General features: G+C 41.6%; 1 protein-coding gene across 1 annotated transcript; it reads right to left on the bottom strand.

The window, feature by feature from the left end:
• Positions 1 to 14507: 14507 nt before the first annotated feature.
• Positions 14508 to 37986, bottom strand: OPN4 (opsin 4). The gene is made up of 11 exons (XM_065408200.1): positions 37847 to 37986; positions 34822 to 34955; positions 31904 to 32107; positions 29768 to 29939; positions 27778 to 27939; positions 24863 to 24970; positions 23474 to 23651; positions 19473 to 19625; positions 17402 to 17470; positions 15796 to 15834; positions 14508 to 14792 (listed from the first exon to the last, which is right to left on the bottom strand). The coding sequence occupies exons 1-11, from the start codon at positions 37984 to 37986 to the stop codon at positions 14508 to 14510; spliced, it is 1644 nt and encodes a 547-aa protein (XP_065264272.1).
• Between the last annotated feature and the right edge of the window lie 28448 nt (positions 37987 to 66434).

Below are 66434 nucleotides of genomic sequence, written 5' to 3'. Positions count from 1 at the left end.
CAGCATTAACTTTCAAGCAAAAGTGTGTACTGTGAAGCACACATACATGGTATTTAACTACCTATTCAACTGAGCTGATCTAAACATACAAGTATGTGGTAAAGAATGAGTGCAGCCCAGAAGCCTAACGTCCTAAAATCTGCTCCCACATGTTTGTACAGTACTTTCCAAACATTATCCAATTATGTCTCACATAACTCCCATCTACTACATATCTATCATTAGCCCCATTTTACATATGGGGAGACCATGGTGGATAAAAATTAATTATTTAAAAAAATTTAAATCAGATTTATTTAAATTGTTTTTTTATTTAAATTTAAATTAAAGACATTTTTCTTATTAAAAATAAACCAATTAAATTTGAAATGATGAAAACCTGTGTTAAGGCCTAAATGTTTATAATCTATTAAAATCATTTAAATTAAATACCAAAATAAAATAAAATAAATTAAAATAATTAAGCAGTACGTTTGCTGCCAAACTTTTAAAGAAAGTTAAACCACTGAACTAGTGTCAATCACTGGCTTAGCACCTGGAACCAAAGATTGTTTAAGTGCTAAAGCAGCTTTTGATAGCAGTAGTCTTTTCTGCCAGTGCAGAAAGAATATTTTCTTCATTTCTGTTTATTCAACTAGTTCAGTTCAATGACTAGTTCATTTAAAGTTAAGAAACTAATTGGGAGTTGGAAAAGAAGGAAAGCTTCTTTTCCTTTTTAATTCTATGAATAAAAATTAGGTCTGAGAGGATAAGATCTACCAGTTCTAAAACCCTGAAGGAAATGGTGATCAGAAACAATCACTTCAGTTCAGCGACTACATAAAATAGTTCCTTTGCTTTGCAGTTAGTTTTAAATGCAAAAATGTGTTTGATCAATTTTTTTTCTTATGTTTTAAGGTAGTTTTATTTGACAAATGAAAAATTTTAAGTGATGTTTTAGTGCTTTTTTAATTGAATTCCAGTTTTCATCCATACATTGCTTGACACAAATCATAAATAAAAAATTAATCATCTAGCAAATAAGAAATGTATCATTAACCATTTTCTAACATAATACAAAATCTAAAAACTAAGAATGTGAATATTTAAGCTACATAACTGCTTAAATAAATACATAAATATATAATATCTTCCTAGTTAGCAAAAAGATGTTTAAAATATAGTGTAAAAACTATACTTACGTTGCAAATCAATATGTTTTAATGGTTACCAACCAACAGGAATAAACTTTTCGTTAGGTAAATAACTAAAAAGTACAAATGTAAAACAAGATTAAAATCAATTATTTAAATCAAGATTTCATGCTTGCTGCTTTAAATCAAGATGAAAATCAGTTATTTAAATTGCTTTTTAATTAAATCAGACAACTCTGGGGGAAACTGAGCTCAGGGGTTGAGTGACTAATCCATTATGCCAACGTGCCTCTCAGGCAAGACATGGACTTTTGAGTCAGCATGTTAATCCTGGCTGAGATGCTAACATGCTGTGTAACTTTGGGCATATCACTTATCCTTTCTATGCCATGGAACAAAAGCAAAATCCCAGCTCAGCCCCATCACTATATGAAAGGGTAAAAAAATCCTATGGATCAGGTGAGACAAACCTAAGTGACTAAAACCTCTAGCCCATCAAATACAGGAACCATACAATTTTCTTCAGCCCTTGATACCTAAGATACTGACAGCTTTAACACTTCAGTTAGCTTTGTTCTTCCAAGTAGTAAACTTTTCCAATTCAAAAGGTGTGCAGAAAGATTGTTTTTCCTTCTGTGCAGCAGAGAGGAAAGAAGATCAGCAATATCTTGATGCTCGGATGAGAAATGTATAAATCACATAAGAGCAAACAGGAATTAACAAATTGCCCGTGTAATTTGCACTTCGCAATGTTTTTGTGCAGCGGGCGGAATGAAGGACAGAGTGAAAGGAACACTATGTAAGGAAAAGTCTGTCAACTGCCCCAGTTCTATCACAGTAGCTAAAAGAAAGTTACATGAATCTATTACACAAGTTTATTGGAGGCTTCAATAATACAAGCTTTTGCAGGGCCAGCCAAGTGACTTTGGGCTCTTCATGACCACTCAGGAAACCTGGGCTCAAAATCTTCAGGCCAGAAGGACTTAGAAGTGCCATAGTGGCAGCACACTCAGCCCTAAAAGTAATGTCACTGAATACTCTACAGAACAAGTTCTGAAACTTTTTTGGTGAGCCCCTTTTCAGAGATTGTGTGCTTCACTCTTTCTAAGGGCAGAGGGTGCCCAGTACCCACAGTGGCCGGTAGCAGGAGCAGTGCCTGATAACCATGCGGGTGGGTACTCACTATGCAGCACTTGAGGAAACCTTCTGCAGTCTGCAGCGGTTGGGTGGTCTTGACTGCCAGGACCTGGTTCCGTGCCTGTCTCACTCCTTGTGTAGGGGAAGTGAGCAGTGCCGTGGTGAAGTGTCATGGTGAAGGGTCGGGAGCATAAGGCTACACCCGTAAGTACTGGCCCCCTATCAGACACAAACCCCCCCTTACCCTGACCCATCAGTATAGCCCCATACACTTCCCCCATGTAGACTCTGTCTGGCAGGGGAAGCGGATGGGGCTCTGTGCCTCGGGGCCATGCAGAATGGCCAGGGACTGGAGTCAGGAGGGGGCTCTGTTTGACAGGGGCATCAATACTCACAACGCACAGTCTGCTCCCTGCTTGCAGAGTCCCTGCCAGCCTCCCCAGCAGAGGAGGGTAACTGCCAGTTGGTAACTGTGCCAGTAGGGGAGCAAGACTGGTAGGGAGCCTGCACAGAGAACCTGTTTGGTTTTTCCCCTCTCTCCTCTTCTCTGTCTGCTTCTAGCAGGCTAGGTTAGTCTCCGCCTCACACACACGAGGGCTCCAAAAAGGGGATGTAACCCTCACTTGGGGATTCCCAGCTCTGGGCTCAGCCTCCAGGGGGGCCTAGCCCAAAGACTACAACCAAGATGGCTACCAGAGGCCTCTGACACCCACCCCGGCCTGCAGCAGGCTTGGAGTCAGGGGTGGGGACAGAAGGAACCAGAAACCTCCACTGGGGCCAATTAGGGAGCTTGAAGTGGGCAGGCAGTCAGCTACACTAATGACAAGTCAGGGCTGCACAGCCCCAGCATGTTAACAGGAGAGGGGACAGCTGAGCTTGGCTGAAAGAGAAGCAAATTTGAAGAAAGAAAAAAAAAACCTAGGAGAGGCAGAGTGTAGCTCAGGGAGTTCCTGCTGATGCCCCTCTCCCCCAAAGGGAGGTTTTGCACTATTCTGTGACTTCAGCTGTATGGATTAGGCAGCTCCATCACTGCAGTGACTAGCGTCCCAAGAAAAAGAGCCTTTTATTTGGAAGCTGAGAGACACAGCACAGCTCAGGGAGTCCCTGCTAAATTCCCCAAAAGTGGGCATTTGCATGGCTCTGAGACTCTAACTGCATGGATCAGCAACTCCAGCGCTGCATTCCGAGCTGACCTGGCACTGACTATGGGGAGCTAGGAACATTTGAGATCATGGAAACCAGTGAGCCTGCTTGGGTTTAGGAGAGGACTCTGCCCCATCAAAGAGAGAAGAAAAAGTAAGGTGACTTTTGTTTAAACTGGCCATACTGCTGCAACCCTCCATCCCAGGACATGCAAATTCAGCTGTATCATCTACTTTGGGAAGATGCTAGGGAGGGAACTGAAGTTTGGAGGAGTTTGTGAACGTGATGAGGTAGGGAATTCAGTTTATTTCTAAATATTTATTAATTGTAAATTAACCTTAACCCCTTCCTTCCTCCAATCCAATTTTCCTGTTGCCAATAAAGACAACCCCACCCCAACTTTGTTATACTATTGTTTTTTGGAGTGATATTCCTTTGTTAGTGGTTTTTACTTTATTGTCCTCTGTACTGACTTTAACTTCCTTGTCAGTAGTAGTATTATCATTGACTTTCTCAAGGAACAATGGCCCTGTGTATTTGGTACAGTGAGAAGTTACTTTAGTGGAACCAGCTGCTAAGCTGGAATCCAGGATCAAACCCATGTGAGGAGGGGAAAAAGGTGCTCCAAATATTGGTGATACCAAACACGTGGGAGAGAAAAAGGATGGAGGAGAGTTCAGTTACAACTTGGGGGAGGGAGTGCAGGAGAAAACTTTCCAGCTGAGTGCAGGTGAAGCTATGGCCTCCAAAGATGCAGGGATGTTACTGGCTTTGCCGCCTCTTCAGGAAGACTGCTTATCATTTTTCTTTAGTGGGATGAATTGAGGTAGCTCACAGTAAGACCTGATATAACAACTTCCTTCTGTGCCATCACCCAGCAGAAATAAAGCAGTTTCAGCTTTGGAGGGATGCTTTCCCCTCCAGGTGGTGGACTGGCCGCACTAAGGGAACGATGCCACGTGGCATATTCTAACTCATGTTGTGGCTTCAGTAGATGCCTCTGTGTAAATGACATGCCCTGGCCTTCTACACATGTGGAAACTGTTATGATCTGGTAGAAGGGTCTGGGAGAAATCAAGAAGAAAAGTGGTAACTCTGAGATCCTTTGCTGATAACAGTCTATAACAGGAAAGGGAAAAGACAGATTTCTGTACATATTGCTATTTGTTTTCATACGCTTCTTCAGAACTCCCTTCTGGTTTGCAGTCATTGTGCCGTGGTGCAGTGTTAGTGTCCCAAATTGTAATGTTCCCCTTTCCTTTACCTCTTTGCAGTCACCCTTCAAAGTGACAGGTGTAAGTGCAAGCAGAATTAAAATGGGTGTAGTTTATTGAAATGGAGTTTGTAATGTGAGTGTCTTCAATACATGAGATCACTTTTTCCATGTTTTTTTAATTCCTCCAATAGAAATGAATGGGCCCTACAGTGCTCTAAGGAAAGATTTTTGTAATTAAAACTTCATAAAACGTATTTGTCATCTGACTGTACATAATAATCCAAGGCCTAAAAGACCAGTAACTCGCTTTTTCTGGGGAGTGGGTTTGGAAGAGGAAATCTACACAATGAATATCACATTGCACTTCATTGTGTCACAGGCAGCAACTTAACCACATGGTGCTGCTTCTTTCTCAGCTCACAGGAAGATTTGTTTTTTATCTAGTGATTCAGGAACATTAGCTCTCTTGAAGGGATATATCTATAGACTCTAAAAATGCTGCTATATACTCCTGTAGCCCAAATACTTCAGCAGCAGACAACAGCAAAGAGTTAATATTTTATAAAAGCACTTTAAGGATGATTTCAAACCTGGCTTCCATTTATTTACATGCAAAAAAAGGCATCCAAGTGTGACCAAATGTAGGGGAAATTGCTTGTATTCCTCAAACTGAAAAGCAGTTAAAACAAAAAATTATTTTTAAATGGTTGTAGGTCACTTTTTTTTTTTTAAGGCAAATCAAGGGGTCTTGATGTAGGTGTAATATACACAAAATATAGGCCAGTTCAGTGGGAAAATATTACCGGTACTTAAAAACAATGAGATGCATCCCCCCCATGTGAAGGGCTATACTTTATGTATCACACTCTATGTAAGTAATATGGGTTTCATACTAATACTTTGGCACTTCTATAGCCTGCTTCTGGGAAGCAGGTCTGTAGCGTGCAAGGCAAATGTCTTTAGTGTTATGTCCATTTAACAGCCTGGGAAACAGTAGCACACAGGTTAAAGGGCCCATTCCAACTCCCCTTGCTTGCAGTGGGAGCTGGACTGAGTCCTATTTAACTTCCTCAAAGTCACACACTGAGTTGTGGACAGATTCACTTATAGAATCAAGAACTCCTTAATGGCCTGCATCCTAACTACTAGAAAATACTGCCTTCTATTTATGCTCAGCTGCTAACTAACTAAGCAGCACAGCTACAATGATTTTTTCTCAGACTGTTTTATCATAATTTAACTACCTGCCATACCTATATTTCAGATGATCCCATTCACAGATATGGCGATAGCTTGACACCTCCATTAAAAAAAGTACATGTGCTTCATTTCCACTGGGACAGCCTCGTGAAGGAGATGTGATGTTCCAACAGCTACAGGTGCTAAAGCAGCATTAAAAAAAAAAAATTCATCCCCCTTCAGTCTTGGCCCTGAAGCCACCATTTTTCACTGTGGATGGGAATGCTTATGGTACCTAGCCATGGTGTTCATTAACCAGCCAAAGGAGTCAAGTCCTTCCCTTTCTTTTCTTGCTATCAAGGCCTGAGACTTCACAGCACACCCAACACCTGTCAATCGAGAGACTAAATTCTGATTTCCGTGACCCCTGTTGAAATCCACTGAATTCAGTGGAGTTACAATTTACATGCATGTGCATGAGAAGAGTATTTGGTCCTGTGAGTGAAAAACCAAACCTAGGCAGGTCCCTAGCACGTCACTGGATTCCCTTCCACAGCAGAGTCTATTTAAACTTGACTTTCTTCTGAATCTCTGGCTTGTAACCACTTTCTCATTAGGATTATGAGGTTTCCTCCTTTTCTTGACATTTGTGTGCGCAATAGTAGTCAGTGTAGCACCTTTCCCTTAGGCCCTGGATACTATGGCTGCCCTTCAAAAGCTAATGATTTCACGAGTGAACAATCTGAGTGTTTCCTCTTCTTTTTCTCATTTATAGTCCTTGCATCAGTAGACAGTGCTGGTTTTTGGGATTGGCCTCATCATCCCAAAAGCAATAACTGTCTTATTTCTATAATATGTCTTATAGAATGATTAAAAAATCAGCAGGTTGAGCTTTCCATTAGCCTCCCCAATTACTGTGATCACCTTCCTAAAAGCTGTTGCTTTATATCAGTGCTTCTGTCCTTTCTCTTGCTTTACCATCCTTGCTACTCCATTCTCTCTCCTCCCCCTTCTCATATTCCTTGCTTTCAGTGTGTTTCGGACAAAAAAAATCAAATCTTTATGGCTCACTGAGTGTTAAAGAAATGAATACAGAAAGAACATGGCCCTCACATGTACCTGCAGTTAAATTCACAATCAGTATAGTGTAATATCACAGAAAGTCATTGTTTAAATAGATATAGGGCCTGGTCCTGAGCAACCACAATGTTTATCTAGGAACTTCACTGTGTAAAGGGAATATTAAGTGGGCCATCAAGTACACATGTGCCTGCTCTCTAACATTTGCCCCACTGGTCTGTTGTAATGACTTTCAGGTTATTTTCTACTCACTTTAAGCTCTGTTTCTGGCTCCTTCCCCAGTCAGTTTTTGCTCTCTTTTATCTATGTATAACGGAGCGGAACTTGGTCTGATATTTTTAATATACAGTTTGTCCAATAAATACATTATACACAGGCCACTTCAAACAATATACAGAATTAGGATACATAATGTTAAACCACATTTTAGCATTAAAATGTTTTCTGGTATACACAACACATGCATACATTGCATCTTGAGTTGACAACTTAATTAAATATTGGCAGTATTATTTGAATTTCCCAGTCTGTGGAAAAAGTTATTACACATCCCTTATTCACATACACTGGTTTTTGCAGTGTGTGTGTGAAATATTGATAACTAAACAATGAGATAAGTTTGCATTTCCATCAAAGGATCACTGAATGTAGTGTCACACCATCCTTGTGAAGTAGGTATTATCCCCATTTTACAGATGGAAAAACTGAGAGCATCAAGGTAAAGTGACTTGCTGATGGTCATATACGAAGTCTGTGGCAAAGCTACAAATAGAACCCAGACATCCTGACACCCACTCCTGTATGTTTACTACAAGATTATCTTTCCTTCTTGCAGTAGATGTTTGTTACAGGCTTTCACTGAAGTGAATGCCATTGAAAACAAATATGGTAGCCTTTCCTTTTTACAGTTCAGGCTGCAGCAAAAGTGCTTATGCTTTCGATATGAGCCTCTATTTTGAAGGATTTATAATTTAGGAGGTAAATAACCCTATGCTCCAGTTTGTCATCAGAAATATTAGGCTAAGAATAAAATTTCACAAAATTAAAAAAATTAAACCACACTGTATTGCTGTTCTTGAGTTAAGAGAACAGGAATCCTAGTCCTGTATAACCCCTCAACCTAGTTTAGTTGTAGGGACGAATCATGCAAATATTCATGCATGTAGTTAGCTTTGTGCACATAAGAAGCCACGTTGAAATCCATTGTTCTGCTCACAGGCTTACAGTTAGGTGCTTCTGCAAGCATTCGCAGTACTGGTCTTTACTTTGTTTCACAGCAATTGCTGCCACATTAGATGCATGGGCAATTCATGTTTCACCTTTTAAGGCACGTTCCTGCATGTATGGTTTGGATTGTCAGTTCTTCATTCTAAACACTGAAAATATACAGTGATTGGAACAAAATGTTTGAAACTATCACATGACTAATCATTGCTGTAATGAAATGTCCCTTATGAAGTTATGCATGATGGCTTTTGTGCTACACAATGATGCAGCCTCAGTTACCAAACAAAAATTCACATTTTACATATATTCTGTTCTCTCTCTCGGAACTAGGCAGCTTTCATTTTGCACGCACAGAATCCACAGCCAGAACTATATACTAAATGCATATAATTTTTCAGCACGGGTTCCTAATGATTTTTTACATAACTATGCATCAAGTTTCCACATTTTATTAAGCAATTATATATACATATATTCAGTTATTTACTGAAATCATGACAATATTGATCATTAGCCCACAAAGTACATGTAGAAAAAGGCAAATTCACATAATAAAATTTGCATGAAAAGAACCTCATCATTATGAAACAATTCCCACAACTACCAGACAAATCCAGAATGTAGGTACAAAGAAGAGCCTGGCTTAAATTTACCCAATGGAAGCTGGTTTTGTAAAGTAACAGGAATTTCCTTTGTAATTGTGAAGTTCCTGTCTTCTGCTGTGTGGGTTTGTTTCACAACATGAACTCCTCTGTTGTTCTTCAGAAGTTTCTACAATTTGTTATGCTATAGCAAGTCAGTTTTTTCCTTATGATAAACTGTAACAAACAAACAAAAGATCACATCCCAATCCATAACAAACAATGGTAATAAGACACAATATCAGCTTTTACTTACAATGTTAATTTTGTGTGAGATCTGCACCAAAGCAAGGAGATAGGCTCAGCTTTAATTTTGACAAAGACCACTCTGTTTGCTTAGGTTTTACAAACACATTTAGGGCCTAATCCATAACCAAGCGAAGTCAACAGGAGTCTTTCCATCAACTCAAACAGATTTTGGATCAGGCCCAAATATGCTTCATAGATAGCATTCATTTTGCATCTTTTTATTCAGTGATTACCTTGGACCTTATCCCTTCCCTTTCTGTTGTAAGTTTCTGTGTTTGTCTGATCAAAGATTAGATAGCTTGTGGCCAGCCACAGCCCAGGTGTCCAAGCAAGGAGAGGACATAAGAAGACATTCCCCGCATCCCAACCTTCTTAATTAGGGACCGTTCACAGCTGCCATCTTTGTGCTTCTCCCAAGAGCGAGCACAGAAATGTTCAACATTTAATGTCTATGTGCTGTATGCTTTAAAAACTGAAACAAAGTTTGCCACATCTGGGGGCTGAATTTCCCTCCTCTCAGTCTCAATCACTGATGCACTGGCTGTGCAAGGGCAGAAAAAAACCCACAATTCTGGTGCCAAAATTATAGCCAATAAGTGGGTGAGGATCTGCCACTCAACAATAATGCCAGCACAGATAGCAAGTACACCTCTACCCTGATATAACGCTGTCCTCGGGAGCCAAAAAATCTTACCGCGTTATAGGTGAAACTGCGTTATATTGAACTTGCTCTGATCCACCGGAGTGCGCAGCCCCGCCCCCCTGGAGCACTGCTTTACCGCATTATATCCGAATTCGTGTTATATCGGGTCGCATTATATCAGGGTAGAGATGTATCACGGGAGCCTCACCTGTATATACACAGTCAGGGAGCATCTACACTTGGGGTACATCTTCACTACCCGCCGTATCGGCAGGTAGCAATCGATTTATCCGGGATTGATATATCGCGTCTTGTTAACACGCGATATATCGATCCCCGAACGTGCTCACCGTCGACTCCGGAACTCCACCAGAGCGAGCGGCAGTAGCGCAGTCGACGGGGGAGCCGCGGCCATCGATCCCGCGCCGTCTGGACCCCAGGTAATTCGATCCAAGATACTTCGACTTCAGCTACGCTATTCGCGTAGCTGAAGTTGCGTATCTTGGATCGATCCCCCCCACCAGTGTAGACCAGCCCTTGGAAGACATAAAAGCCTTTCTGTGCAGGTGCAGTTATGAGTGTTAGCCACCTCCTTCTTAAAGGACATAGCGCTAAGAAATTCTGCACTGTGTCTGTACTAGAACCCTTCCCATTGGCAGAACTACTGGAGCTGAACCACTGAAGAAAGATTTTCCTAGTGTAAACAAGGCCTGACTGTACTTCTAACACAGCACAGTGGAATCGCAGGGACAAATTCACTTCTGGAGAAACTTCACTGACTTGAATGAATTACCAGTGATATATTTAATCCACGGTATTTACAAGAATATAGATATGCTGACATAAAGCCTTCGACTAAGAGCTTCATATAGAAATAATAATAGAAAAATTAAGGGAATTAATACATTTCTTATTTTAAAGTTTCTTTTATTTAAGCCTATTTCTAACAGAAGGCTGCTAGTACTAGGATCCCTATTACATTGAACCCTTGCGCTGGTTAAGAGACCACCACTGAGATATTTGTGGCCAGCCACCAAAATAATGTAATAATTTGTTAATTATAGCAGTTGCTGCAGCTCTCATTACAGTAGTGGTTGCAAAACAGTTTCCATAATAATACTAGCTAGGTATTTTTCTTGAGGAAAGTGAGTTTGCAGCCTATGAGAGCAAGGGACTAAGAATCTGGGCTACAACTGAGTACAGTGCTGGTTGTCTGCCTGTAAGCATCTTTTGCAGCTGTGCAAATGCACTTCAATCCTGACCTGCAACAGCCTCCTGCTTTTCCAGTCCTCAGGTTCTCCTTAGTGGGAACTGCCAGTCATGATGAATTGTAACAGATTGCATAGTGATTTTGTGATGTGCATGAATAGAAGAGACCATCAAACACATTTTCACTTGTGACCTAAACCAGAATTTGAACTCAACTCTTTGGAGGTGCAAAGCTCATGCAAGAATTAACTCTAACTCATAGCACAACCCACAGATTCCCTTGACAATAGACTGGCCTCAGAATACCTGTTACAGCACAAAAGTCCAAAGGGAAGTGCCTCTGCTTCATTATAGTTCTGTTTTACATCCCAATCTCTGAAACACACAAATGCACACGTGTAAAACAGGTCCACTTTCCAATGCAAATCACACTGGGCAGCCAACTTTCACTGAAACACAAATAATCTCAACCCTAAATCATTTTAATCCACTCGGTTGTCCACTTTAAGAAAGTATAAAGAGACAGTAAAGCAAAAAGAATGGCTGCTAGGCCAGGGATAAGGGACACAAATAAAGCCACTAAAATTAGATGAAATGTGAACTAATTATTTATTTATTCCAAATGCTGGTGGGGGTTACAGCATTCTTGACGGGGGAAAGATAGATTAAGTGAATTTACTAGTCTTTGCCATGAATGATTTCCATAGTTTTGGGAGAGGTGGAGGGGGGGCGGGAGCTGGACTGGATTTCATGGACACAGGACTTTACAGGAGAGACTTGAAATGCTTCACTAATGCTTCACTCTTCACTAATTAATACACACATTTCGATGCCTTTGTAAGCAGACAAGTGCTAACAGCTGTAGTTTTTTTTTATAGATGCAGAATAATCTCTAGTACATGCTGAGCAGAAGGAAACGGAGAACAACATGCTGCAGATTCAGAAGGCTTTCCCAGTCATGGAGGTATTCTATAAGCAAAGTTTGACCAGAGCAGCAGGCAACGCAGTACAGTGCCGAGTATTATCTCCAAGTATGTTACAGAGGAATAAAACCATAACAAGTGATGAGGATAGATTTAGCGGCACATAGTGCATTCTCATGCCAATTATTAATACACAATAGAATATATATGAGCTTTGAACGTTTTCTTAATAGACTCTGTGCATGATTTCACCATTGCTTTGCACCTCATTTACACCTATAAGAAGTGGGTGCAAAACTCCCACCAGTGTGAGTGGAGCATAATCATTTGGTAGCATTTGACACCTATTTTGTACAAAAGTAAATGGCTACACAAGTGGGAAGGAAGGGGTGAATCAGACCTTCTGTGTTCAAAATAATTTTTATAGCGTGAACAATAGGTCTTAAAGAACTGTTTATAGTTGATGGGAATTTTCCAACATACCTTTTGTTAGGATACAATATCCTTTTTTCACCCTCTTTCCCTGTTCTTTATAACTAACAGTATCTGTTCTATCAATTTAATATCTGTTATGTGCTCTATCTGGGGACAATATCCTGCCCGGGCAGGTTAATGGTGAAGGAGTTATGATAGATCTTTTCCATCTCTAATTTCCTTGATTTCATTTACATGAAAACATCTTGGTTTCTGAATAGTTTATTTCCTCCTGCAGTTTGTTCCCTGCCTGAATTCACAGTCCTATCTGTGATGTCACACTTGGCTGCTGCAGAAGTTATGGTCATGTTACAAACACAGGTTATAATTAGAGATGGGCAAATCTCAAAAGGTTTGTTTCAAATCAACATTCCTAGGACCTGATTTACATTACATTTACATCATTTACCTTAAGGCCTCTTTACACCACTCACACTCACTTTAAGGCCCTTTATGATACCAGATTGGTGAAAATAGGCATTAAAGTAAATAAGACCCACTTTGTTTTTGCCACCAACGTGCTCAGAGGGGAATCAGCCCTCACAGATCCAGACTTAGTGGTGCTCAAAATATAAGTACCATCTCTGCAGAATGCTTCCCCCTGCCTATCCAATGGCAAGTCTACACTACAAAATGAAGTCAACCTTAGTTAGGTTGACGTATAGCCACTGCAGTAATTACTGAGGTTTTTCATGTCCACACTATTTCCGCCCCCCTGTTGGTGGTGTGCGTCCTCACCAGGAGCGCTTTCACCCCCTTGGCTTTGTGGGGCATTCACAGCTGGAGCCCTGCTGCTGGGGGTTGATAGCCCAAACTGTGAGCCCTGCAGAGGGCTAACAGCTGGAGCCACCACCACCACCCCACCGTGGGGCTGACAGCCAACAGGCAATGTAAGTAATGCAGTGTCTACATTGACCCTGTGTCGCCCTACCTATATCAACTTAAGTGCTATGCCTGTCACGGAGGTGGAGTTATTAATTCAATGTAGTGGGTGATTTACATCGGTGGGAGCTACATTTTAGTGTTGATGCTTACAGAGTTAGGTCGACGGAAGCTGCCTTATGTCAACGTAACTCTGTAATGTAGACCAGTCCTAAGTCTTCTCAAAATATTGACTCCATAGATTTCATCTGGATTCTGCCCCATTACCTGACACCCTAGAAAGATCCACAGGGGAAGGCCAGCATAAATTATTACTACAGACAGCTATTTTCCTCCTGTGTGCTGAGAGACAAACACGTGTTGAGTAGCAGGGATAGCTACAGTTTGGAGGAGGCCCTGACTGTTGCTGTCCAGAAGAGGTAAGAAGCATGGTTAAATGCTGAGATAATGGGGATCCCATGTTTTGTGGGTGCCTGGGGTTGGGTGTCAAACCCTCCTTTCCCCTCATAATAGAAAAATCAGAACCAGAGTGCACTGAGCTCTAAGTTAATTTTGAAAGAGTTTCTTAATAGAGTACCTTTCTGAGCCAGCAGCAGCTCTTTACCAATAAGACATTTAATTACAGCTGCCTCACCCTTGAAACATGGTGACTGAAGCTCATTAGCTTCCAGAATCTTTCATATTGTTCTGAGGCAAGTGAGCTCAGCCAGTTTTGGACTGGTCCCTTAATAACTGACACAGAAGGAAAACAGGAAGGAAGGGGAGTGTGGGCCACACTTGAAAATGATTTCCCTTCCTTGAGATAAGGAGAATGATCTGAGACCTCAAACTGCTGTTTAAATACATTGCTTTTTAACAAAACCGTACAAGAGCTTGAGAAAAAGCATGGAACTAAGAAGGGAGTGGAGCACTGATATTGCACTTAAACATGGTCTACTTAGAGATCTTTAACAAAAATAAGAAACCGTCTCCACCAGGTACTGTAAGTTTCCCCAAATACTCTCAACTCCATAATTTACCTTCTAAAAATGTTCCTTTCTGGTACAGTAACTGCGGCTGAGATCTGGCACTGAGCAAAGATCATTATCTGAATCTTAGCCCCACAGAATTAACTCTTATCATGAAGCCTGCATATACTGTAACTGAGGGTGGTGTTCACGCAATAGTTGCTAATTCCTGAACAGAGTGAAATCCAAGTGAAAAGAGTAATTTCATAATCTAGATTGTGGAGAAATAATCTACTTGTTCTAATACAAGAGCTAGAACAAGAAACCAACCACTGGAGAGAGCTCAGATGCTGGTTCGGCTTCTTCTTTTTACCCTTGGGTTATCTTGTGTTGTGTCACTATAGGAATGGTGACTTTCCGTGGATCAGAGCAGTTTTGGAAGGTCTTCTGCGCTCAGTTGATCTGTGGTTTCTCCTAAGATACTGGCTAAGGCAACACCCTGGTACCGTCTGTCTGGTTGGCTACTGTAGTCCTTATCCTGGTTGTGGCTACTGTTCTCAGGGAACCTGAGGCCAGAGCTGTATTCAGAAGGCTGTTCTATTCCCTGGACGTTGCTGTATGTTATTATAATGCTGGGTATCTGGGCTGCAAACAGTCTAGAGTGAGAGTCTCCTTTTCGTAGTCCAGTGCCATTCAGGCCCTCACCTGTCTTAAGCATGCAAGGATTTAAGAGAAATGTAAAACACAGATGTCTGCAAGATGATCAGATTGCAACAGTCCACTAAAAGTGAAAGTGACAAACATTTGGACAAGCACTCTGACAATTGCCACTGCTAAACCAAAACAAATCTTATATGAATGGGAAAGAATTTGACCTAGAAACTTTTTTGATGTATCCCAGGAGTCACTTCTGAGAAATATCTTACTAAACAAACTAATATATCAAAGCACAGAGCTTACATTCCTTAACACTTTGATACTTCAGGCACAGTCTCCAGTACTCTGATGAAGGTTCAGGTTAATAATAGCACATGCCTCCGTGAACAATAGTGCAAAGAAGCCAGCATAAGGGTCCAGTAAAGCTAGAAGTACACATGAATTCCAGAAAATAGATGGTTACTTCCCTACAAAAATCTAATCAAATCAGATGGCAATTGAGGCATTATCAGGGTAAGAGATGATAAAAGCTAGACCCAAAGTGAACCACAGCATGGAAGCCTTGAAATGAGACACCAAATAGTGAAGTAAACAATGAAGTAAGAGAGGAAACAGTGGAAAGGTGAATAGAATTAATTCAGCAATGGAAAATACTGGATGATACTAGTGAAGGACCAAGAAAAGGAATGTGTTAGAATATCATCTTCATCAAGCTGTAGAGAGAATGGTAAAACTTACTACTAACTATGAAAAGATCTATTTCAGGCACATGTGTTAGCATTCACAATGCAGTCTAAAGATAACACCGATTTACACTCAAATCCTGATTTCTGCCAATATTTCTACCCTCTTTTTCCCCTCACCTAGGTGAATTTAGGGCAGATGGATTAGAGTTAATCCACTCATGGGACGTGTTAAAAAATTATCACTATGCCACAGCATCGTCATCAGATGAGAATGCATTAGTATGGGACTGCTCAAAAGGTTGGTGCTCTCCCAGGTTATAAAAGTATATAAAAAAATCACACACACAAAACCTTCCCAAAACCACTTACTTGGATTTCCTCAAGGCTATAGGTTCTAGATGGCAGGGCCTACACAAACAAAGAGTAACAAAAGGTTAACAGCTCTCTTTTCTACAGCAATATTCAGTGACTGTGGAATATTGACTTCTTTGTAGGAGAAAGCAAATCCTCTACAAAACAATGGGGGATGGAAAAGAAGTGTCTGTTATTAAAGCAAAAGACACAACAGGACTACTATGCCCTTATCTTAAATGCACAAAAGTAAATAAATCTCTTGCATATCATTTCCTTTCTCCAGCGTGATCCATCTTGGATAGGAAAAAAGATAAGCACCTGATGTTTCAAAACTACCCTTGCAAAACCTGTCATAGTATGCTACAGTTATGACCCCAAATACAGCATTAACTGTTGTAGGATATGATTTTTTTCCAGTTTTTGCTTAAATAATCTAAGAGTCAAAAAAGGCTATATTTTCTATAACATTTTCTAGGATTTTTATGAGTTCAGGATCCTCCTTCCATTTTCCTTTGCACTCTTGCTGACACTTTATGGCTTGGACAGCAGTAAGGGCACAGTCAAGTTTTAGAGTCATGATTTCCACTTAAGTTCATCAGGAGAACTCTTTTCTTCCTCATTCATCTTACTTGTTTCAAGATATAATTAAGGCTTATACAGTATACTTTATCTTCAATTGATAGTCCAACAGCGATCCTGTTTAACATTTAATTAATAAACTATTTTACAATTAGCTTAGTTGTTTAGTATTTTAGACTAAGTTCTTTGGAGCAGGAACCTCATCTTGCTACAATATGTGTTCATACAGAACCTAACACAAAGGGGATCCAATCCTGATCAGGGCTTCTAAGCCCTAGTGAGGAGTCCAGTGAGGTCCATGACTTCTTACCCCTGACTAAATCGGGGGGGTGGGGTGGAAGGGCACCTCGCGGATGCTGGGGGGGGGGAGGGCAGCAGCACGCAGCCCAGCTGGGAACCCCACTGGTGCTGTGGGGGGTGGGAAGCAGCGCACGGCCCGGGATCCTGCTGGTGCTGGGGGGAGGCAGGGCTGGCAGGCTCCCTACCTGGCTCTGCGGGGACATCCCCCTCGCTCAGCTCCTAGGCAGCTCTGCACGCTGCCTCCGCTCAGAGCGCCAGCTTCACAGCTCCCACTGGCCGAGAGCTGCGGAGGCGGTGCCTGCAGGCAGAGGCAGCGTGTGGAGCTGCCTGGCCATGCCTCCGCCTAGGAGCTGAGCGAGGGGGATGTCACTGCTTCCAGGGAGCCCCCTGAGGTAAGCGCCACCCAGATCCTGCCTCACCCTGTCCTGTGCCCCAACCCCCTGCCCCCTCCCACACCCAAACTCCTGCTGGGGGAAGGGGGAGCGGTGGCCCGAGACTGCTCCAGCAGCAGTCGGTGCGACTGGTGCAGGGGCTGCCTGAGCTGCCCCCGGGCCAGGCGTACCGGCCACTGCAGAAGTCACGGAATCTGTGACCTCTGTGACAAACTCACAGCCTTACTTATGATCATATCTTGCACAGTCAACAGTGCGGGGCAGAGCTTAGTCTGTGTTCAAAGATTAGAAAGGAATCACTGCTTTCTTTCCTCAATTCAACCCCTGACAAATACTAAAATAATACTTACAACAGGAGAGGAAATGCACTCTCTGACATTCAGCTCCACCATGGAAATGTCATCGGCATCTTCAGAAGTCTAAAAGATAAACAAGAACAAAAAGCCCATACATGACACAGGCATGTCACAATATTCAACACCAAGTGGCATGTAAAATACAAGCAGCACGGGGATCAGGGGGAAGAGGAAACTGAAGGATTGAAATATAGTGAACTACAAAGGACAGTGTTATTTTGTATTTCTAGCCTCCATCTCAGTTAATTAGTTACAATATATGACTATGGAGCATAAAAAAGTGTGTTCATGATAAGTAATTTAGACACTGCAGAACACATGATGAATAAGCAACAAATGACAGTTTAAAAACAGAAATACAAGACGATCAGAAGCAAAGAACAAAACATCCTGCCTCCTCTGCCCCTTGCAAATGTAACAAAGACAACTGGAAAATGAACCAGTGCTGAAAATAGAAAGCTGAGGACCTTTTACAGCCTCAAGGTCATTACTCATCACATTCATATCACTTCAAGCTGTAAAGTGTCTTAACCACATAAAGTTAACCCTTAGGGTTATTTCCCCCTACTATGTAGGAACCCTCATTATTGAAATCAAGATGATATTCAATAAAGATAAGTGCAAAGTACTATACTTAGGAATGAAAAAATCGAATGCACAACTACAAACTGAGGAATAACTTTCTAGGTCAGTGGTTCTCAAAGCCGGTCCACCGCTTGTTCAGGGAAAGCCCCTGGTGGGCCGGGCCGGTTTGTTTACCTGCCGCGTCCGCAGGTTGGGCCGATCGCGGCTCCCACTGGCCGCGGTTCGCTGCTCCAGGCCAATGGGGGTTGCGGGAAGGGCGGCTAGCACATCCCTCGGCCCGCACCGCTTCCCACAGCCCCCATTGGCCTGGAGCGGCGAACCGTGGCCAGTGGGAACCGCAATCGGCAGAACCTGCAGACGCGGCAGGTAAGCAAACTGGCCTGGCCCACCAGGGGCTTTCCCTGAACAAGGGCGGACCGGCTTTGAGAACCACTGTTCTAGGTGGCAGTAGTGCTGAAAAGGACTGGGGTTATAGTGAATCACAAATTGAATATGAGTCAACAATGTGATACAGTTGCAAAAAAGGCTATCATCATTCTGGGGTATATTACAGGAGTGTCATATGCAAGACACAGGAGGTAATTGTCCTGCTCTGCTCGGCACTGGTGAGGCGTCAGCTGGAGTATTGTGTCCAGTTCTGGGCGTCACACTGCAGGAATAATCTGGCCAAACTGGAGAGTCCAGAGTAGAGCAACAAAAATGATAAAAGGTCTAGAAACCTTCCCCATGAAGAAAGGTTAAAAAATCTGGGCATGTTTAATCTTGAGAAAAGAGTGAGGGGAGACCAAATAACAATCTTCAAATATGTTAAGGTCTGTTATAAAGAGGATGAGGATCAATTGTTTTTCATGTCCACTAAAGGTAGGACAGGAAGTAATGGGCTTAATCTGCAGCAAGGGAGATTTAGGTTAGATATTAAGAAAAACTAACTATAAGAGTAATTAAGATCTGGAATAGGCTTCCAAGCAGAGGTGTTGACTTTGTGATTTCCCCGGGGGTGCTGGACCCCCACTCGGCACCAGGCCCCACCCCCACTCTACACCTTCCCCCAAGTTCCCACCGACACCCCACCTTACTACGCCCATTCTGCACTGCCTCTTTCTGCCCCTTGCCCCCTCTTCCTGCCCCTGCTCCTTCCCCTCTCCCCCAGCACCTCCTATACACCTCTGAACAGCTGATCGTGGCAGATGGAAGGCGCTGGGAGCACCCCCGGCGCACCCCACGGAGTCGGTACTTATGCTTCCAAGGGAAGTTGTGGCATCTCCATCATTGGAGGTTTAAGAACAGGTTAGACAAATACTTGTGAGGGATGGTCTAGGTTTACCTGGTCCTGCCTCAGTGCAGGGGGCTGGACTTGATCATTTCTTGAGGTTCCTTCCAGCCCTACCTTTCTATGTCTCTATTCTAATTATGAAAAAATATGCAGATTTGTTAATTCATTGGCTGTTTGAAGGCTTGTATGGTGCACAGCATCTATTACCTTTTCAAAAATCCCAGAATCATGGCTTTTCAGTTTAGATTTGGCTTTTGTGTCACTGGTTTCAACAGCGTATTTGCCTATTTCATAGGAAAGCTGTTTACTGACTGGTCTGGAGATCACACTAACAACATCAACTTCTGTATCAGTCCAGCCCTGCAATGAATACATCGGAAACAAGCACTTTAGGTTACCTTTGGGTCCAGTTACTCTGGCCAATAACATGAAGTTACATTTTACATGGACATGATTCATAAAGGGAAAGACCATAAGAAAGACATTTCAAAGAAGACAGCTGATTATACACAACATCATACACCCAAAAAGTTTTAGAATAGTGCAAGCAACACTGTAAAGGTTGGAAAGCCTAAAACTTGGTCTACATATTTTTCTAGGGCTGGTTGAAAAATTTTGATCAAGTTTTCCTGTCAGTTTTTTTGAAACTTCCATGGTATGGGTGTGGAGAAATGTAGTCCAGCCAGGAAGCAGCACCCTCTGGGAAGAATGAGGGCATGAGGGACCCAGAATTACAACTCCCATGAGGCATCACAGCAGCTCGGGTGGAAGCAGAGATTAATGTCAATCAAAATGTTTTGACATTTCACAACTGGAAAATGTTTTGGAGTTTTTCATTCCATGAAAAGATTTTTTTTTAAATGTCATAATATCAGAATTTTCTACGAGACAGAAATTCTTGTTTTCTATCCGCTCTAATTGTTCCTTATATTGGGAGAGTGAGAGAGTGCAAGAGAGAGTGTATTTTAAGAAAACAAAGAAAGAAAAGTGTATATAGCAAGCATTCAGAAGCAGTGAGTAGCCCTACAACAACAAACCAAATATTAATAAAGGGTAACACTAGTTAGGACATAGATTTCACTCCCAAGCTCTAGGAAGTTGTTATAAGCAATTGTGAGAAGATATGTTTTAAAAATACCTTGACAATGTCCTTTTAAATGGGTACATGTTAGAATAAAAAAGAGTAGACACATAAGAGACCTTTTCATGGGACCATTGTTCACAATTGCATAAAAACCTTGATATACGTTTTTATCAAAAGGATACAGACTCATCTAGAGGAAGGTCAGCCCTGAAATGATTCTGTTGACTTTAACAGAATTTGCATCTGCTTCCGACGGGACTGAATTTGCTTCAATGTCTTTTTGGTTCTGTCACCAGTTTTGTTCTGTTTTTACCCTAATGGTGAAACATCACACATTCTATACTTCACATTTTACATATATAATGGATTTAATGATCACCACCTGCATTGGATCAGTTGGCTATAAAATGAGTTAGTTTTGTTTTGTAAAGCCAGTCTCTACTTGTACTGCTGTAGTTGGCCACTTTCTACTGCAAAGATCTGTTTGGAAATTATTTTCCTTGAGATTTTTCAAAGGCATGAAAAAAAATTGTGCCCTTTTGAGTGCAAGTAAGTTGTAGATAGAGAATTTAACTGCTTGTGGGTGTGCTAAATTAGAGCCAATTATAACTTGATTGACCATCCTGGGCACAAAATATGTTTTTGCTCTGCCTTTTTGCATTCTACATGTCTGGGGAAAGGAAACTCCTGGTTTCATGGCTTTGCATGTGATGATCAAACATATTAATTAAGGAAAAAGTTGTCAAAAACAATATTTAGCCAAATTCTGTCTTAAAGTCATACCCTGCTTTCCCCTTGAATGTCAGTATTTAGAGAAAGGTATGTGTGACAAGCTTCAACTTCCTACTAAATTAGTGATGAGTCAGAATTACTAATGAAATTGGGGTATGATGTGTTCAATTTAACAATTTAAAGGACCCAGCCTGGGAGGAGATAATATTTCTGTTTGAAAATTTTGTATCTACTATAGTTCCAAAGCAGACCTAAGGTTACTGATGCTTTAAAATTTATATACTTTGAGAATTTGACAGCAGTTTGTCAGTTTCACTATTTTCCCTGCATAGCCAGGCTTCAATCTACATGACTGCAAGTGTCTGACTGGGCAAATCTGGTTGCAGAATGCAGGCCTTAGATTTCTCCCTTGCTGAAAAACCCTTATATCAGCAGGGTAGTAGAGAAGGGGAGTGGGAAGCGTACTAATAGTTTTGAAGGAGTATTTCTTTTTTAAAAATTCAAGACACATCATTTAAAGGGTGTTTTGTCAGAAACTGTTAGCGGATTTCAAAACATTCAAGTTGAACAATGTCTTTTAGTCTGATGGGTTTAATTTTGATTGGCTTGATAAGTCAGAAGAACAACATTAAAAAAAAGTTGGAAAAAAATCACAGTTAAAAGTAACTGTCAGAATTCAAAGCTTAACTACATCAACTGAAAGGATATTAGCTTGAAAACATGAACACTCACATAGAACATAATGGCATTTTTCCATTTTAGGAATCGTATAAAAATGGTTGAAAATAGAACACTAATGTGCCATTAATAACCTAGAAAGAGATGTGGACTCCAGAAATCTGACCTGCTTCTGGCTACCATGCAGAAACAACATTTAGCAATACTTAGTTTGGCAGCAGCAAGCGTTTGAGGTCTTCTGGAAAAATTATTCTGTGATGGATTTTGTTGATCTGTCTAAATCTGCCAAATAATCTGTTTCTAAATGCAGCCCATTTCACGTTCAGAAAGCACATTGGCTCTTTCTTTACAACCTTGTCTCCCTCCAAGCACTACTTGGGAACTGCAGTTTCACTTTTAAGTGTCTAAGTTCCAGATCTGTGGTAAGTGAAGCACCACACACTAAGTCCCATTCACTTTTTGTCTTCCTATTAGTGCATCTTTCCATTCTCCCATGAGTGTCACAAACCTGTAAGAATATCTACGTTATTTGCATCCTGCTTTTAAACTTTATCTTTGTCATAACTATAAAGGGAAGGGTAACAGCTCTCCTGTGTACAGTACTAAAATCCCTCCTGGCCAGAGACTCCAAAATCCTTTTACCTGTAAAGGGTTAAGAAGCTCGGGTAACCTGGCTGACACCTGACCCAAAGGACCAATAAGGGGACAAGATACTTTCAAATCTTGGGGGGGGGGGGAAAGGCTGGTGTGTGTGCTTTTGTTTGAAGGGGTTGTTCGCTCTTGGGACTGAGAGGGACCAGACATCAATCCAGGTTCTCCCCATCTTTCTAAACAAGTCTCTCTTATTTCAAAATTGTAAGTAAAAGCCAGGCAAGGCGTCTTAGATTTACTTTGTTTTCTCAACTTGTAAATGTACCTTTTACTAGAGTGTTTATCTTTGTTTGCTATACTTTGAACCTAAGACAGAGGGGGGTCCTCTGAGCTCTTTAAGTTTGATTACCCTGTAAAGTTATTTTCCATACTGATTTTACAGAGATGATTTTTACCTTTTTCTTTAATTAAAAGCCTTCTTTTTAAGAACCTGATTGATTTCTCCTTGTTTTTAAGATCCAAGGGGGTTTGGATCTGTATTCACCAGGAGTTGGTGAAAGGAAGGAGGGGGGAAAGGGTCAATTTCTCCTTGTTTTTAAGATCCAAGGGGGTTTGGATCTGTATTCACCAGGAGTTGGTGAAAGGAAGGAGGGGGGAAAGGGTCAATTTCTCCTTGTTTTTAAGATCCAAGGGGGTTTGGATCTGTATTCACCAGGAGTTGGTGAAAGGAAGGAGGGGGGAAAGGGTCAATTTCTCCTTGTTTAAGATCCAAGGAGTTTGGATCTGTATTCACCAGGGAATTGGTGAGAGGTTTCTAAAAGCTTCCCAGGGTAGGGAATGGTGGCAGCGGACCAGAACTAAGCTGGTAGTTAAGCTTAGAAGTCCTCATGCAGGCCCCCACTCTTGTACCCTAAAGTTCAAAGTGGGGATACAGCCTTGACAATCTTCCTTTTAAAAATCCTGCTTTATCCCCAAACAATTAGCCCCCTCCCCACCAGAGAGCCTCTGTACCTAACACCATAATGCATCTTTTCATCTAATCTACCTACCACTTTGAAGGATGCTGTATGAAAATTATTTACTTGCTTTTTAAAAATAAACATATATAAAGGGTTTTCCTTACTGATTCACTGTCTGAGAGAGAGGATTGCCATCTCTTTCCTTTCTGCAGTCCACTTATCTCAGACTGGCTGGTAATAGTGGATCGTCTGGTTGAGAGATACCTGCTGGAAGACTTGGAGTCTTTACGAGAAACTCTTAGCAGGGGTCGAAGGCACGGCACATACTTTGCAATGGCCATTCTAGTGGATAAAAAATAAAACCAGTCAATTCCCTCTGCCTAAATAAAGCTGCCAGCACAAAAAGCCACTCACCATAAACATTAAATTTATTCAGACAGACACATGCTGCATAGACTGAAAAGTTACTGGGTACAGTAGTTAAAGTTTCCCAGATTTCAGATATTGCTTTGTGTGCAACTGATCTACAAGATAATTTTAAAGAAATGAGACATGAGTGCTTTACAGCATTCTGTTGAGTCAGAATTTACTATTGACATTGCTGGGCAAGGATAAGAATATTAAAATGTAATTTTTTCACTGAAACCAGCTATTAAAATGTTTTATCTGCTTAAAGATTAACTGGGATAAAAATAAAGCTTCTGGCCCTTTAAACTGAACTGTGCAGAATTACCACATAGAGAATTATTTTAATCTCTCCTTAAGCAGCTATTCTAACTTCCTCCTGGGCATCTGCTCACGTAGTATCGGTGTGGTGGTATAAACGCTAAAGCAAACTGTTCTTTCTAGATGGGGTGGGAGGGATCATTTTTACTACACTGCTCTTTTCCCCACCCCATAGTTCCCAGAATGCTTTTGAAAGGGGAGAAGTAATATTGCATGGCTTAGCCGTGCTTGTTCATATCACATGTCCCTCATCTGAACTTGACCTGGGGTTGACCTGGATGTTACAACTAAAAAACAATTATTCGATGCCTGAACAATGGAAGCATGAAGGAGGAACAGGAAGCCCACAACACATGAAAGAAATGGAGCCATTTACCAAACTCCAACTCTCATTGGTTTGGGTAACTTGACAAACTGCTATTTGCAACATTGACAAATGGGTACATCTCCGAAGGAAATATTTCAAAGCAAAACACCATAAAACTTGTTTTTTAGCCAGAGAAGGTCCCTAACCTTTATCAGATGATCAATGAGTACAGCTATCACCCTTCCATAAATGTCTCTAGCTCCCATCTGCACGGTAATTTGTTCTGAGTACAAACTCCACTGACATTTATAGGGCATTCAAAACTGCTTTTTCTGTTCTCTTTTTTGGCTTCATGCATGCTTGCGGAGGTTAAAAAAACAGCATAAAGGTAAAACAAGCAGATGAAGCAGAGCTCAGGCACTAGCATACAAAGGGAATTCAATGTATCAGTGAACGTTTTATCAGAGATAGATTTGGTTTTCTTTGCTATGTTATTTGTGTTTGAAGACAGCAACCATACCTGAATTTGGGATGAGTTATGGCATAAATGATGGGGTTGTGGATGGCAGAAGCTTTGGCAATCACAGCTGGTACGGTGTTCATAAAGGGTGTCAGGAGATGGGAATACCTAAAGAAATGCAAAGTTGTTATTTTTTACTGCACACAGTAAAAAAACAAAAATTAGTTACAGAGTGCAGGGACTGCTTTTTACTGCTGCTGCTCTCCCTTCCCTCCCTTCCTCCTCCCCCAGGAGAGTAGGATGAAATAAGAGGGGCAAGGAGCAGGACCGACATACCGTCAAGGAACATTCTTTTTCAATCTAGTGTATGGGACAGATTTCATAGCCATTTTATTCAAGAATCAGTGCCAGACTGTGCTTCAGAGAGGCACAATCTCTTTGGTGCTCCTCTTTACAAATGCTGCTGTGTACCATATACTACTCATGGTTGTGGCTTAAGCAAGCTACAAGCTAATCCCAAATTGTTTACACTAGGGTAAAGACCATGGGACAAGTTCAGCCTGGAATAAGCAAGTGCTGTTTCTTTGGAGTGTATGGGCTAAATTCATTAGTGACCCAAATGGTGGTGTAAGTTGGTCAGAAAAGAGCTGTAAGGCATTTAACAGGTATGCTGAATAAGGGAAGAGGGTGTTGCATGAAAAGCAGCTAACACGAGAGTGCCTGATAAATCAGCTTCCCACCCACACTTCGACTTTACCTACCCAAAGCTGGGAACCAAAGTCAAAGAATCCTCATGTAGTGGAGGGTGGTTTTATGTTTTATTGAGCGTTTGCAGGGTCTTCATCACGTGACATGTATGTTTAGAGGAGATGGTGGAAGTTCTGACTGTGGTGCTGCTAGCTGGTACCACCCCTTTAACAGACCAGGTCAGGCCCTGTTCAGGTTGTCTTGATAAAAATAAAGTCAGTAGTGGAACCTACACTTAAATAGCAGTAATATTGCAGGGTCAGCTTGCATCAACCAGGCCCTCAGTGGGTCTTTCCTTCAGCAGTGGGAATAGCAGCACACTGTGTAGAATCATTTCCCTCTCTCCCAGGGAAAGTTGCCTGTGGCTTTATGTTGTGCCCCAATGCTTTGCTGCACCAAGAAGGAACAGGGCTGCAGAGTAAGGTGGCAGCTCATCATCCTTGGAATGGAGTTTTCCATCACATTCAGCCAACGGAGAAGTGTGTGTTCTGTGACCAAATGGAAATGGGTCCCCAGCAGATAATATTGGAGTGTCTTCATGGGGCAGTTGACTGCAGGCATTCCTACCAGCACTAACCTAAGACTCACTTCTGGTGATAGTTTCCAGAGCACAGTGTGTTTTTTGTCCTGCAGTTCTTGAGACAGTGTGTCCCCTACCCCTACCCCTAGAGAATGGATCTGGAGGATGAATTCCTTGGAGAACATAGTACTTGCTGGCGACACAGGATGTCCTGGAATGCTGTCTCCCATTTTAAGGTCGTAGAAACCTTTCAGGGGACGGATGCTTTGGTAAGATTAGTCAATAGTGCAGTCAGTGAGGTAAACAGTGACACAAACTTTCTGTCATTGCTGGCCAGACACAGGAAAAACAGCACCTGTGTCATGGTGGCTGGAGTGCAACAGTCCTACTGAGCATGTATCATGTCAGCTAAATCTTCCTCTCTCACAGCATGTACTGTAGATATTAGGTTTCATTCTTTGCTATTGCACATTTTGTTGGTCTATCAGACCAGCCATCCTCAGTGACTTCAAGACTGTACCCACAGTTTCTAGGTCTGTCTCTTAATCTATGCTGTATGTGACAATGCTGTCAAGGTAAAGTCAACATAAGGCCTTGGGACTTGGTCTATTAATCCCTGAGAAGCCACAGTGGCCCCCAAGGGGAACAAAAAGGCACAGCCTCAAACTGAAAAGGTTGAAGGAGAGGACAAAGGCAGTTTTCTGCTTCCTAGTGTCTGCAATAACTCCTGCCTCGGTTCTCATAAACTCTATCAGTCAGTTTTATCCTGTATTGGTTGTTAAGTTTCAGGTGCTCATTTCTCATCAGATGACTGGAAAATTATAAGTAAGGCAGTGGTGGGTTAGTGCAAGTATTAATTTTATTTTGCACTTGTATAGGGTCTTTGACCTGAGGACGTCAAAGTGCTTTAAGTTATTCAATCTATTTAGATGTAGGTAGATGGAGGACAGGATGGTTAAGTGACTTGTTCAGTGTCACACATTAAATGAGAGGCAGAGCCTGAATAGAACCCAGGAGTCCTGACTTCTAATCCCTTGCTCTTAACCAGTCCATATTAATGGGTACTCTTTTTTAATGGACATTATGTCTTTATTGAAAAAGATAGTATAAAATGCTGACAGTTAAATAGGTGGAAGAAATGCAACATACTCTAGGATTTTTTTAAATATATTTAAGGTTAGGTCATCCATTGTTACTTTTCAGTGCAGCACTAAAAGAACTAAAGTCAGTAATGCCAGATATAGGGCCTGATTTTGAGCTCACTTACACTGTTGTAAATGAGTGGTAATTCCACTGCAGCCAATGGATTTATGCCAGCATCAGACTAGTGTAAATGAGTGGATAATCAGGCCCAGAGAAAATAAATCAAAACAAGCTATGTATCTGAAACCTGGAATAGCCATATGGTCATGTTCAAATATTTTAGCATTGTGAAACTTTCATTTTAGAATTAATTAGCATGATTTCGTGTATTGCCAATAATTAGCTTTTTTGTGCTGAAAAATCAAACTGAGAAAAATTACAACCAGCATGTGCTCCGTTTATCAAATCTGTAACAAACGATTACTCCTGAATATGTGAAGGTTTCCCATTCCCATTGTTGAACATTAGAGTTGACAACTACTTGGCCTTTCATAATTTGCTTCTTTGAGAATTTCACACCTTCTGGGCTCACTGATTTTTTTCTTGCTAATATATTCATAATTACCCAGCAAAAGCCACCAGAGCTACAACAGAATATGGTGACCAGGAAATGACGTAAAGTAAGATGACAATCAAGGCAATTTTGGCCATTTTCCATTCATTCTTCATCCTCTGATACTGTCTCTGGGATACTTTATTAGCATCAGAACCAATGTTCTGAACAGCCCTAAGGGAAATAAACCATAATTACAATACAAAATATATGTGAGAAACTGAGCAAACAACTTAATAAAATAGAGCAAAGGACTGCTCTTTAACCAGATGCCAACCCTCTCCAGCTCTCTCTCTCCCCCCACAAGATAATATACTATTGTGTATGTAGATTATGTGTAATTGCTTTTCCACAGTAGAGGCCCTCTCCCGCTCACAGTAATCAGGGGCAAAACACCCATTGACTTCAGCAGGAGCAGGATGGAGGCCTATGTGAGGAATATGTTTCCAAAATAAGGCTTCAGATTATTCAGGTACCCAGATTAATCTGCATGATACCTCTAACTGTGGAAGGAGAAAATTATTTCTTTACTTCTTAGGGCCAGATTTTGGCACCTTTACCCACACAGTTACATGAGTAGATACATTGAAATCAATGGGGTTGAACATGTAGTAAGATACTGCTCACCATGAGTTAATATGGCAGAATCAGGCCCTGGTTTGCTACTCCAGTAGTTCTTATTTCACATATTCCTGATGCAAATTGTTGCACTTTGTTTAACACAAGGGTTCTCAACCTTTTTCTTTGGGAGGCCCCCCCAACATGCTATAAAAACTCCACAGCTTGGGGCGGGATCCTCTGGCTTCAGATGGGGAAGGGGGCTCAAGGCTGCTGGGGAGGGGCTTGGGAGTTCCACGGGATGGAGGGCTCAAGGGTTTGGGCTCAAAGGGCTTGGGGCTTCTGCCCCTTGGGGTGGGTAGTGACTTGGGGCTTCAGCCTTGTGGGGTGGCTTGTGCTGGGGCTTCAGCCTCACAGGGCGCTGGGTCTCAGGGCTTCAGCCCCACTGCTTCAGCCCCGGGGGACACCAGGGCTTGGTGCTTCAGCCCCAAGGAGCTGCTTCTGCTGGTGCTCAGGGCTTTGGGCAGCTTCTGCCGGGGCTAAGGGCACCGGAGCTCAGGGATTCAGCCCTGTGGGGTGTCTGGGCTCAGGGCTTCTGCCCCCCCAGAGTGCCGGGGCGCAGGACTCCAAGATTTGGGCACCAGGGCTCAGGGCTCTGAGCAGCCCTGCTTGGCAGATCCCCTGAAATTCCCCTGTGGACCTCCAGTTGAGAATCACTGGTTTAACACATTGCACCTTGCATCACTGCACCTTCTTTAACACAGAGTTCATAATCAACTTCCACCTGATCACTTGTAGACAGTTGACATTTTGCAGGGGAATCCTTTCACAGTCCTTCTGTTGACACAGGAATGGCCAGATCGGTGCAGACCAGTGACTAAAATAGCTTTGCTTCCCATATGCCAGGGAAATTCCCACCTGGATGTCTCTGTCTGTTTCAAAGCCACTTTGTGCCATGTATACATGGCATAAGTGGCTGAAGCAAACCAAAGAAACTGGCACTGAATATCATTTGCCTGTGTGCTGAACAGTCATTTAGCTTTATTAGGCCTCTCTGAAGTTCCTCACACTTTATCTAGACTTGACTAACCTAAATAGGTTTCTATCATCTGCTAGATTTCCCACCTTTCTATTCACACCCTTTCCCAAATCATTAGTAAATGTATTAAACAATGTGGTCTAAGTAGCAAACCTTGGAGACCACCTCCCATCCATATACATTTAAAATTTTTGCCATGTTGAAAATTCACTGTCTGTTCCTATTCTGTTTTGTCACTTACCCATTTCCATTAAAGGAAAAAACTTGTTAAAATAGAGTTGCATGTTTTTTATATATATATACACATACACACACACACACACACACAAACACACATATCCATCCCATAAAAACAAAGGCTCTCCCCTAAGCAAGTAATGAAAACCTAGATTATTGACAACTCACTCATTGGTATTCTTGATAGCCTTGAAGATAAAGACATAACTGTATATGATGGCAATCAGAGGAATGAAGAAGACAAAGCAGAAGAGGAGCATTGTATAGGCACGGACTGATGGGGTAAAGGTCACGTAGTCCCAGGAACAGGAAGTCAACAAACCCTCAGGAACATAAGCACCTAGGAAGAGAGAAAGAAAAAAAGACATAAGCCATGAAAAGTTTTTTATTGGACATTCTGGTGGAGAAGCAAGTGGAGAAAGAATTCAGTATATCCCTGGGATTTGAAAAGGATCAAACCTGGCTCTGTTGGTAGAGAGAAGATGGTTAATAAGGGCACCTGTTTCGTGTTTTAAAGCACTTCTTGCCATTACTGATTCCACTGCCTTATAGGCTCTTAGAATTTAATAGATCTAATGAATCACTCTTTAGACTAATAAAATAATGATTCTTTTTCATTCCAGCCTTCAGACCTGATCCAAAGCCTACTTTAGTCAATGGGCCTCTTTCCATTAACTTCATTGGGCTTTGGGTCACACCCATGTTTCTAATATCTTAAAAATGTCTCAATTTTTCTCTTAAATTATCACCTCTCTTGCTTGGGAGTGAAACGAAACTGACTACGCTAACCTCTGCTCTTTTAAATTCTGCAGACAACAGAAGTTTACTGTGCAATTCCAATTAATTTTGCCATGAAATAAATGTCACACACACACACACACACACACACACACACACACATTCCTACCTGAAATAAGAAATATTCTCCTTAGAGAAACTGTGTCAGACAGTTAAAGAATAAAGCAAACTCAACACCAAACTATTTTTAATCATTAATTTAATTTTCAACATTTTCATTGCTAGCTTCTGTGGAACCAGGTCTAGAAAATATTGCACCAGGTTCTATGCTCAGATATGTCTAATTATTGTATGAGATTCAGTATGATGGATACTATTAGAATCTAATGATAAGACAGCAGTTATAATATCCTTCAATAAATTATTCTGTCTCGTCACATTAAGGTTCTCTCATCTAAGAGTATTTGTCATATTGCTCTCTTGAAATTCTCTCATTAAGCTAGGAGTCATAATGTTAAAAAGCTGGAATTTACCAGCTATGCATGCTACACATTTGGGGGAAGAAAGAAATTAACAACAAAAATAACACAATAATATCTGACCCTGTTGCAACAGCTTGGTAGGCAAGTGAGAACGTGCTACTCAATTTAACCCTACAACGCCCCTCCAATGGGGACCAGGCCTGCTCCAGGGGTGGATAATGTTGAAGCTTAGGCAATTAACTGGTAGGTTCAAGTTCATCCTACTGTAGGTTAATGCTGACTGTAAGTTGGTGGCCTGAGTGAAACAAGTTAATGGTATTAGTCTAGTTTCTAACCGAGAAACAGAACAACTACTGCTATCTCAGCCAACAGTAAGGGCCAAATTTTCAATTTGTCAAGATGTGAAATATGAACACATACCAATTTACACACACAAAATTAACGTGTGCAAGCAAATCAGCTACCTAATTACTACTAACTGTCATCCTTCGTTAAGATGTCAAGGGCTAAATGGGCATAGAGAGTAAACAACCCTCTTACCTCTAGAATTGGTCCCTCCCAATAGGGTTGAGGCACATCATAGGGGTGTGGAAAATTGCACTCTTACTGCACATACTGTACTGCTTTAAGGTATAAATAGAGGAATTCGGGTTCCTCAGGTTATCAATATGGCACTTTTTATGAGCAATGAAAATCATTTTGAAAACTTAAAAACTGTGCTCATCTGTCCCCTTTACTTTTTATTGTTCAACTCTGCTTGATTGCAGAAGGTTATGCACTATTTCGGAAGCCTGTTTTGCATTATTTTTGCCCTTTATTTTATATGTTTTTTATACAGCGCGCTAATGAGATTCCCTGCAAAAGTGTCAGTGTAATTAAATGTGATATGTGCACTGCAATCTTTTCTGCTGATTAAACTGCTTAAGACTCATTAGCTATAAGCAATCTCCTTCACACTGATTTCTTCAAACTTCATCCTAATATGTAAATTCTGTTTATTCATCCTTGTGTCTAACAGACCATTCTTTAATCCCCCCATTTTCTTCTGGTATCAGACAATAGACTTGTATTCTATCTCACTTACTCCATCCAAAGAAGGGTGGGAGGCTCCAAGCCAAAGAGTACAGCCAGACTCCTAGCAGGATTATCAAAGCCTTCTTCTTGGACATCACCACAATGGAGGCCAGCGGTCGTGTGATCACAAAATATCTGTCCAGTGCGATTGCCATCAATGTGATCATGGATGTAATGCCAAAAAGGGCTCCGCAGAAGGCATACAGCTCACAACCTTTCGATGGAGAGTACAATAGGGTTAACCAACAGATTTAACCATCCATGCTGGTTATACCAGTATTCCTGGGAGACCATTTATCCTGTGGCCTAGGCTAGTAACACATTACCTAATTACTTTCAGAACTCTTAAGGCAACAGGAAGTTCACTTTTCCAGCAGCAATATACTTTCCAAGCTGTGGGCTGGCCTTGCTAATTATATTATCCATGGATGTAAACGTCAAAGATTTACTTGCCTTTATTACTCAAGATAGTGACTTAATATAACATTCACTTTTCAACTTCTGAAGTTTCTAGTGGGAGCATTTCAGAGATCCCATGGCAGCTCATTTAGCTTTCATTTTATTCCAACTCCCATGGAAAGACCTATTTTAGTTAAAAGTATTTTTATAGTCACTCAGATACCATGGAGCAACTCATATCCCAAGATGAAGTCAGCATAGTTTCAGTAAATAATTCAGACAATGGATTGGTTGTCAGTTGTTTACTTTAATTATTTGCTATTTGTGGAACATGATTGGTCACAGTTTGTCTTCTGCTGTTGGACAGAAAGACAAATCTTTAAAATAGGAGAATAATTAATGATGAATGGGAATTAAAACATGCAAATTCATGAAGTGTTTGAGATGCACCAACTTTTTCATTAATATCTGCAATTATACAAATAGTACAACAACATCCATAGAGCACATATTCATTAATATATTCAAAAGTCTGCTTTTAATTATTCAGCCAGCTCTAGAGATTAGACAGTTTGTTTATACATCTGTGTATAGTCTTTTCAGTTTTGTAACATGAAGAACTGCAGAAACAAGCATTTGTTATCTACTTAATTTAATAAACAAGTCAGCAATAACCAACATTTCAATACCATGCCTCTTGTTCACCTCCCCCACCACATACGTGCAAGATATAATTGCAGCAAGAGAGAGTAGCCCCTGCATGGAAAGAGTCAAATGGTGGGATTCATCAAGGTATTTAGGTATCTAACTCTCATTGATTTCAATGGGAGTTAGGCACTTAAATACCTTTGTGAATCCCACCTGAAGTGTCTTTATTCCACAGATTTGCTTAGGCCTTATAACAGATGGGCCCCATCAGACTGGCTGTATGATCTGTATGTTTGTCTCATACACAGAGAGTGAAATCCTGGCTCCACTGAACTCATTGGGAGATTAGCCATTGACTTATAAGGAGCCAGGATTTCACCTTAAATCTGAATCTCTGGTGTGGGTAGGCAGGGTGAAGGGAGAGCTCAGTGAAGCAGCACATAGCTTTGAGCCTATGGAGAATCACGGATGGGTCATTGGAAAGGATAGTTTGACAAGGTTTAATAGGCAAGGATTAGACACTGAAAGTAGACAGTTTAAAATAAAAAGGTAATTGACACACATTAAAAGCCAAGCAATGGGGGGGGGGGGGGAGGACCAGGGGTGGATAGTTCATATGTATATTTAAATAAACCAAACCATATCCCATTTTCTACCCAGCTCTCTTTTCTTGATGTTGTATCCCCTTCACCCACCTTTTGTCTGGCTTTGTCTTTATAGAATGTAAGCTCTTTGGGGCAGGGACTGTGTTTTCCGGTATGCCTCTCTCTCACCGAGCACATTTTGGGCACTTCTGTCACAAACAACAGTAACTAATGTTTGACAAGGGATGTTTGGTAGTTTAGACCCAATGAGTGAAATACAAAGCATGTTCACTGAGAACACTGAGAATATTTGGTTTATATTTATATTGTAAAAACTTATGTTTATTGTCAGGCTTTCTAGCAGCAGAAATATCAAGATAAAAATTCCACATTCAAGTTAATTAGTGCCAGTGGCAGAGTGTTATGCTGGGAGCAGATGCTCCTGGGCCTTATTCCTCTCTTTTTTTAAATTCAGGTGCGAGATGATTGTGAATGAATGCGAGCAGTGAGAGAGTATGTTCGTTTATCAAACATTAGAGAAGACCTTTTTCTATCTCACAATTCTGGCAGTAATGGTATAGACTTAGTGATGTAAATATATTTATAACAAACAGAAACTACCTTAGAAGAAAGTTATTTAGGTTGCAAAGTCAAGCACTCAGAAGTTAGGAAATACCAGATTTAAGGTTGCCCATGCAAACTTGATTTCCCCTCTTGTGGTCCAAATTTGCACTGAATGAGACAAATGTTCTAGAGGGAAAAAAAGTATGTGATCATGTAATAAAAACTGTATCATAATGCACATGCACAAAGGGGCTGACTTAAGGTCACACAAGCAATCAAAAATCTGGCATTTCTTAACTTTTTAATGCTTGACTTTACAACCTAAATACCCTTCTTTTAATGTAGTTTTTAGTGTAATTTCCTCTGGGTTTTTTAAAGGACAAAGATAAAAACAAATTCTGATTTATGCATCTGTATCAACTCCTCATCATACACCTGTCCAAAATTCAAAATCAAACTAATTGAAAACTGTCAAATTTCAGCCTGTATCATATCTATACCACTAAAATATAAATAACTCCAAGTACAGACCCAAGCTTGTTCTAAACCTTTTGACAAACTTGGACTGAGTCCTGAATGCTCAAAAAAACTTGAAACCAGGCAGGTTATATGTGCTTTCGGCTTTAGTAACTATAGTATTGCATAGCTTTGATACTTATACTGTCAATTATTAACTTGAAGTCATTACCATGGCAACAAACGAAATTATCTTTCAGGAGATATATGTACAAACCTTTCTTGCCAAAAATCCAGTGCTTGTGGAGACTGGTAGTGAAGAAAATTGGAGCCTGTGTGATGGACATTAGGAAGTCGCTAATAGCTAGATTGATGATGAACATGTTGGCTGGAGTTCGAAGGCTCCTACTCCTACAGAGAAGAGATTAGAAGGAACATTGCTAAGCGCTGATCTGTGGGTAATTATGCTATTACTCTTTGCTGTATGCAGTGTTATTGTAGCCATGATGGTCCCAGGATATTAGAGAGACAGGGTGGGTCAGACAGTACCTTTTATTGGACCAACTTCTGCTGGCTAGAGAGACAATCTGTTGAGTTCTTCTTCATGACCCAAAGAAGAGCTGTGTGTAGCTCGAAAGCTTGTCTCTCTCACCAACAGAAGTTGGTCCAATACAATATATTATCTCACCCACCTTGGCTCTCTGTTACTCTTTGCTGTGAGCATTGGCAGCTTCACAAATATCAACGTGTAGAATGTCAAGCTACATCAAACTGGCTTCTGATTTTTCCTGAAGAGAGAAGCTAAATGAGCCGCCATAATTTTAATAGCACACTCCTTACACTTCTTTGTGCCTTAGTAGAGGATATGGCTTGGTTTTGATAACCAGCTCAGAAACAGGAATAGAAGACATTGTTCTCTGAATACTCTGAGCCACTGCACCCTGTGTCCATGATTAACAGGAAATTAAAGTTGATGTACTCTATGGATTTTCTGGATCTGGGTCATGCAGAGCTGAGGGGACATTTTCCACTGCTGATGAGATTAACAGCAACTTCCAAATATGGGGATTAAGGAGGCTGACTTTATACCACATGCAGCATTTTATTTTATCTCAACTCCTCTCCATGACAGGTAGTTCACTGCACCAGGCACTGAATTTGAAGGGACCTATTGCCAGACTTATTACATCCCCCACCTCCATAAATTATTCGCACCAACATAATAGAGTGTCCTGTAGTGTTTTTGTACAAATTTATTTGCTATTGAGAGTTCTTAATATCAGTACTTTCTGATTCTGATTTTTTATTCTTCCTGAAATTGTGACACTTTATCTAATGTCTCTACAGCTGCTTTCCTGTGTTTCCAGTCTCAGACACAATTGGCCAGATAATATGTTGCACCTCCTGAGAGCTGTAGCATAGAAGATGCATTCCAGGAGGATCAGTGTGTAGGGCAAATAATCTTTTTTGCCCCCAGTGTAACTCAGAGCTGTCCCAGGGGCACACATCATTTCAGTCACTCCCCTCCAGCCCCTGACAATCTTTATGCATTACAAGGCTGTCTCAAGAGGTTCTGTTTTCCTAGAGAAACTGGCAGATGTGCACCAGTCCACAATCACCAATTTTAAAGCACTATTGCAATTGCAGTTTTAGGGGCAGCAAATTACTCATTAACTGTTTACAAACTAACTCCTTTAGGCAGTTGGTGGTTTGTTATTGCTATGCAACTACTGATACAGCATCAATGGTGGGCATGTGTAGTATCAGTGCACCCCCAGCTCTGCAATTCTACTGTAGTCTCCCCACCCGCCTCAACATTTTTAGATAGCTCCAGGGAGAGACACGACAGCCAGCCTCCTCCCCTGTTCCCTACCACAGACACAGCTGTTGCTGCCAGATTTCCTGCTGAGCTGCCGCTTCCAGAGTGGGACACACCACAGTACTGTTCTAGTCTTCTCCCAGCTGCTGCTGTATTCTTCCCCCACCCTGTTTAGGCTGTATGGTAGCATCTTCCTGGGTGGGCAGGCCAAGTCCCAAACACAACAGAAGGGTCAATATCTGCTATAAATGCTCTTGTTCAGACTAGCTCAGTCAGCAGCGTATCAGTCTCATAATCTGAAGGTCCCGAGTTTTGTCCTCAGAGGACACATACTAGAGGATCACAAAATGGCCCCTTCTGACCTTATAGTCTATGAAACATAACAGAAAATGTTGGATGGGATGGTGGGGTCGTAGTTCAGGGCAACTGCACCTGTATTCCCTTTCTATGGTCCATCAAGGGCACCCCTAAGCTTAAGGCCCCCCACCCATCACCTCACTTGGGTCCCATCTGACCAGGGTATTTCCAGGCTGAAGTGTTATTCCCATCAGAAGACAGGCTGTCTAAGCAAACCTACTTGCTTTGCCTTCATAGACTAATAACGGTGTAATTGCCCACTGTTATAAGTTATCACAGAGCTCTTTCTGAGCAAGCACAGTTTGTTCTTCAGATAAAAGCATTACAGAGAAAACATTAAAAACAATAAAAGAACCTACATGAATGCTAAAAGTTTACCAGAGATCACCCCTTCAACAGGGCCTCTGGCAGGAGCAGTCCTTGAAAGTCCCACCCAAAGGTTTTCATGTGGTTTCTACTTCATCACTCACAGTCGTATGGGGCTTTAATAGGCCAAAGTCCTTCCAACCCTTCCCTAAGGATTGGGGCCCTCTGTGGACCAGAAGTCCTGTCCATTTGCTGGATCTGAACAAAAAACCCTGAGTCAGTTTACCACCAGGTTATTTATCCCAACATCCTTTCTTTGTCCACTGGTCTCTAGAATCCAGTTTGAACCTTTGAAGAGACTGTGAATAGGTAACAGGCCTTCAAAGGGCTGATATCCAGAGGAATTACATTAGCATAAGCCCTCCACCTAGAGAAGTTACATACAATCTCACAATAACGCATAAACAATTGCATTTTAAAAATGTATTCAGCTTAATTCAATAAGGCTTATCCAGGATATTGCATAACTATCACAGGGTGTTGTAACAAAAATCTGAGAGATTGTTTTGGGATACTTGCACTATCAAAACCACCAGCAGCCAATTATACCTCACCTTTCATTAAGGCCTATTTCATACGCAAGATAAGAAATACAAGGTCATGGATCTGGGTTACTTTGATGCACAGCTCATTAGTTTGCATTAGTACAATCATAATGATAGTGTTCCTGTACCACATTTCCTTAACACAATCCCACCAGTATTAAAGTCTATCCACAGAAATATTTAAGACACACAGAACAAACAAGATGTATACGTACCTGCAGAAAGCATAAATGACCAGGAAGTTACCCAGCGTTCCGGTGATCCCCACCACCAGAATGACAGTTCCAATTGTGTAGTGGGCATGGTCTGGAACATCCAGTGTAGGGAAGGCATGAGGAACATCTTGCACTGTCATTTCCTACAGAGCAAGCAGGAATTCATAAATGCACAGTGGTACTTCACTGAATGAGCTAGCAGCTGCTATTCCTCTGGGAGATGAGATGGATAAAGGAGGTTAAAAGCTGGATAAAAACGAACACTTTGGAGTAAACTAATCCCTTTCAAATTACATTTATTTTTATTCCTCTTTTGCAAGTAAACACGCCAGGCATGGTTGTATCAGCAATGCTTGAGTCAAGGGCCGTTTTTTGTTTTTACTACCAGTTTAGTGTTTCAGAGATTGGAAAATCTAAAGGAGCAAACAAAACCAAAACAAAATACATACTAGTTGACAGAAATATACTGGGACTCTATTGCATTTGACCTCAAGGAATGCTGTAAATAACAGCAAGTGAGTTCTTTGTAATTTTCATCCTATGAGAATTTCAATGCCTGTGGTAAAGTTTGATTTCTATTATTTCCTTAAATCATTGGATAGTTTTCTAATAAATAAATAAATAAATAAATATTACTCTGCTTTAGTGAAAATGGTAAGTCCAGTTGATAAACACTTATTTATTCAAGCCTTTAATACAGTAGAAATCTGGTTTCTCCCATTGAATAACCAGTGCTGAATTACTAATACCCTCAAAACCGAATTACCTTGTAGTGTTGAACAACACTGTTCCTTACAGATTAAATTGAGGATTGAAAAAAACATTTTTTAAACATTTGTGTTAGGTACAAGTTCCATTTTTATCATGGCCCCAACTTTGTGACTTAGACAATAAGATAACAGCTAAGAGGCATGGTGACCTGATAGCAGTGGAAGATGGAAGGGGACAGATGCCCAAACTGTCACCACCCTGCCACTTTTGACATGCATACCCTGAGCATGTAACTTTCTATGGTCCTAATGAATCAGCACAATTCAGAGGCATAGGCAAGATACAGTCCCAGGCTAGCTAATGTGCAGGAAAATCCCAAATTGTGTTACATGGGGCGCTAACCTCTTTCAGACATAAACAAGTCAATGTCTAAATAATAGGAAAGGGTATTTTGCATCTCAGCATACGTGAGGTCAAGAGATCCATTCCCCTGCAATAATTCTAATCCTCCCCAAAAGGAATTTAACTCTTGATGCCAGGACAAGCCATCACAGATGCCTCTAGCCTTGCCACCAGTTCTCAGTCCATTATGGTATATCCAGATTGAAAATATTGGCTTCCAAGTCCAAGAGGTGTACATCACCTGGTCAAAAGAGCCCATAGCAATTATAGGTAATGCCCTCGTGATTCAGAATCAGACCCCCGCCCCCCAGATGAAGGAGCTAAAACTCAGTCAGTTAATATCTTTCTGCACCTATTCCACTGATCTGCATGTGCCTTAGTAGTAGCTCAGACCACACTAATATGATCTCTGGAAAAAGCAAAGAGCAGTCCTGTTTCACCTGAATTAACAGCTCAGTTCTCTTGTCTACAGCCAAGCTTTTCCCACTCTGAGATGCAGAACAATAACTTTGGGGTGGTGAGGGTGCTGTCATCACAGCTCATAATTCAATGGAGATTATAGATTCATAGATTCTAGGACTGGAAGGGACCTCGAGAGGTCATCGAGTCCAGTCCCCTGCCCTCATGGCAGGACCAAATACTGTCTAGACCATCCCTGATAGACATTTATCTAACCTACTCTTAAATATCTCCAGAGATGGAGATTCCACAACCTCCCTAGGCAATTTATTCCAGTGTTTAACCACCCTGACAGTTAGGAACTTTTTCTTACCTTTTTTGTCCAACCTAAACCTCCCTTGCTGCAGTTTAAGCCCATTGCTTCTTGTTCTATCCTTAGAGGCTAAGTTGAACAAGTTTTCTCCCTCCTCCTTATGACACCCTTTTAGATACCTGAAAACTGCTATCATGTCCCCTCTCAGTCTTCTCTTTTCCAAACTAAACAAACCCAATTCTTTCAGCCTTCTTTCATAGGTCATGTTCTCAAGACCTTTAATCATTCTTGTTGCTCTTCTCTGGACCCTCTCCAATTTCTCCACATCTTTCTTGAAATGCGGTGCCCAGAACTGGACACAATACTCCAATTGAGGCCTAACCAGCGTAGAGTAGAGCGGAAGAATGACTTCTCATGTCTTGCTCACAACACACCTGTTAATACATCCCAGAATCATGTTTGCTTTTTTTGCAACAGCATCACACTGTTGACTCATATTTAGCTTGTGGTCCACTATAACCCCTAGATCCCTTTCTGCCGTACTTCTTCCTAGACAGTCTCTTCCCATTCTGTATGTGTGAAACTGATTGTTCCTTCCTAAGTGGAGCACTTTGCATTGGTCTTTGTTAAACTTCATCCTGTTTACCTCAGACCGTTTCTCCAATTTGTCCAGATCATTTTGAATTATGACCCTGTCCTCCAAAGCAGTTGCAATCCCTCCCAGTTTGGTATCATCTGCAAACTTAATAAGCGTACTTTCTATGCCAATATCTAAGTCGTTAATGAAGATATTGAACAGAGCCGGTCCCAAAACAGACCCCTGCGGAACCCCACTCGTTATGCCTTTCCAGCAGGATTGGGAACCATTAATAACAACTCTCTGAGTACGGTTATCCAGCCAGTTATGCACCCATCTTATAGTAGCCCCATCTAAATTGTATTTGCCTAGTTTATCGATAAGAATATCATGTGAGACCGTATCAAATGCCTTACTAAAGTCTAGGTATACCACATCCACAGCTTCTCCCTTATCCACAAGACTCGTTATCCTATCAAAGAAAGCTATCAGATTGGTTTGACACGATTTGTTCTTTACAAATCCATGCTGGCTATTCCCTATCACCTTACCACCTTCCAAGTGTTTGCAGATGATTTCCTTAATTACTTGCTTCATTATCTTCCCTGGCACAGAAGTTAAATTAACTGGTCTGTAGTTTCCTGGGTTGTTTTTATTTCCCTTTTTGTAGATGGGCACTATATTTGCCCTTTTCCAGTCTTCTGGAATCTCTCCCGTCTCCCATGATTTTCCAAAGATAATAGCTAGAGGCTCAGATACCTCCTCTATTAGCTCCTTGAGTATTCTAGGATGCATTTCATCAGGCCCTGGTGACTTGCAGGCATCTAACTTAAGTGATTTTTAACTTGTTCTTTTTTTATTTTATCTGCTAAACCTACCCCCTTCCCATTAGTATTCACTATGTTGGGCATTCCTTCAGACTTCTTGGTGAAGACCGAAACAAAGAAGTCATTAAGCATCTCTGCCATTTCCAAGTTTCCTGTTACTGTTTCTCCCTCTTCACTGAGCAGTGGGCCTACCCTGTCTTTGGTCTTCTTCTTGCTTCTAATGTATTGATAAAAAGTCTTCTTGTTTCCCTTTATTCCTGTAGCTAGTTTGAGCTCATTTTGTGCCTTTGCCTTTCTAATCATGCCCCTGCATTCCTGTGTTGTTTGCCTATATTCATCCTTTGTAATCTATCCTAGTTTCCATTTTTTATATGACTCCTTTTTATTTTTTAGATCATGCAAGATCTTGTGGTTAAGCCAAGGTGGTCTTTTGCCACATTTTCTATCTTTCCTAACCAGCGGAATAGCTTGCTTTTGGGCCCTTAATAGCGTCCCTTTGAAAAACTGCCAACTCTCCTCAGTTGTTTTTCCCCTCAGTCTTGATTTCCATGGGACCTTACCTATCAGCACGCTGAGTTTACCAAAATCCACCTTCCTGAAATCCATTGTCTCTATTTTGCTATACTCCCTTCTACCCTTCCTTAGAATTGCAAACTCTATGATTTCATGATCACTTTCACCCAAGCTGCCTTCTACTTTCAAATTCTCAACGAGTTCCTCCCTATTTGTTAAAATCAAGTCTAGAACAGCTTCCCCCCAGTAGCTTTTTCAACCTTCTGAAATAAAAAGTTGTCTGCAATGCAGTCCAAGAATTTGTTGGATAGTCTGTGCCCCGCTGTGTTATTTTCCCAACATATATTTGGATAGTTGAAGTCCCCCATCACCACCAAATCTTGGGCTTTGGATGATTTTGTTAGTTGTTTAAAAAAAGCCTCATCCACCTCTTCCACCTGGTTAGGTGACCTGTAGTAGACTCCTAGCATGACATCACCCTTGTTTTTTACCCCTTTTAGCCTAACCCAGAGACTCTCAACACTTCCTATCTTCCTAGTTAGCTGATGCCATCACATGCCACGATTACTGAACTACAAGAATCACACTGATCCTGAATAAAGCCCAGTTGAGATCCTTGCTGACATGCAGCCACCCACTTCTGAGCCCAGCACAGGATGCCTACCAGACAGATCACAGCCTCTCCTGTGACCAATCAGTGACCGCCTCATGACTTTACTAAACCTTTTCATGCTGATCTAGATCAGCTGGGGATCAGATGGCTTGGGTCAATTATCAGATCCAAGTGGGAGGGAGTCATAAAAGGCAAGGAGAACCCCACTGGGGAAGAGTGTTGCAGGAGGGGGATTCTTTTTTTTTTTTTTAAATAATGGAGATATCCTATCTCCTAGAACTGGAAGGGACCTTGAAAGGTCATCAAGTCCAGCCCGCTGCCTTCACTAGCAGGACCAAGTACTGATTTTGCCCCAGATCCCTAAGTGGCCCCCTCAAGGATTGAACTCACAATCCTGGGTTTAGCAGGCCAATGCTCAAACCACTGAGCTATCCCTCCCCGTGGGAGGTATAGCCCACATTCTCTCCTGTGACTAGTCCTGTAGGGATACGACAGCATGAGAGAGGCATGTGGCAAGGTTAAACCCCAGGCAAAGGTGGCCAGGAAATAGTCTGGAAATAAGGATCTACCTTGTGAAGAGCCAGACTGCTGGGGGTGGGGAACCTTGAGAATCAGTGCTCTGTAAGAAAGCATAAAAGAACTAAGCCCAGGAAGGGTGGAAGACCCTTCTATTTTATGGGACCATTGTTTACTTATCAATGGTCCATCTGGGGCCAGAAGGTGCTGTGAGACAGAAGGGGGTGCTGTGTAGGCTGACCCTTATGTAAATACAGATGATCCAAGCAAATCCCTGAGGAGAAAGGAAGAAAGGTATGAGCTCCCCTGGCCAGCAGTCATCTGCAGGATTGCCAACAAATTGAGAGGGGAGGGGTATTCATTTCCTGTGCAGTACATGAGCAGCCCAGACTAGTAGAAGCAGCTGGAAAACATCTCTAAATTGTCATGTTTAATGTTGCTAAGAGGGATATGGAAGAGGGTTTCAGCTCAGTTGGAGCATCTCCTACCAAGAATGCGGGAGAAGGGATGGAAAGCGGGGTTGTCTAGAGCTTTGTGTCGTGTGGTGAGGGCAGGGATAGCAGTCTTCCCAGAAATGCAGAACACACAACATGCATCTCGTGGCAAGTGGGAGGTGGGGTAGGGAGTGGTAGGAAGAGGCCTACTTCCAGCCAACACTAGCTGCCAGCTAATCCTAACATCCCTTATCTGTGCTAGAACTAACTGATAGCAGACATCCTAATACAGGAGGCCAGCCAGTGGATGAGGCAGCTAGGACATGGGGTTGCCACCTCTGAGGCAGAAAACTCCAACTCCCCCCCATCCCTCCCAGGCACCCACCTGACCCTCTCTTCTTTCCCTCCATGGGACCCACTCCCACACTTGCCTGTCCCCTCTCCCTCCCACCCCCCTGGCTACACTGCATTATGCATACCTGTGTCCAACCACCCATACCCCAGACTTCCTAGTCCCCACCCACAACCAGGCAACTTTAAGTTTGTGCCTGGTGAAGTGGGGGAAAACTTGACTGTCCACCAAACATGACTGTCCAGAGGACAAAAACATAGGCCCATGGGATTGTGAGATACTTTTGGAGTATTCAGAGCATTAATTCCATTGGGCCGCATCTACATTGCAGAGCAGTAGGGCTAGAATCCTGGGTCCCAGCTTGACACAGACTCGACTTTCCACCCTTGTGAAGTCTTGGGACTCTGGGTTTGAGCCCTGGGTTAGGGCAATTTGGGATAGTTAGAAGGGGGAGTTAGACTTGAGCCTCATTTCGAACCCTGGGCATACACTGCAGTGTAGACATACCCTACACTGCAATGTAAGCCCAGACTCAGACTTGACCTAATACTCCTTCTGTCTACATGCAAATCTCTTGCACTTGGATCTAGGGTCACAGGATCCTGTGGGGGCTGAGGGTCCAAGCCTGCATCAAACTGGGACCCAGAGTTTCAGCCCTATTGCTCTTCAGTGTAGATGCAGTCCTACTGAACTCACGCTCTGGGTGTCCCCCAAAAGTATCCCACAGTCCCATGTGGGAATTTCTTTTGGCGATTCTTGGGATAGAGAGGACATCGACTCTAGGGAAATGGAAACAGCCCCCCTTGGTGTAGTGCAGCAGTTTGGTGAGTCGGCATTTAACCTTTCTGACTGCCACGCTGCAAACACCTCAGAGCCATCTGTGTTTGCAGTGGAGACGGAACAGAAGTCTTTTGGAAAGCGCACTGCTTCCTGTTTGTGGGAGCACAGCCAGATTTTGGTAGATCTCTGAAAAGGTAAATCTAAAAAGGATTTTGGTAAATCTCTGGTATGAGGCCAGCAAAACAGTGGACTTTAGTAAGAGTACCAAGAATGATCATGCATACCAGCAAATAGTGAAGAAGCTGGCAGCATTGAAAATTTTCTGGAATGGTAACCAGTGCAAAGAGCAGATTAAGCAGCTGAAGACTGCGTAAAGGAAAACCAGGGACAAGACCCGCACCTCAGGCAACTTGCTGACAACATGCCCATTTTAGGAGTTTGACTGGGTACTGCATAGAGCCAATGCTGGTGCATGCTAACCTACCCATGTGGGATGGTACTCTGCTGGCCCCAGAATCCAGCAAGGGGATCGATGAGAGCCAGCAGCAGGTGCAGAGTGAGGCCAGCAAAATTACTCTGTTGTTGAAACTGGATCCAGAGGTGGCTTTGATACAGAAGCAGCAGCAGCACATCATGGGGCTGTACTCAGAGGAGCTGTTTGATGCCCCCCAAAGGACCCAAGGCCAAAGTTATTAAAAGCCCCAGCTAGCAGCGTATCTCTCTAGTGGCTTGGCTTCCCCCCTGCCACTCCGAGGAGTGTAAAATGGTGACCAGGAAATGCAAACAGTAAACACACCTTGAAAATGAATTTTTACTGGGAATGGAGTTTTGCATGTTTTCATGCAGTCATAACAGGCTAGGCCATGTGGATGCTAACACAGCATCCTATTGATTCCCTCTGACCCAACCCTGTGTGTGGATATCTGCAAACTTGTCCTGAAGCAGGAACTCCAGATAGTTAGTCACATTTCAGGGAAAGACTTATTTTCCAAGGCCTCCTTAGTAGCTGACTGACCTACTCCTCCCATAGATGTGCTGTTCAGTCACTTTACGTTTGAATACTTTGGTTGCATACATTGCAGATTTCCCACCAGCAGCTTGGAATAACATCTCCCTTTGCCAACTGGGCAAAGAACTGTTAAGTCCTCCAAAATGTGGAAGGCCTAAAATGATAGAAAAAGCTTTTGTGACACAGCTACCTACTCCTTCCCCCCGCCCAACCCCAAGTAGTTCTGCAATTTTTAGGGGAAAAGAAAACAGCTTTGAATTTTTAAACTTACCATTGTCTCTGCACTTATTTTGCTGTGACTAATCAGGCCGTGTCCAGGGAGCTTCTTTGGTCTGAAGCATCCCTCTCAGAATCTATTAAAGTTCAGTCTTGAAAAGTAACATTTTATGTCCTTGAAGTTTTACAAGGACTTGGTCTGTGCTCCTTCTCTGGGCTATTTAAGGCGATAACCCTCTGTGTCTTGTCCTGTTCCAGGCCCCTCAACCTCTCCTGGATGTAGCATCTCCACAGCTCATCCACAGTTCAGTGCAAGCTTGTCCCAAGGTACCTTCACAGACCGTTCCAAGAGGAAGTGTTTCAATGATTAACTTATGGTTGAAATTCTGGACAGGGCCAACATACCAAAGGTCCAGTCCCAAAGACAAAGGGAGTTACAGCCAGAGAAAAGGAACGCTGGCTGCACAGTTTGAGGACAGGGTTTCAGCACAGGAGCAGGCACTTGCTTCACAGTTCCTGGAACAGGAACAGTGGCTAAGGGAGGAGGACAGAGCTCAGCAGAAAGGATTGCTTGAGTGGCTCATATCAACTGGCCACAAGAGCATCAGCTCCTGCTGCATTACCCACATCATGGCCCGTGCCCCTCAGTGGTACTGTGATACAGTCCAGAAACAGCTTGAGTGGCCCATGCAGTTGCGTCCCCCCCCCCCTCTCCTGCCAAGTGCATGGCAAATGGGGAAAGGAGAATGCAGGGGACAGTCAACAGTAGGGAGATTTCTGTATTGTACATGACTTCATTGTTTGCACTTGTCCATGCACTTTTTTCTTTAAGGTTTTCTTGTTACTGGTATTTTTGTGTGGTAACGGCAGCTCGCCTGCCTGGCAATGGTTTAATGTTGTTTCCTGGCACAGGATGAACGCACAAGCAACAGAAGTTCTTCAAAAGATGCCTACTCCTGGTTGTTGGCTCTATTAACTGAAAGCGTGCAGACCACAATGACTCCTCAGCAGGGTGTGCTGGCAGGCTGGTCAAACCTCCTGTAATGTGCAGGGAGGACTGTAAAGTTTTCCTACGGTGCACCCCAGTCAAAGGGCTAGAGTGGCCACATTTTGGGAGGACACTAGGGCGTCTGGGATAGGGTTGATTTGACTCAGGTATATGTGCTGTAGTGTGAATGCCAGAGCCCTGGGTTCAAGCCTGGGCTAGACAATTCTTAACCTAGGGTTTACAATCAGTATAGATGCTCCAGCCCTGAGTCCCCTTAACCCTGGTCTTACATTGCAGTGTAGACATATGCTATGTGACCTGTGGGCTGTAGTGGAAGCAGCTGCTGGCATCCCTCCATGTGCATGCAGCTATGATTGCCAGTTGCAATGTGCTGGGAGGAGGGGTTCACTTGAAACTTACAAGTAATTTGAAAAAAACCAAGTACAGCAACTCAGGAGAAAAACTGGCCAGGCTGGTTAAAAAGAGGTCAGCTGGCAACCTGGAGCTGGGCTGAGGCCAGCCCCTCCTGACTTTATCGCACAGTCTCTCCCTCTAGTTTCCTTCTACAACCTGGCACTCATTGCTACAATGGTACCCTTTAGTGTCAGTGGCATCCCAATTATTTTGAAAGTCATGCAAATTCTCAGATAATAGGGGCTACCTTCTATTCTCAATTAGCCCTGTGAGGTTGGCTGGGTCAGCTAGCATTAATGGGGATACTTTGAATTTAAACTGGTGTAAGTGACAGCTAAACCTGGCCTGTGGAATTTCAAATGTGATTATCACTGTTCATTTACAGAGGACCTGCCTGCAGCTAGACTAGTCAGTAAGCCACATTCCTTTGTGTTTCTACATTAATGGGATTTAAACATATGGCAAGTTGTCTGAGGAGGAAGATGGGAAGGGCATGGTTGTGGCAGATTATATGTAGGGAAAAATATTAATATTACATTAAGATTGACAGTTTAATTGAATAAGAGTTGAGAAATTCACAGTTTAGGTTTCTACAACAAGTATGACTCAGCCACATAACAGAAATATAAAGGGGCATTTTGCCCGAGTGGGGATTGCATAATTTGGCCCTCAGACAGTACAGTAACACAAAATACTGTATCAATAATAGGGGTCTGCGTTCAAATTATTTTACAGGAGAAAATAAATCTGCTTTTCTAACACAGTAAAACTGAGATTGGAACATTTTTAATTGTTATAATACACAGACCTGATTAAGGTTTTCTGTATAAAAACCAGTTCTCTATTTTTCTGTGAAGTGTGCCTGTATTTGTCTTTTTACACAAACCTTGGTCACGATAATAGAAGTGCAACAACTGAAGGAACTTGACATGGTTAAAAAGAACAAATTTCAATAATGCCTTTGATTTGAATTAAAATAATGAATAACTACGAGCCAGGATTAAATAAAAAAAAACAATCATATACAATGAATAAGTAAAGTCCAATTAGAAAGGAAGGATATTTAAAGGAAAATACAAGTTTTGAAACAAATCATCTAGGAAGGAAATCACTCAGGACCAAAAGTAAATGTCAAGGCTTAATAACAAGTATATGTATTAAATGGCAAAAGAAATTTTTTTGGTAGAGACTAATTTAAGATGGGCCAAAGTCACAAAATTTGGATTTACATTACAATCTGAATTTTCCCAATGTTTGGGGCTCAGATCCCATACTCTAATTTTTGCCATTCTTTAGGAGGATAATGCCTACTTTTAAAACATTTTTCATTTCGTAATTTTTCCTGAAAAGTAAGGGCCTTATCAAAAGAGAGTGGAAAGACTTTAATTGACTTAAAAGGCATTAGATCAGGTCCTAAGCGTTCAAAATTCTGCACTGGGTTAACATACATAGCTGTCATTGACATCAGTAGGGGAACTAAATGTTTGCATCACTGAGTAGAGTCTGGCTGTAGATTTTCTAAATAGAATTATAGGTCAAAAGAAGCCGCGGGATGGCGGGGGGAGAAGGAGGAGGGAGAGAAACTGCTTAAGGAAATCAGGTCAGCAGGACAATCAAGAAATAAGACAATTCATATTGCTTTTCTCTATTCTGTTTCCACAGCACATGGGCCTTGTTTAGTCTCTGTTCCCCATTGTCATCTGAAGGTATTAGTACTTAAAAAAGAATGCAGTTACTATTGTTGTGGTCCTTATCAAAGCAAGGTTACAGTTACCTTACCCTTTGACTGCAATAGGAAGTTCACTCTACATAACTCTGTGGGGGCATTTAGATTGAGTTCTATATAGCACTGTTCCCTTATGTATTCTTCTACGGAGCACTCCTTCACTATCCTGGTTATAGTGGAGGCAAGAAAAACAACAAAGCATGCCACGTATTATATCCTTTAAAACAGACAATGTTGTTTTTGTTTCATATAACATGGCTCAGAATATCAAGTGTTTTATGGAGAACTAAAACCATGAGCTGACAGGTTAAGGGCTTCCTCCAGGTGAAGAATGTCCCTCAGCTTTCCTTTAGCCAGCAAAGAGTGAAGGGAATAAAGACACTTGCATCTGAGGCTTTGTACCACTGGGTGCCAGTATACACACAGGCTCATTGTGCTGAGGATGGGTTAGCATGGTACTAAATCTGCAGAAACAATTCACTGGGAAAATCAGGCTTCCTTCCTATTGTATTAGACAATTAAATGTTACACATCTCTCAGTAACACAAACATTGACATAGTGAAAATAATCGAGGAAATAGATTGCAGGGAGCCCACTCCATTACAGGGGTTATACCAATGCAAGGGCTCTGGAATCAAATCATCTAGGTGTAGACTGCATTTCAAAGATATGTGTGAACGTGAAGGTTAGTTTTACAGTAATACCGAAGAGTATATGAAAACCTGGACAATAACACAGCAATTTGTTCAAGATTTTCAGCTCTGGCAGTCATACCACATTTGGTTTGCAGGCTGTTAGGTACCTTTTGCTTGCTATGGAATATAGAAAATGCTGTACCGTATCAGGCCAAAGACTACTGTCCTACCGCTGGCAGTGGCCATTACCAGAAGTTTCAGAGAAAGGTGTAAGTTATGGAAGAAGTTTTCTTCTCACCCTAGGCAGTTAACATTTGGTTTATATCCTGAAGCTGGAAGGGTGTTTTATCTCTTGTACATGATAATCCTAAAGGAAGATATTTTTATTATCCGTGTAAATGTGTAATCCTTTTCTAAATCCCATTACGCTCTGTGCCTCAATAGAGTCTTGTGGCAGGGAATTCCACAGTTTCATCATGTTAGCATACCTTTCTTTCCAGCAGTTTTAAGTGTGTCATTGTGGAAGCACTAGAAAAAAGGAACATGTCTGGGTTTCCTGATGTCAATGCATATCACATATTCCTTGGACACTTAACTCCTAGTGAATTCCATGGAAGTTTGGAGTGTGAAAAGAATACAGGATCAAACCCATACTACCTAAAACATAGAGTGAATATATTTGTAATTGCAGTGAAGGCTGGTGTTTGGATGGTACTCTGCAGAAGACAAGGAGTAGAAACAGGGAGAACAGCATTTTTTTTTCTGAGGGGTGCACTTAATAGATACTTGCCAGTTTCCTCTAACTCAACATCTAAAACAGAAGTAAATATATATTTTAGTTAATATGCAGTACGCTTTTCTGAGGCTTGGGATACTTTTGTGGGTTGGGAGAAAAGGAAATGCTTGATAGCCAGACAAGTTTGTCCAAATCCTCACTCCTCTAGACCTGACGCTGGAGGTCACCAAGATATAGAACTTTATTGTTCTGTATTAAATATCAGTGGCCCTAAATGGTTATAATTAAGACAGAATTCCTCTAGGAACCCTTGAGGAATGAATGCAATAGCTGGTCGGCTACCCTGGAAATGGGGCAATGTGCACACCCCTCCATGCCTGGCCAGCTCCGCTGGCTCGTGCAGGGGAAGAAGAGGGGCAAACCTCAGCCACCCAGGGTAGCTACCACCCATGGAGGATACTAGGAAGGGAGAGGACCTGCACTCTTCAATGGGATCCTGTCCAGTCCTGTACATGGGCACAAGGTATGCGAGAAGAGGATGGAAGAAGCCTCACCTGCAGAAGACCAGGCACAACTGTGCCCTAAGTGAGTTTCCCCACGTCACAGTGAGTGTCTTTGGCAGAAACAGTATTAGTCCTAGATGCCTGTTCCCTGCTCTAACCACTAGTCTGCACTGCATTTACATGTATTTTTCTAACAAGATGGACTCTGAAGCCATTATTTTAAAGTTAGCTTTTAAAAATTCAGTTCACCTTTCATTGCATGAATGAAAGGACACATACCCTTCTAAAGTCTGACTCTTTCCTCTGGCATTTCCTTCTCTGTGACACAGAAGGAAAAGTGTAGTGAATAAATTACAAACTATTTTCAGAAGAGAGAGTTCTATTTTTCCAGCTCAGTAAAACAAACAAACAAAAAAAATCTCATAAATTTAACAAGTCTTATCCTGGAGAATTTAGTTATTAAAAAGTCCCAATAAAGTTGGGAATTAAGTCTGCAGTAACAGACAAACATGCAAGTGTTTGTTCATAAATTTATTTTCTATGTGTAAAGAAATGATATTCTACTTTTCACACTTTCCTAATAGTAGTGATATGTTGCAAGATCTAATTTTCACTTACAGGGAAACTGAATCTTCAGGACATTGTCCTGGGACTTGAATGTATTTCAGTATCCCTCTCTGCAATAACACTTGTTAAGCCTTGTTATGTGTACATGGCTTTATTTGAGAAGTATATCTTTTTTTATAAATGACAGCATGATTTTCTATGGAAGTGACCTGGTTTGGTCCACAGTGTTTAGAATTATACAGAGCATTTGGAAAGGCTTTGTGAAGTAAACAGAGCAGAATCAGGGCATTCTGCAAGTACTCCTCTCAGAGGTAGTAGAGAAATTTGGCATTCAGTTTAGTATGTATAACAAGATAAAACAAGAAAAGGAAACAAGAACTAAGATCTCACTGCCCTCCTGATATAATTTAGCTTCAAACTGAATTCACTAGTTCAGAGAAGTGCCCATTTTTAACAGAGTATAGCCTGGCTCCAAGAACAGCTCAGATTTTGGAAATAAGTTTCAGTCACATAGCTGGCACTTCTTCTTGCTCCAAATTTGGGTGCTGATACTAACGGAGATAGGGGAATTCCCTATGTGGTTTAGGGTGGTTTAGTCATCCAGATTTATTATGTGTTATGATTTTATACTGGAGCAAATTATACATCCCAGAAAAATAAACAAAGCAGAAATTCTGAAAGTCGGCTATAGGTTCTGCCATCGCAATAGGCCCCATATGTCTGATAAAACGTGTTACTCCTCACATCTCCTTGATCTGTTTTCAGAGCTTGCTTTCAGAGGCATTTTCTTTGTGGTTAGGAGCAGAAGCAAAGAAAGTAATCCTACTGCAATTATAGTTTCAGCAGGGTGACGCCAACTTCTAAGCCCCAATATCTAGTGGGCAGTGGGGCTCTCTGCTGTATGATTTTTGTCCTGTTGAGCAACTAGTGTTGCATCTCAGATTCCCATCTAAATCCTGACAACCATATGCAGTCCCTCTAGCATTCTGTTAAGCAGAACTGTGTATAAGTTAAAAACTGTTTGAAAGTTTAACGATAAAGGAACTTAATCTAAGCAAAGTGGTTTGATTTCTAAAGGTCTTTCAGCAGAGGAAGTCTGAAGTTTTTTGGGAAATCATGACCTTGCTCGAGCATGTTTTCCTTTTCCCCTTCTATTCTCCCATTTCTCTTCACCCTCCCTGTTGTGGTCTCCTATCCTCTTTCACATTATCCATCTAATTTAGCTTGTAAGCTCCTTGGCACAGGGAAGTTACCTACTTACTGGCCTCTAAAACATTGTGCACATCAGTTTTGTTACAGAAAAAAGTAATAATCAAACTTTGTTCTTCCTGTACAAGTACATCAATAAGATGATATTTTCTGCTCTATTAAAGATTGGACTAAACCAAAACACCTAATTCAGTACCCTGCCCCCCTTCCATTGGGTGTTTGTAACCTGAATACAAATTCTGCAAATAGCTTCTGTTTTATACTGGGCCAAACCAGGTACGAGCACTCACAAAATCTGTAACTGAATTTTGCAGCTTGAACCCATGTCTACCAGAGTGCTGCACTAATGAAGGGCTTTTTACTTTTTTTATTTTGTTTTTGGTTGTTGTAGAATTTTTAGAACACCTGAGGAAATTGTCATTTTATTAATTTCCTCAAATGAATAAACCTCAATGAAATCTCAGTGCAACAGATCCTCCTCACCCTCAAACTTTTTTAAAAAGCAGTTTCCTGCTATTTAGAATTTAACAAATGTAAAAAAAAGGCTTTGATAGAACTTATCATGGAAGTACATGGAAAAACTCCAACCAGATTTCATTATAGGTGACCGAAAATAGCAGCTCTTGTAATTCAGGTACCAACAGCCTACTATAGAACTGTCCTGGGTTTCCCTCCCACAGTTATTACAGAAGAGGTGGTTGTATTTAAACTGCTAAGCCAATCATTTCACATTCAGGACGGGACTATGTTTGATATTTTTACAATATACTTTACATACTTTAACATTAAATACTCCACTTCATCTTCTGCTCATGTAACCCTGCTGACAATAACGGCTTCTAAAATTGTTACAAGAATCTTAAAAAATGGCATTTCCTAAGTTTCCTTTCATGTTGTTTGTTAGGGCATTGCTACCTTTAAATGTGAGCAGGCAACACACACCTTAGATGTGCATGTCCCTTAATGGCAACTTTTGTCAGCAGAACTATTTGCTACAGCTTTTAGCCACAGAAAAACAATTTAGTGCCACACTTACTGTTGGGGCTACAGGAAGCAGGTCCACCAGTTTGTAGGCATTAGCTTCTGTGTCATTCCAGACTCCCTTGAGGGACTCCACAGTACTGGTGCAGTTGGGGTTCTGAGGGGGGCAAGAGATGCCCCTTCGAATGGATTGAATATTCATCAGATGAAATAAAAGCAATTTCCAAAAGCAACAGATGTCACAAAAAAGCTCTGCGCTGAATTTTAAACACTAACCCCAGTTTTAAGTACTGAGCAGGTTGTCAGTTTTTCTATTCTGAAACTATGTAAAATGCAGGTTTCTCAGTAGAGCCTCAGATTGCTTCTTTTCCCTCTCCAGCTCAGCAAAAAGCGGCACCAGCAGCTTCCATTTAAATATAAAAGCCTGCAGGGTCTGCACATGCCCAGTTAGGCCCTTGCCCCATTCAAATTAAGGATTCTGTTTCATTACATTATAAAATTGGTGTCCACTTAAAAACAATGTTATCGTCTTGCTTCTGACAGATTTAAATCTGCATTATAATAGCAACACATTATCCTAATATGAATAGAAAAAGAGAAGGTAGGGGGAAGGTTGATTTTACTAGCTGACTTGAATATTAGTCGTCGTAAATTTCTTCACTGTGTTGGTGAATTAATTTTCATCCTCTGCAATTAAAGAACACGCAAACATACAATTATGCCAGAAATGTAAGGAATCAAACTAACTCAGATGCAAAACTGTTTGTGTATAGCTATAGGTTACGATTAGCGGTCAGTCTGCGTTTAAAAACAAACAGGAAAAATACATGCTAAAACTAATTAAAGTCACCCTGAGGTCTACTTCCTTTTCTACCTCTCAGTTTTAAAATTGTTTATGGAGAAAGTGACAAATAACCACACATTTCAGAAATTGTGTGTTATCCTGTGAAGTTTTTGGCAGGAAGAACATGTGGGGCTTAATTCTCATTTATACTAGAGCCCCCTTACAGCACGGTGGCAGTGTCAAAAGTGTGTAATTGGACTGTATTTCCACTTTAAGACCCCTTTTACACTACCAGAATGATGGAAAGGGGCCTTAGTGTAAATGAGAATCAGGCCCATGTAGTGGAGGTTTGTCTTAGTACATACTGGCTAGCCAAATATCAGTGTCATAGTCCTTAGGCCTTTCAGCCACTCAGTGCTGCTGAGTGACCCTAATGGGAGCTGTTAGCTTCAGTGCAATTAGTAATGAAAATCAATGGCATGGGATGTTTCTGAAAGCCTTCATGAGAAGATATTTTAAGGTAACATTTAATATTGCATTCCCAGGGGCCCACTCTGAGATTCCAGTTCTCACATAGCTTTTCTTGAGTTACTACCAACAGTACCTAATCTGAATCAGGGCACAAAGGTGCATGTTTCAGCAACAAGCAACAGAGGGTCCTGTGGCACCTTTAAGATTAACAGAAGTAGTTAGTCTTAAAGGTGCCACAGGACCCTCTGTTGCTTTTTACAGATTCAGACTAACACGGCTACCCCTCTGATACTTGTTTCAGCAACTGCTCTCTCTGCACTGTGCAACCCACCTCTCTGTCCCAATGCACGCACTCACATCACCAGTCCGGCACATTCACCTTTTTCTGATGGCCATATAAAAGTGTAACCCTTCTGCCAGGCCGAGTTGATAGCAGCAAGGGTAGGGTTCAGTACATAGGGGTCCCCTCCCAACAACGTAACGCAAAACCAGCTTGAGTCCCCACCCAGTGACCTGAGAAAAACTTACATACACCCCTGAGCACCTCAAAGAGGCACTACTTCCCCTCTCGCAAGCACAGAGTCTCGGTGTAGCAGAAAATTTTTAATAACACAAGGTAAACGACATCAGCATTAAATTGGGAAAACACCACAACTAGGGTTCATAGACCAAACCATGAGCAAAGACCCACCCAGCAAATTGGGCCGTGGCCTTTCCCTTTGGTTCTTGAGTCCAACAACCCAAAAATCACCCAAAGTCCAACACCCCAAAAGTCTCTTGAGTCCAGCAACCCAAGAATCACCCAAAGTCCCAAAAGTCCAACAACCCAAAAGTCTCCGTCCCCGGTCAGTGCAGCCCCAGAGTTCAAAAGTTTATCTGCAGAGTTTTACCCCCCCCCAACCTGGGTGGAAATGGGGGGGCACAGGGTGTTAAGGAGCACCTTACGTGGTCTGACCTCTCTGTGGGGTTCTGCTGCAGCCTTTACCGCGAGCCGCTCCAGCCATCCCACAAACTGCTCTGCCAGCCGCTCCGCTCCACCCCACCAGCTGTCCCGCAAATTGTGCCCCAGTGCTGGTTCACCATTGGCCCAAAGTGAATTCAGCTCAGCAGTCTGTAACTAGACTCCTAATGGAATCAAAATTAGCTCTGATATTCAACAGTGGAAAGAGAAAGCAGTGCAACTGCTGTTTTGAACACTCAAAAGGGGGCCCACAACACAGGTACAAATACCTGTCCCCAGCCTCTCTCAATTCAGTGGGTTTTGGAACCCATGTCCCTTGTCTAGCGAGTGCTACTTAGTTGATGGTGAGTCCTTCTGTCATAAAACAGTTCCACTGGCCTTGATTCACATAATCAAGGTAACAACACTTTATTCTTCCTGCCCCAATAACAGAGAAACTGGGGATCCCACACAGCCAAAGTGACCATTTGAGCTGCTGTGGGCTTATGCTAGGCGGGGTGGGTGTGCCTATGCAAACAAGATCAGCCCCTGAAGTTCTTTTGCACAACTCGCCACAATTCACCACCAGATGTCAGGGCAGAGCTCATCCTGACTCTGCTTACATAAGGAAGATGCTATTCAGCATCTGTGACGCTCTGTACCTTAGGGGAACACCCTACACCCCCATGTTCATTTTTATAAAATGATTGTGGGGTATCCAATGCAAAGTTTGTCATGTTGGGTGTCTCCAGAAGGCTCATGATGCACTGAGCATGGTTGTTATAGTGATATTATAGTAACTGTTATAGTAATGTTATAGGTTATAATTTCACATATGTAGTTATGAGACTGAAAATGTATCCTCATGGCTTAAAGTAAGCCCAGGCAAAAACTCTCCAAGAGCAGAGAGGCAGTTCACACCTCATCAGGGCACGTATGGGACAAACCCAGCCCAGCCTCATAGGAACAAAAGACGCTGGCCTAGGCAGCAACAAAAGAATCTGTTAGACTCTCGAGGGAGTCACCTGCCTTCCTTTGGTCACTTTGGAACTGCAATGAGGTAATGCTCACCTGACTCTGAAGGGGAGGGGGGCAAAGCCAAGAGGGAAGAAAGGACATGATAAAAGGGAGAGACATTTGCCATGCTCTCTCTCTCTCTCTCTTCCATCTACAGACACCACACCAAGTGACTGAAGCGCTGATCAAAGGGGAGAGCCTGGCTGAAGAGCAACCAGCCAGCCTGTGGTGAGAAGCATCTAAGTTTGTAAGGGCATTGAAAGTGTTAAGATCAGCTTAGAATGTGTTTTGCTTTTATTTGATTTGACCAAATCTGACTTACGTTTTGACTTATAATCACTTAAAATCTATCTTTATAGTTAATAAATCTGTTTATTCTACCTGAAGCAGTGTGTTTGGTTTGAAGCGTGACAGAGTCTCCCCTTGGGATAACAAGCCTGATACATATCAATTTCTTTGTTAAACTGATGAACTCATATAAGCGTGCAGCATCTAGCGGGCATAACTGGATACTACAAGACGGAGTTTCCTAGGGTTGTGTCTGGGACCAGAGATACTGGCTAGTGTCATTCGCTTGCAAGTAGCTGGGAGCAGCTTACATGCCAGAGGCTGTGCGTGAACAGCCCAGGAGTGGGGCTTCTCAGAGCAGGGTAATGCCGGCTCTCAGAGGCAAGGATTGGAGTGAACTAGCAGATCACCGGTCCAGATAACACCAGGGGAGAACGTCACAGCATCCCAACCTGAAGGAGAGCTCTCCTAGGCTCGGAGTCACCAAGTCCACCAAGGGAATTGCAACATATATCTCTAGCACATTTTGTCCTTTGTTGAGTGAAAAGAGACTCTCCGGGAGAAAACAAGTGTGGGTGCATGTGGTGGGGTGACATGAAAGGAAAACAGAGGGTTAGGGGGAAATGAGCTAAAGATTTTCATCATACAGGACCTAGACATTCAGTGAGTGCTGACTCCAAGGGAAGTCCATCTAGCTTTTTGTTTGGGGTGGAAAATGCTAAAGCAAGAGGAAAGACCCACAGACACCTGCTTTCCATTCTGTGCTGCTCTCCCAGTTGTCTCCCTGAAAACCATCACATTTTCTGGTGAATAACTCAATAACTCAGCTGCTTCCATCCTGCAGAAAGCCCGTGAATCTTGGACCCTGAATGGTGCCTGATTTTTACACCATGTGGTTTTATGTACTAATGTTCTGTATATTACAGTGTAGAAATCAGTACATCTAAGTGATTGGGGAGAGGAATTGTACAACATTCATCTTTCTGTACAGAATCAAATTGATAAGACCTATAAACCAAATCTTCAAACACAGTCACAAATCCTAAATCACCAGAGATATTTTTGACTCCATTTTCTAATTTTCTTTGCCCAAATCCTGTCAGTTCCCTCATTTGTTTTAGGTTTGAGTGATGCCAAATCTCATGTTAATCTGCTTGCAGACAACTTGTCTGTTATTCTTTCCTTCCCCCACTACACAAATTCCATTTTTTATTTCATTTCATCGTAACTCCATTCCCTGCAACCAAAGCACTAAATGTTTTATTTCCACTTTGCTCCAATTGGCCTTTTATGCCAAGGAAGCATCCACATCTATGGTCTCTACAAGGGACCCTACAAGCTGTCTAAGGATTACATTAACTCTAGCATTTGATCATGCTGCTGCCAAACGTAAATCAGAAGTGTTAGAAATCATGCGTCTACTTGCTTTATTAGAAGTAGTGTTGTTGTACCATGCTTTTCCAGACTGGAGAATTTGTCTAATTCAGAAGCTTGATGAAATTATTACAATATACACAGTTTAAAAGAGAAAAAAAGTGACACACACAGACATTACTTAAGAGTGGCCTATAATTTTTGGTCCCCAACTTTAGACTTCTAGCACCTGGTTTTCAGAGGTGCTACGCACCCACATCTTCAGTTGAAGTCAATGGGTGCCTCAATATCTCTGTGTAAAGTTGGGTACCAAAAAACTGAGGCACCTAGTTACAAGCCACTTAAAAAACTGTCCCTAAGAATTCATCCTGGTTTACAGCCAGTGGTGCAAATGCAGTGCTCCTACAATGTACAGTTGTAAATGAACAAACACTCTCAGACCCAGAAGCCAGCTATTATAGCAACTTTTCTGTGACTAATGAGAATTCCCCCAAAAAACTGCAAACTCTTATTTTGTTTGATCTTCACAGATTTGTATTATTCTATTTTACAATGCACAGAAGATTTCACATTTAGCACTTAAACTGTACATGCAGTTTGATATTTCACAAAATCTTCTTAAAGGTCCAGCGACTAAAGGTGGGAAAAGCCTCTTGGGTCTATCATACAGAGCACATGGTATGTCCACAAGCATGCTCAAAGCTTGATCTTAAACACCAGCACTGCTAGGAAATAGTTGTGAGCAAGGAGAACATTCTGCACTAAGGACATGCAAATCCAAACATAATCCCATGCCATCCTAAACTGGAGGTTGAGTAAATTCCTGCCATCTAACACATTGCCACAAGGAGTCACAGTAAGAAGATCCTCTAATGTCAGTCAGAAGGGGATGCTTTTCTTCCTATATTGGCCTCTGAAACAGATTATTCATTGAATTCTCGTAGTTGTTTAGGATAAGAGAACATGAAAGTACGGATATATTCAAACCTAAGCCTGCTCTTGTCTCCTTGTTTGGGAGCTGACTGGTAGTAGATTCATAGATTACAAGGCCAGAAAGGATTGCTGCAAAAATCTAGTCTGATCTTGTATAAACATAAGTCATAGAACTTCCCTGAATTAATTCCTGTTTGAACTAGAGCAACTCTTCTAGAAAAACATCCAAACTTGATTTTAAAATGGCCAGTAATGGAGAATCCACTACAACCTTTGAAAAGTTGGTCCAGTGGTTATCGTTACAGTTAAAGATTTGCACTTTATATTTCCAGCGTGGCTTCAACTTTCAGCCATTGGATCTTGTTTTACCATTGCCTACTAGATTAGCCCCTTTTCAAATTTTTGATCCCTGTGCAGGTACTTATAAACTGTGATCAAGTCATTCTGTAACCATCTCTTTGTTAAACCAAATAGATTGAGCTTCTTAAGTTTATCACTATCTTTTCCCCCAAATCCCAGGCAAATATCTTCAAAGAGAGTTAGAATTTCAGGGCTGGCTCCTGCAGGACCTAACAATAATAATCAAGGCAATTGGTGATCTCTTCTAGAGGCTAACACCTAATTGCTGTCATTGCTACCATTTTATCTCTATGAAATGCTCAAGCTTGTCTCCTCAATCCCTGTATATATTTGTGTAACAGTAATTTATAGGCAGGGGTTGGAAAGACAAGCTTGAGCATTTCATAGAGATAAAATGGGTGTAAACAGGGCATGCTGAGTCAGGAGTTAACTCAGCACACTGTCACTCTAATACTCACCCATGTATACTCATTGGGACCTACCTGGAAGACAGGTGATAAAAGGGTATCAATTATCTGAGTAGAGCTACAGTGGAGAGGCTAATGGAAGGAGAGGCAACCCCCAGCAGTTGGGATTATATAAACAGACAAGAAGGATGTTCTGGGAGAGAGCAGGGAGCCTACAGGAAGGTAGAGGTAGGCAGGACTGGTTGCTACTAGTACAGTCCCATTCCCCAGCAGTAAGTGGCATATAGAATTTACTACTATAATACTACAAGCTGTGGCCTACTGACAGAATATAATAAAAGCACAGGCATGGTGAAAGAAGCAGAGAGAGAGCGTGTGTGGGTGTGTGTGAGAGAGAGAGAGAGAGATTAAGGCCTGAAAGGACTCTCAAGAGGACTACCTTGTGATGAGGGGGTTTTGATGGCAGAGTTGTTTGAGGGTATCTAATCCCTCTCCCATTAATAATCCCTTATAAATAGAAATTACAGGTATGGAAAATTAAGACAAGTTTTTTAGTAATAATTTATTGAACAAAGCTGGTTTGGGTTTTTAATCTAAGCCTATGCCTCTAGAAAGGATCATCACATTCACAGTTTTATGGATCCTGAGGGACATCTTCCCTCTGGGTTTGTTCTTTAATCATTATGCTCACTTCTTTCTTGGCCCAGGAAGCTTTAGGGAGGAAATTTATCAGTTTATTACTCCAAATTTTATATCCCAGGCTTGAACCGCCTTACACTGCACCTCTCACTGATAATGAACTTGTGCTACTGGCTTTTAGCAACATGGGGCTGAGAGGCTCAGAAAACAATGCACTCTTGAGAGATATCCATTCTCATGTGAAACTGAAAAATGTCATGAATTAGCGTGCTGCAAGAAGAGAGAGAGAACCAAGTCAGAAGGCAGAGATATAGTTTCCAAGGGCAAAACTGAAAGTTTACTTTTACTGAGGGTGGTATCAGGACAGGCTAAAAAAACAAACATTAGAACAGCTGAAAACTGAGCTTTCAGGTGTAAAGCCTACATCCCTGTGTTCTGAGGACAGTGGTTGGAAAATACACTTTTCTGGGGGGGGGGAAACCTTTAAACCAAAAAAAGTCAGGTTTTCCATGCATGCCATGTAGTTGTAACAGTGTCAGTTCAGGATATTAAAGTTACAAGGTGAGAGAGGTAATATCTTTTATTGAACCAACTTCTGTGGGTGAGAGAGACAAGCTTTCGAGCCACCCAGAGCTGTTCTTCAGGTCTGGGAAAGGTACTCCCAGCAGCATACAGCAAAATGCAAGGTGGAACAAGTTGTTTAGCATAAGCAGTTAACACATATTGTAAGGGACCATTCAAGGTAGAGTGGTCCATTAACACTTTTGCAGTCATAGGACAAAGAGGAAGTTAACAGGTTACAGATGGTTGTAATAAACCATAAATCCAGTGTCTGTTTAGTTAGTCCATGGAAATTTGTATAGAAACTAAACAATGTTCATTTCAACACAATACTTTGAAATGAAAATTTTAATGTAGGTTTGGAATGTTGAAATGAAACAATGGTTTGTTTTGGTTTTTGAAAACCAAAAATAATTCAATTTTCAATTTGTGAAATTTTTGTCCCTCTCCTCTTTATATTTTGTTCTGCCTCTTTAATCCCAAGAGGGCTGCAGTGCCTTATGTGTATACCAAAATAAAAGACTATCTTTGCCTTAAATTCTGTTATAATACTTGATGATCAGCACAAAGTGCACTTCAAAATAGACAGAGTAGTTGGTCTGAACTCGTTTCTGTAGGGGGTTTAACAGTGCTTAGGGTCTGATTGAAAATAGGTGTGGTCTTCTAATCTGTGTAGCCCTGAATGCCTTCTTTCTGTGCACTGAAATGTCTGTGTAGCCTCCTTTGGACAGCTTACCTCCTATTCCAGTATGTGTTTGAAAGCGTAAAGGGAGCTAAAATAATCAGGGCAATATCTGCCATTCAAGGTGCACAGTTTTTGTAACCCCACAGTGCCACCATCTTGAGCAGTCCACCAGGATGGATAGGGAGCATCAAGCAGCATAGGAAGGAATGGGGCAAAGCAGGATGGGTGTGCGGGAAAGGCATAGTCCACTAGGAGGGAGCATCAAGCAGCATGGGAATGGCTAGGGAGGAATATTTGGTCCTGATTATGGGATTTGATATTTCGGGGAATTAACCATTTTGAGTTTGACGTTTGTGTGGATGCTGTCTTGAGCATGCTGAAGTGTGGGTGTTTGGGTGGTATGAAGGAGGCAATAAAAACTAAGCAGGTGGAGAGAGGCTCACTGCACATATCCACCCAACATGGCACCCAAACAATATCCAAGACAAAGTTGTTGAAATGTTCTTATACAGTTGTATTTTAATACTTACTAGTAGAGTCCCCTCTGCAGCACTGTCAGGTTGGCTATCTGCCTGGGTTTCAGAGGCCAATCTCGGGTGCCATCTTTGCTTGGGTTTCTGGCTCAGGACTATGCTTGGTGAAGAGATCTTGGTTGTTTGGGAGGATCTTCTCTTGGCTGGGGTCTGCCAGTCCTGTGGTCAAACTATCCCCTCTATACTGGGGTTTGGTGGTGGCCTCCTTGGCAAAACTCTAGTCCAGCTCCTCATAGTAAGGGCAGATACTAGGAACATTACTGGAGGCCTTGTTTTTGGGCTCAGTTTTCTTGTAATGCTGCCAGAGCCCCTTTGCTTTGGTGTGGTACTGGGCTGCTGATACTACCCATTTACCTGCATTTGCTCAGCTAGCTGATCATAGAGCTTCACAATAGAACTGGTCAGGTTCCTCTCCCTAGAGGATAAGGAAGTCCAGGACCTCTGGATGCGACCACATGGAATCATGGGGCCTGGCTGCTACAATGGACTCTGTGGAGGTGAGCTTGCCACAAGCTGGAAATGCAAAGTGGTGCACCTGACTGGGTTCCAGCATTTAAAGAGGGAGATGGCAGATGCTCAAAGTGAGCCTGGAGCAGTAGAGGGCACACAGGTAAACAGGCTGGTTCAGGTGCAGCAATGCAGAATTGGATAGTACTGGGAAGACTACTTGAAGCTGTATGGCTAATCTGACAGAGATATGTACATATAAACCTCATATGAATATCACTCATTCTGTAATAGAATTGTTGCTTCCAAAGTGGATTAATTAGAGCAGGATAAAATGCCAGATTAAAATAAAATAAAAACTTGTCTATGGACACAAGACAATTTGTGCTGGGGAAAAAACAACAACACTATTCTTAAATCATCAGTATGATATATCTCCTTTAGCTAAGATTTAGCTAACGGGAATCTTATAGAAATAATGTTTATGATGATTCTTAGTACTTGCAAAATGTTATCATTGTTGAGTTTAGATTAGTTCCTTTATCTGCATTTTAATGTTGTGCAGTAATCTCTCTCCCCCTCCCTAGTTATTTGGGAGATTGATACATATATGGTATGGCTCCCATTACCATAGTATCTAATCTTTTGAGAATTCTTTATAGGGATTTTCCCCTGCTTTGGGAAATGTTTTGTCTTCCCTTTTTCTATCATCCTTTCCCCTAGCTATACACAAGTGTATGACATTTGTTGCTTCTAGTTACTGTATAGTTGAAAGAAAAGATTTTTTTTTTAATTGAATATGGGAAAAAGTTGAAAATGTGGCAAAAATCACCTGCATCCATGGAGCTGAGTCTTAAGGCAATTCCAGAGACATTTCTCTATCCAACACAATGTGAAAGACTTAAGTGTGGCATAGATCATCTGACACCCCTAATATTACAAAGGGGGAGGGGGGGTGAATGGTGGTCAGTAGGACGCTTTGTTCTTATGAAATGAAACTTCTCACTGATAACAGATGGTGCTGAAGAGGAGATTTGCTTGTGGTTAGTGAAAATGTAACCTTTAATAATGGTTAAAGTGTTGGGGATGAGAGATGCTGTGGTGTTCAAGGACAGGAAGATTCTGGACATGGGGAACAGAGATTGCAAAATGAAACTCATTAGAAGATGGGAACTGGAACATTTGTATGCTGGTTTGTCATTAGGAAGTTAACATTATTCTTGTCAGAGACTAGGTGCTGATTTATGTACAAACTGTCACCAAAATAATATCAGTTTTAATTCACACTTTTTTTTGTTTTGGTAGAAAGTATGGACACTCTTATTTGAGATTACAAGTGTCATGTTTTGATTTAAATTAGGAAAAAAACAATTTAAAATAAATCAGTTTAAGGTACAGTATTAATAACAACAAATAATGCTCAAATATTGCACCAGCATAACTGAAAGTGTGAATTAAAATGGATGTTGTTATTCTGGTGACAGTTTGTACACAAGACTTTAGAATCTGTCTAGAGTCTCACACCTATATTGTTAGTGTGTTCAGTGGGGGAGTTTGATATCTGCCTATCCAAGGGTAGTCTCTTGGCAGTCCCTCAGTGTTAATGGGAGAGAGGAACTCCAGTACCCATCTCAGGCCCTGAAGCAGTCCAACTTCACTTCCCAAACTCTCCTGCCTTTCCTAGACTACCTCTATCCCTGACCACCTGCGGCCTTTGTCCTGTGAGAATGGGACCTGAGTAGAGCAAGTCTCTTCTTCCTGCTCTCACTCTTCAGGTTCAAGAGATCACACTGACAGCGGCTCAGCTGCACAGCACTCCCTCTGTTTGGGTCAGAACCCTTTCCCATACAGGGTTAAGGCAGAGAATTCTTTCTTTAGCCTAGATTTATAACATTTAAATGGCCCCCAAATGTTTTTGTTTACAATAGATGCCTGTTATGTTTTACCAGAGACTTGAGTGGTTTCTCCGCTTTTTCATAGCATCCAGCAATTCCTAGTACAAAAAAGCAGGTACAGAAAAGCTGACATTTCCTCTAAGTGTGGTCTTCTTCAACAAAGGGTGTGTGTGTGGGGGGGGAGAATGTTATTCACCAGTTATAATGTGAATATTTTCTTTACCCATTACTGAAGCTTAAAAGAAATATGCTGCACTGAAATTGAAGTGGGCTTCAGTCTCTTTTGGTGGGAAATAGTAAAGCACTGTATACAAATTCAGAATAATATGGGAGATATCAGTTTATACCACTGTAGGGGCAATTTCTTACCAAGCCTGGATGATTTATTTCCTGGTGCTATATTAAATTTAATTTCCATTATTAAAAGGAAAGAAAACTTGGGAAAATAAAATATATATAAACTGAATAAAATATATTAAACTATATTAACTGCTTGTCTGGCTTTGAAGTAGTCAAGGACAGATTTAAAGGTTCTCCCCCCCCCCCCCCCCGCCCTATTTATTTTGTGACTTTCATATGATGGTCAGCATTTTAAAATGTGGGAGCTTCTGTACATTACATTATTATATGCTGGTAACATAACTGGCTCCTGCAATGTAAGAAACTAGTAGCTGCCAAATATGGCTGATTCATATTGTAAGCTTGTTTGCAGGATGTTAATAAAAATATATATTCACCTGCCTGAGGTGAAATTCTTGTGTGGAATCATTTTGTATCTAGTTTACTTTGATAGTGGATGATAGGCTGCCCATTTAGGGCTAGATCCATTTCTCCAGGTGGAGGCACCATACATTCTACAATCTGGGACTGATCTACCCTTCTGGAGAGTCCCCACTGAAGATTCCAGTAAACCCAGGTTCCGTACCAGTATCCGGATAGTAATGTGCCCAATGGTAAATGGGTAGAAAGTGTTTGTAACAGGGAATTAGGCCTTGAGTGTGTATGAACACATTCCAGTGCTCCCGTTATGGCCCTCAGGCTCGTTACAACTGGAAACTTGTAGTTGCAAGGCACATGACTGAGAGCAAGCATGTGACCTACAGGAAGCAAAATATAAGGCTTCCTGACTCTTAAGCAGAGACCGTAGAGACATATGTCTAGAGCAGCCTTAGTGTGGGTCTCTGCATAGTAGCCAGGAAAGGCCTACCTACTGAGGAAGGATCCATCCCCCCCATCCGACTGCAACAAGTGGGAAAGGTCTTTGTTACCGAGTGTTTTAATTAATTTGAACGTTGGCTTTGTTAACATCTTCTGTTTATGAATATAACTGGTCCTGATGAAAGGGACTTGGAACTAAACTTGAGGTATTATTTAGACTCCCTTAACTGATGAATCTGCCTCATTGGTTTGCAGTATTATGGCATCTACTACTTTATTAATGAAAATTTAAACCATAGGGGAAGTTGCATAAGGACTTGCAGTCCCTGGTGTATTGAATTTTATGAGACATTCCTTTTTTAGGAAACAGAGTATTGGAATGATACTTTGGTTTTTTATGTAATTCATTTTTTAAGTGCCTTGAATTTTGAAACATTTTGTGAAGTGGGTGTTGTCAGCAAATAGCTTGTAAGGGGTTTATTTCAATAATATGAGGCTTATTAGTTATTATAGTGACAGAAAAAGCAGGAGATTCACTTCTGCTGCCCAAGAAGCATCTGTAAAAGAAAGTGTTAAAGCCTACAAGAATCAGGAAGCTTTAAAATAAAATTAAAAGCGTTTTTTAATAATTTGGAAGCTGGTGAAATCACTTCCAAACAATCTAAGTAGGTGAT

The sequence above is a fragment of the Emys orbicularis genome, chromosome 7 (genome assembly GCF_028017835.1).
Source record: "Emys orbicularis isolate rEmyOrb1 chromosome 7, rEmyOrb1.hap1, whole genome shotgun sequence".
Lineage (NCBI taxonomy): Eukaryota > Metazoa > Chordata > Testudines > Emydidae > Emys > Emys orbicularis.
Note: the sequence above shows the minus strand (reverse complement) of the source record. Positions and strands in the feature narration are given on the sequence as shown.

Excerpts from the sequence above, each read along its gene's own strand:
- OPN4 (XM_065408200.1), bottom strand. The coding sequence starts at position 37,986 with ATGACAGTGCAAGATGTTCCTCATGCCTTCCCTACACTGGATGTTCCA. Across the intron at positions 32,108-34,821 it reads CTGGATTTTTGGCAAGAAAG|GTTGTGAGCTGTATGCCTTC; the intron begins GTTTGTACATAT and ends CTCCATCGAAAG. Across the intron at positions 23,652-24,862 it reads ATAACTCATCCCAAATTCAG|AATGGCCATTGCAAAGTATG; the intron begins GTATGGTTGCTG and ends TTTATCCACTAG.